A 53,589-nucleotide genomic window follows, 5' to 3' on the forward strand; every position below is an offset into this window, starting at 1 on the left:
GGCCTTTCAGGTTATGTCGATATAGGACTCGTTTTACAGTAGATATAGATACTTTTGTACCTGTTTCCTCCAGCATCTTCACAAAGTCCTTTGCTGTTGTTCTAGGATTGATTTGTACTTTTCTCACCAAAGTACGTTCATCACTAGGAGACAGAACGAGTCTCCTTCCAGAGCGGTAGGATGGCTGCATGGTCCCATGGTGTTTATACTTGCATACTATTGTTTGTACAGATGAACGTGGTTCCTTCAGCCATTTGGAAATTGCTCCCAATGATGAACCAGACTTGTGGAGGTCTACAATTCTTTTTTTCTGAGGTCTTGGCTGATTTCTTTTGATTTTCCTATGATGTCAAGCAAAGAGGCACTGAGTTTGAAGGTAGGCCTTGAAATACATCCACAGGTACACCTCCAATTGACTCAAATGATGTCAATTATCCTATCAGAAGCTTCTAAAGCCATGACATCATTTTCTGGAATTTTCCAAGCTGTTTAAAGGCACAGTCAACTTAGTGTATGTAAACTTCTGACCCACTGGAATTGTGATACAATGAATTATAAGTGAAGTAATCTGTCTGTAAACAATTGTTGGAAAAAATGACTTGTGTGACAATGACATGCACAAAGTAGATGTCCTAACCGACTTGCCAAAACTATAGTTTAACAAGAAATTTGTGGAGTGGTTAAAAAACAAGTTTTCATGACTCCAACCTGAGTGTATGTAAACTTCCAACTTCAACTGTATATCAAAATATCAAATTACTTTCTTCTTGTTATTTAACTCCTGTAAAAAATAAAATAAATAAAAGTGCCATGTATGTAAAATGTGTGTAGAATGTACATGTAAATCTGTCAAAACAACCTATGTTAAAGTAAAATGATGCGGAAAAGGAGAAGAGTATGTTCGAGGCGTCAGTAGACAGAAGGCTTGAGCAGAAGGGAGAGATGATAGGATAGAAGAGGAGAGAGTAGTGGTACAGAGAGAGCAAAGGTTGCGATGGATTGTGATGGCGCATGACCATCATTTACTCTAAGTGGAAGCAATGCATAATTTAACAGTTTTCCTTTTATTACCAAAGATGGAAGCTTTCAATTCCAGGGGTCATCTGTAACAAGCTGACAAAAACGTTGACAAGCCAGCTTTCTCCAGTTGGCAGAAGAGAAGAGCAGAGTTGCACACCAATGTGAGCTGTCAACAAGAGGGTTTAGTGTTTCACTGGTTGAATGCAGTGACTGGAGGAAATTGCATGTAGATATTATTGTCAATTGGTAGAAGTTAATATAGTTGGTAGAGTATTTATAGTTGGTTGGAGGTAATGAATGTGACACAGTGGTAAACTGGAGCAGGGGTAGGCCCATGGTTGGAGAAATCAGAGGTAGACCTAGTGCTGCAACCTGGTCTCAGAGCATTTCGTATTATTCTGCAGGTAAATCGTTTCGCATGGTATGTATTAATATGTATTAATTTGTGGATGTCCATCACCCATTTTATATGATATGTTATGAATTACAATTCATAAGATATGTTATGAATTTGTAAAATGTACAATATGTTACTAATTTGCAAAATGTACAATCGTTACCAATTTTAAAACGTATGATATGTTACGAATTCTGGCTAGATGGCTAACGTTAGCTAGGCTAGGGATTGTTGGTTAAGTTTAGGCGTTATAGGTTAAAAGGTTAGGGTTAGGGGAAGGGTTAGCTAAAATGGTTAAGGTTAGGGTTATGGGAAGTGTTAGCTAACATGCTAAGTAGTTGCACAGTAGCTAAAAGTAGTAAGTAGTTGAAAAGTTGCTAAAATGCTAAAATTGTCTGTGATGAGATTCAGGTCTTTGCCTTAAGTAACAATCTGTCTTACTCTTATGTAACCATACCAAATGTAACATATCATACTCATTTGAGAATCGCTGATTTACATTTACTATGTTACTAGTGTATGAGACCAGGCTGAGTGCACAGATGGAAATTGTACGGTGCTGTGAATTGAATCAAATGCATTACACTGGATAAACTTGGCTTAGGGTAAGGATTGTGTGGTTGTGTCAACATGCACATGTTGGAATGGGGAAATTAATAGAGCAAAATGAGATATGTGGTTGAAATGTAGTTTATTGAATAGTAAATATATTGGCACTCAAAGGTATTTACACAACCCTAGGCCTGTATGGGCTGAATCCAAGATGGAGATCCTTGACATTGACCACCTGCCTGAACCATAGCCCCGTCTCTGTCTTCACCTGGAATACACTTTCTGATCATTTTCATCTTGAGCTAGTTTCATCAGCCACTTACAGTACTTCCTGACATTATGTAGGGTGATCAGAGGCCACACCAAAACACATCACTTAGACAACTTTCAAAAGACAACTTCATACTTTTCAGTGGAAGGTATTTGACGGAGGAGAAGAGTTTGCACACATCCAATATACTGGGCATTTTGTCCGAATTATGCACTAGATGTAAGAGCCAGCGATTGGCTGCTCCTACGTATACAGTCGACTCCTGGTACTGTAATTAGGACATGTGCATAGACTGTTTACATGGGCTACATCGCAATTTGCAAGTACCAATTTGAATAGATTCTCTTTTATTACGTTGGACAACAGTGTAATACACACGTTCATGGTGGCAGTCCCAAGCAGTTGCATTTATTATCAGGAGTTGTAGTGCAAAGATGGTGGGACCATTTCCTCCCAGGTGTCTTCTTGGCCTCTGACCCTCCATCAAGATTGTCACTGTGTGCAGTACTCTAAAATAGCAATGTTACACCTTAGCTTTTATATGGATCAAGACAGCACTGACATGAAGGTATTAGAATATCGGCAACCAAAGTAAATGGGAGAGGGAGTAATCCAATATGTAAAATGCACGTAGAGGGGTTGAGCAATGCATTGAGGGATACCTATAAAACAAATGAATATTCTTGCCCACAATGTTAATTTTGTAAAGTGTCATCTACTCTACCATAGCACATTTCAAACAGAAAAAAACTATTATGGGATTTCATTGAAACCTGAACATTTCACCATGATGACCATCAATACTCTCAAAATAAATATTTATTTTTTACACCGTATCAGTGTCAAGTTCTGCTTCCATCACAGAGAGCAGAAGAGCACATTGATGCAAAGCGTCACCTGAGCCAGGTACAGAGAATGAGAAGAATGACCCACCACTGAGGGGCTGGTCTATCCTCTATGAATAGAGGCCTCTATTCAGACTCAATGCGCATACATCTCTCCCTGTCAAGTGTTTGACCTTGATAGGACAATACCCATGTTTGATTGACAGTGGATATGTTGTTCATAACCATTTAAATATGATAAGTAGTCTAAGAACGTCCAAGCTGATCTAGGGTGTAATCATTAGTCCAACAGTTGCTTCCGTTTAAGAAATATTTTTCAATAGAATCGGCGGAATGAAGACAACCCTGGTCACACGCAAACACAGTTCACTTTCATAGTAGCCACATACAAACAGCATGAACATTTTGCTCATTGTAGAATTCCTTCTCGCATCTACGCGCTCTCCTCCTCTCACCTTTTCCCTTCACGTGTGGACTTCAGAGCACAACACATTAGCTGTCTATGACCAGGCTAAAATAACTTTCCAATAACTTTCCAAGCCAAACCTTAATATCATAACCGCTAACCGCCACACACAGCCTACATTGTTTTCACCATATTAGCTAATGTCATAGTCAACATAGTTGCTAGAACTAACGCGATAGTAAACCCGCTACAATCATGCAGTACAGTGTACAGTCAGCAAGCAGTTTAGCAGTTACACCGGCGGGCCCCGGTGGCAATAAATTACAACAAAATATAGCTAGCTCTCTCTCTCTCTTGCATCTCCTTCATTTTTAAATAAATAAATTTGTTAAAAACTGTTAAATTATTGCCTTTCTCTTTCTTTGAGTCAACTACTCACCACATGTTATGCACTGCAGTGCTAGCTAGCTGTAGCTTATGCTTTCAGTACTAGATTCATTCTCTGATCCTTTGACTGGATGGACAACATGTCAGTTCATGCTGCAATAACTGATAGGTAGGATGTCCTCCAGAAGTTGTCATAATAACTGTGTTAGTCTATCAAAGGGGGTGAAAACCATGAGCCTCTTAGGTTTTGTATTGAAGTCAATGTACCCAGGTCGGAAACTAGCTGTCCTCCGGCTACACCATGGCGCTACCCTACAGATGGCTGTTGAGGCTACTTCAGACCTTCATTGCAAAAAAAGTGTTTTCATCAATTATTTGTTTGACGTGAATATATTTAGTATACTTTTATCTAAAAACTATAACTTTTTTAATGTTTCACATCTTTTATGAAATTCCCTGAGGAAGATGGTCCTCCCCTTCCTCCTCTGAGGAGCCTCCACTGTCCAGATTCGAGGAACTTACATTGTGGTGCTGAAACTTGTAGCAGCAGTTGCGGCACAATCGGAAATGGACAGTCCATGGTGCTGAAAGTAGACAAATTTGAGAAGGCATAATACATTTAAACCATCTTCATTTTTATGAGACTTTACTAAAAATAAGACAGCTTTGTGTTGGAGCCCATTTCGTACTATTTAAGAAATAAGAGGTAGACTTCTGTCCATAGATTTAAATAGCCTACCTCCTTCCATGTCAGTGAAGGGCAGTTAAGTTAAAACCAATACTTGAATTGAGGGGGTATGAGAGGTATGCCATAGGCCTACCTTTTATTATAGAAAATGGCAAAAAGCACAAGCCTACTCTTCGTTAGTTTAAGATTTAAAATAAAATAGATCCAATTATACAGTATAAAGTGATCTACACTGAGTGTACAAAACATTAAGGACCTTCTCTTTCCATGACAGACTGACCAGGTGAATCCAGGTGAAAGCTATGATCCCTTATTGATGTCACTAGTTAAATCTACTTCAGTCAGTGCAGATGAAGGGGAGGAGACAGGTTAATAATGAGTTTTAAGCCTTGAGACAATTGAGACATGGATTGTGAATGTATGCCATTCAGAGGGTGAATGGGCAAGACAAAATATTTAAGTTCCTTTGAACGGGGTATAGTAGTAGGCGCCAGGCTCACCGGTTTGTGTCATAAACTCCAAGGATGCTGTGTTTTTCACACTCAACAGTTTCCCGTGTGTATCAAGAATGGTCCACCACCCAAAAGACACCCAGCCAACTTGGCACAGCTGTGGGAAGCAATGAAGTCAACATGGGCCAGCATCCCTGTGGAACACTTTCGACACTTTGTTGAGTCCATGTCCTGACGAATTGAGGATGTTCTGAGGGCAAATGGGGGAGGGGGGGGGGGGGGTATATACTCAGTGCACTTTGGTTTGTGATGCTTTATGCTAGAAACAAGCTGTAAAATACCCAGGAAAGACTTGAATCCGATGCAAATGGGGATATTATTGTTTAATTTCTTTGACATTCAAAGGCTGAGCTACAACCTTCTATAGCTAGGGAGACAAGAACATGAGAAGTAATCTAATTCTGCCACAATCACTTTCTGTTCAATAGAACATATTTAAACCCAGACAGCGTTTAGGGAAATACTTGTGACCTTCTCTCGTTGGGTTTAGCCACAGAAGAAGAGTAGCCATCCGTTAAAGCTTAGAAGCTAGAACCTACTCTGGGGTGGAAAGGTAGGCCTAACTTTTGAAACTACCATGCTCAGATTCCTAATGATGTCTCAGATGTAATTGTTTGCAAACAGGGACAGTTTGGTTGCAAACAAGACACAGTGATTTGGCATCTGAGAAATATGATAAGATGAATAAGTAGGCCGATCTCTGTCCATTCTTAAGCCTGTACCAACAATAGAAACAGCACCAACAAACACAATCAATTTCTGGTCAAACAAACTTTATTCGCCACTAAAACATACATAGCACTTCTCACTAAGCGGGAGCAGCATTTGCCATGGTTAGGATGAGGCAGAGGGCAGGCACTGATGGTAGGAAGAGGCTCATGGAAGAGGCTCAGTGGGGGGAGGTGGATCAGAGTCCTCTTCAGCTGGCCCCAGCGGCGGCAGGGGGGGCAGGGGGTTCAGGTGCTGGGGCAGGGGCAGGGGCAGGAGCTGGGTCAGGGGTAGGAGCAGGGATGGTGAAACACCCCCTCTTGTGCCACTGCATGTCACGCACACGTCGGACAGACTGGATCTGTGGTGCAGGGGAATCCCAGTCGTTCCAGTGCTTGAAGTCTCCACGCTCAAACACATACTGCCGTCCCCTGTAGCCTGGGTACATGTAGCCAACCCATCTAGAACAAAGGAACATGAGACTGGCCCGTAAGTACTGGTACATTGGTGTCATTCACAGGCGCACACTTTCTTACACATAATGAATGTGTTTTCAGGCTCAAGTGGGTGGGGTTATATCCTTCCTGTTTGGCTCTGTCCGGGGGTATCATCGGATGGGGCCACAGTGTCTTCTGACCCCTCCTGTCTCAGCCTCCAGTATTTATGCTGCAGTAGTTTATGTGTTCGGGGGCTAGGGTCAGTTTGTTATATCTCGAGTACTTCTCCTGTCTTATCCGGTGTCCTGTGTGAATTTAAGTATGCACTCTCTAATTCTCTCTCTTTCTTTCTCTCTCTCTGAGGACCTGAGCCCTAGGACCATGCCTCAGGACTACCTGGCATGATGACTCCTTGCTGTCCCCAGTCCACCTGGCCGTGCTGCTGCTCCAGTTTCAACTGTTCTGCCAGCGGCTATGGAATCCTGACCTGTTCACCAGACGTGCTACCTGTCCCAGACCTGCTGTTTTCAACTCTCTAGAGACAGCAGGAGCGGTAGAGATGCTCTTAATGATTGGCTATGAAAAGCCAACTGACATTTACTCCTGAGGTGCTGACTTGCTGCACCCTCGACAACTACTGTGATTATTATTATTTGACCATGCTGGTCATTTATGAACATTTGAACATCTTGGCCATGTTATGTTATAATCTCCACCCGGCACAGCCAGAAGAGGACTGGCCACCCCACATAGCCTGGTTCCTCTCCAGGTTTCTTCCTAGGTTTTGGCCTTTCTAGGGAGTTTTTCCTAGCCACCGTGCTTCTACACCTGCATTGCTTGCTGTTTGGGGTTTTAGGCTGGGTTTCTGTACAGCACTTTGAGATATCAGCTGATGTAAGAAGGGCTATATAAATACGTTTGATTTGATTTGAGACAGGAGAAGAAAAACGAGACATGAAGTGAGACATGAAAGAAACCGCAAAATACCAAAGGACAGAGAGTGAGAGAGGGCAGGTGAAACAGGAAGAACTTGAGAGCGGGTGAAGGGGAGCTCTTACGTTCCGTTGAGAGCCTTGACACTTGCTACGCGATCTTGGAAACCATGTCCCCACAAACTGGGAACGTCATCATCAACAATCTCCATCTTTCTACCAGTGAAGCCTGGGCTCTCAAACAGATGGAGCTTGTGTTCGGCACTATCCTAAAGAGGAGAAATTGAGAGATGTACACACACAGACAGTGTTATGCTGGTAACTGAAAGCTGACTCTTGAGATAGAGGCTTGAGGTAATCACTGAGTATTCAGATAGTCAATGAGAGCCGTCTGCTGAGAAGTGACTGTTGAGATGTACATGGCGTTCTGCAATGGTTAAAGAGTGTTGAGATAAACACGGGAGTACTGAGAGGCTAAATATGCGCTGAAATGGTAAGAGAATGTTGATTGAGATTGGTAGGGAATGAAGAGCGGTGAGATGGTGTACATGTTAACATGGTCAGTGAGTATGTTGAGACATTGTGTAAGTGCTACCCACCACTTTGAGAGGCCGCATGGACCAGAAAGAGTAGCTGTACTGGCTGTTGGTCCAGGTGTCCCAGCGTGGATACTCTCCTTTCTCCAGGACAAACTGCTCACCTGCAAACCCCTGGCGGTCATACCCCACCCATCTGACAGGAGAGAGGAGAAGGAGGAGGCTGTTAGAATCTCTCTCCTCAGCATGTAAGATGTTGTATTTGGCTGTATGCGGTAACAGAGATGCAGTATTCCTTTTTTTGTTAACACAACAGAGCCTGAAATCACATTCATTATGTGTAAGAAAGTGTGCGCCTGTGAATGACACCAATGCATCAGTACTTACGGGCCAGACTCAACCAGCACAGAGCCCACCTTCTCCAAGCCCTTCTCTGAAACATCTTTACACTCGGCAGAAAACTCAGCCTTGTGACCCTGGAAATTCTCAAATTCAAACAGCACCACCTAGATCAGAGTGAGGAAAGAGAGACATATTGACAAAGTAAAGCTGCCAATTTAAAGATGTTAGGGGAGTAAGGAATACAAAACAGGGAAGATGGAAAATAGAGAAGTGGGCAAAGGAGGGAAAATTATATGAAGAGAAAGATCACAAGAGTATAGGGAGAAATACACAGACAACAGAGGGAGGATACAGTACCTTGTAAGTGGCTCCTGCTCCACCCTGGCTCTTCCCTGCAGCCAGTTGCTCAGGGGCGCTCTGCTGCTCCGACATCCTCCTGGTCCACTGGTTACTCCTCTTTCAGGAGCACAATCAGGAGAGACCGAGACAGGAGAAACACAGACGACCATCATGGGATTCATTTCACAATGATGACCATCAGTCCTCTCAGTATCAACACATCATTTTACTCCTTTGAACCAGTCAACATTTGAGTCCACTTCAGACAGCAGAAGAGCACTTTGGTGCAGACTGAGCCGAGAATAAGGACCTGAGGGCTGCGTACTACCCTTTCTATCTCCAGGAGGCCACTATTTATCTACCCTAACTTTGTCCTGGGGCCAGGAGTTTTTCCTGACTGTAGGCTATAACTAGGGCCCAGAGTCATCCCTCATGAAGATACATGTTATTCTCATACCCTAATGCACAACATTTCAGCTATAATGTACAACTCTGCAAGCCTCAGTCTGTATCATAACCAGTTCTGCAACCCCCTGACTCGATCAAACCTAACACTACAAACAATACACATTCCATAATACTCTATTCTGCAAACTCCTCATTTGCTCAATCATACCTTTACCTTAACAATAAAAACATTTAAGAATACCAAATTCTGTCTAAACCAACTCTACAAACCTATCAATCCCGTTTTACAAACAACTCAGCTCACTAATACACTAAACACTGGTTCCTACCCCTTCCATTAAACCTGTCCTTCTCCATCCCTGTCAACAACCATGGCTGTGGAGTCTCCTTTTCTTTTCATGTAAAGTTCAAAGGTCAATGAAAACCCTGGTTATCCTGCTGTGCAGAACCAAGCTGTTTTTACCTGGATATGCCTGCTGTGTATTGGTAGCCTCTCTCTCTGTGTGTCACTTGGTGTTTGGGGTTGAGTCGTTGGAGGGCAGGGGGGGGTATTTATGGTTTATTTCTGGCCACAACAGCAGAAAAGGGGGAGCTGTTGATACAGCAAGTCTGTCGCTCACATTGTGTCCATAACGCTGCCTCTCAATAGGCAGATGTGTTGGCACACGCTCCCCTGCCCGTCTGCCTGGCTGCCAGTGCGTGGTGTGTGGGCACACGGAGAGGGAGCCAAGAGGATTCAGCAAACAGCCACACTCAGCACAAATGGGTACACAGGCTCACACCTCTCCCACGCATACACTCTAACCACACCCAGCAGTCTAGACATAACCAAACCTCTTCACCAGTCTCCCCAATAACATCACCAAACCCACAATGGGGAACCAAACCATTCACCAAAAACTAACCTAACATTGACGTCCTTTCACTATATCCTGTCGACGTCATACACTGAGTATACCTTCCTAACACTGATTGCACCCCCCCCCCCCCTTGCCCTCAGAACAGCCTCAATTCGTCGGGGCATGGACTCTCTAGAAAGTGTCAAAATCCTTCTCCAACCTGTCTTCTCCCCCTCATCTATCAATCAATCATCAGCTGATATCTCTAAGTGCTGTACAGAAACCCAGCCTAAAACCCCAAACAGCAAGCAATGCAGGTGTAAAAGCACGGTGGCTAGGAAAAACTCCCTAGAAAGGCCAGAACCTAGGAAGAAACCTGGAGAGGAACCAGGCTCTGAGGGGTGGCCAGTCCTCTTCTGGCTGTACCTGGTGGAGATTATAACAGAACATGGCCAAGATGTTCAAATGTTCATAAATGACCAGCAGGGTCACATAATAATAACTACAGTGGTTGTAGAGGGTGCAACAGGACAGCACCTCAGGAGTAAATGTCAGTTGGCTTTTCATATCCGATGATTCAGAGTATCTCTACCGCACCTGCTGCCTCTAGAGTTGAAAACAGCAGGTCTGGGACAGGTAGCACGTCCGGTGAACAGTTCCGGGTTCCATAGCCGCAGGCAGAACAGTTGAAACTGGAGCAACAGCATGACCGGGGGGGCATGGAAGAGCACCAGTGACTGGAGTCAGTGACTAAGCCTCTGTAATAAGGTTTGAGGCAGAGAATCCCAGTGGAGAGAGGGGAACCGGCCAGGCAGACAGCAAGGGCAGTACACTGCTCCAGTGCCTTTCTGTTCACCTTCACACTCCTGGGCCAGACTACACTCAATCATAGGACCTACTGAAGAGATGAGTCTTCAATAAAGACTTAAAGGTCGAGGCTGAGCCTGCGTCTCTCACATGGATAGGCAGACCATTCCATAACAATGTTTGCTTAGAAATTCTAGGGACAGTAAGGAGGCCTGCGTCTTGTGACTGTAGTGTACGTGCAGGTATGTACGGCAGGACCAAATAATTAAGATAGGTAGAAGCAAGCCCATGTACTGCTTTGTAGGTTTTTTTTTTATCATCATTTTTTTTGGTTCTAGTCAAGACAGCCGTGTTTAGCACTAACTGAAGTTTTTATTTAGTGCTTTATCCGGGTAGCCAGAAAGTAGAGCATTGCAGTAGTCTAACCTAGAAATGTCATAAGCATGGAAACATTTTTGTTTTTTTACACTGATTGAAGTGGATTTAACAGGTGACAATAAGGGATCATAACTTTCACCTGAATTCACCTGGTCAGTCTGTCGTGGAAAGTGCAGGTGTTCTTAATGTTTTGAATACTTAATTTACCAAACCCTGACCCTCCATCTCTCGTATACCGCCCCACACCAAAATAAACTACCTCTTCTATACTTCCCTACCCCAAACACTATCGACCTCTGTTATACCCCACACCAGAAATAGACACACCAATTGAACTTCATAATACTGCAGACTGGAGAGGGTGGGTCTGAGCTGAAATGTAAAAGTAACATTTATCCCAATAATTACATCAAAGTGAGAAGCTCAACTCAGTACATTTTATTAACAAGTTACAATTTTGGACACTGGCATTAAAACAATGTAATATACGTATTTTATTTTTAAAAACAAAATGAGAGAAAATAAGAAACCCTCAAACTGACAAAAGCCATGTACACCATAGGGACAACGACCCCAAAGATCCAATCAACACATTCACTTTCATTCCATTAGCATTCCAATATCGGTCTATGGACATGTGGAAGGTGGGACGTACAACAGGATAGCCAGTGCACAGGTCAGTGGTCTATGAACATGTGGTAGGTGGGACGTACAACAGGATAGCCAGTGCACAGGTCAGTGGTCTATGAACATGTGGTAGGTGGGACGTACAACAGGATAGCCAGTGCACAGGTCAGTGGTCTATGAACATGTGGTAGGTGGGACGTACAACAGGATATCCAGTGCACAGGTCAGTGGTCTATGAACATGTGGTAGGTGGGACGTACAACAGGATATCCAGTGCACAGGTCAGTGGTCTATGAACATGTGGTAGGTGGGACGTACAACAGGATATCCAGTGCACAGGTCAGTGGTCTATGAACATGTGGTAGGTGGGACGTACAACAGGATATCCAGTGCACAGGTCAGTGCTGTAGTGCATTAACTGACAAAGTGCTTAATGGAAGTAGTGGGACAGTGCAGCATGGCTAACATGGTCAGGGGCATGGCTAACATGGTCAGGGGCATGGCTAACATGGTCAGGGGCATGGCTAACATGGTCAGGGGCATGGCCTAAGTCAGCTCTGCGCTCTAAAACAACTGGTGCAAATAGTAATGTGCAGCAGAATAGGGGAAAATAACCACCCACCCACCCTCATCTCAAAACCATATACTTTACTCACATTCCCCACTGGAGTAGAGGAAGCCATACTCCTACCATTCCACTATACATCCACATTGCTGCACTGACCATGTGCACAATGGGACCATAACAGTTGTGTGGATGAATCCATGATATCCAGACTGTATGATTGTACCACTGCTACTTGGTGTGTCCATTCAGTGTCTGAGCAAAGAGTGACGGAAAAGAAGCTGAGATTCTACATGCACATACATGTTGTCAACAGTGATGTAGTGATAAAAGAATAGGTGGGTAAAGTCTCTCTCTAAATGGGAGATGTTGCAGACATCCTGATAAAACAGAGCCCAGGGAGTGCACATTGAATGTATGGCTCATTGGTAACACATACAGTTAGACCATTTCCCTTGCAATCCTTACACACTCATCCATCACATTTTCCTTACACACTCATCCATCACATTTTCCTTACACACTCATCCATCACATTTTCCTTACACTCATCCATCACTATTACACACAATCATTTGATCTTACACTGAAGAGGTAAGTGAAGGTAAAGGGAGGAAGAACAGGCTGATTTGTGTATTTGTGTGTGTAGGAGTATAATTGAGTCCTCCAATGTGATTAACCCTTCTCTTCCCCACATGCACTCTACACACACACATGGATGTTGTATTGTAGATATGTGTCAGTAGAGTAGTGGCCTGAAGGAACACAATGTGTGGTGAACAGTGTTATCATTTAACTGTATATAACTGCCTTGGCAGCAGCTAATGGGGATCCTTAAGAAATACAAACACCAGTAGAAACAGATATTCAGACATTATGATTGAAAAGACACTGAACACACAGCATTTGTCTTCACACATCAGTTAGAAGGGGCTGCATTAGGTCAACACAACAGATTCCCAGTCAGTTCATCAGGGGAATGGGCTTGGGAGCCTCTGCTGTAGTGATACTTGCAATGCTCTCCGTATAAAACTAAACACTCGGACATGTTATGATTCATCTGTCAAATTAGCAACAATACAAATATAATATTTCATGATTAGATACCATATTTATTACTAACACATAATATACAGCCTGGCCAAACATGAGTTCAGCAGTGTTTTGTTCTTTATGATCAATGACAAAAAATACAAATCAGAAATGTTATCCTATGTTGTCTATTACCAACACCCCTTGACTGATAGATACACATGGAAATGTAACGCGTAGACGAACCTGAAAAATACATTTAAAAAAAGAAATACATTTATATCTTGTGGAGGTACTAGACTGTCCTCCAGCTTATTGAAGCACTTCCAGGTTAAGAGGCGTGTGGTCCCACAAGTTTAACCAGTCCTGAAATGCAACCTGACAGGAGAAAAAGGGTTTCCCCCCTTCCGTATTCTCCCGTCAGGTGAGAGGGTAAAGTGGCTCTATGCAAAGGAAATGGACAAATGGAGCCGAGCAGCCAGATATTTAACCTGGGTCGTTTCATCCATAAGACCGAGGTTGTCTGCAAAAAGGCACCATGCACATGTATGCGACCCGGGCAGGAAGAGAACAGATAAAATTAACAAACCGATGACAAATTACAATGTCAGCAGCAGAGTTTCCATCTTCTCAGGGTCAAAGGTTAAGGCTTCTGTCTCCAATTCTCCACCAGATTATTCAGTTAAGGCAACCTACACAGGGAGGATGCAAACGGAAACAAACCATGAGCATTTTAGGGTTATTTGCAAAACAGACACACTATTATTGAATAATTCTGAAAATGAATGATCCACCATGTGAGGAACATTTGTGAGAAGAGCTTACCTGCTCATTCACACTTAGCTGTCATTTTCATACTGACTCGAGCGCTTCTTAAACTTCAGTTCTCTCAGCCACTGTGGTGAGGCCTCCTCCCTAAGAAGACACACAGACAGACAAAAGTAGGCACAATCATTACAAATGGTACACACTTCTGGTCTGACTGACTATCTCAACAATCCCTGGTTTGGGTTATTAGATCCAGGCTGAACAGAGGGAAGAGACAGGGTCACCATCTTACCCATTTTCTTTCCCTCCAGAGGGGGGCAGCACACGGGACACCCGGGGCAGGAAGGGGGATTTAGGAGATCGTGACAGCTGAGATGGAGATGGGGCGGCTCCGTCTGTCTGATTGTCAGAGTCTCCTCTCTTCTTGAGCTGGGCCTGCCAAACAGAGGGAGAAACCAGCAAGAGAACATATCAAAGGCCAATTTTTCACAGCAGAATAAGTGACAACATTACATTACACTCCTGGTCAACTATTTGCCTTCCAGTAAACATCTGTTTCTCTTGGGGAGGCTCACCTTGAGAGCGGAGGGGTCCATCCCAGGAAAGAGGGCGACTCTCTGGGGCTGGGAGGAGGCAGCAGCAGAGCGGGGGTCTACTCCCCTCTCCTGCTCCTCAGAGTCTGAGTCCTCCTGCTTGGAAAACTCAATGTTGTCCTCTGTAGAGGACAACACACTCTCTGAGTACATCATTTCACAATCATAACGAATAGGAGGTTATTCAGAAGTCTACCAGATCTTTGACCATCTAAGAACATCTCCAGTGTAACTGGTTGACTCAATCCATACTAAAAAGTGTGCGGGAGAAAGGTACTGGATAGAGAGATAAACCTAAAATATACTTTTTGGTACACCAGAAAGAGTAAAATCTACTACCCACTCAGATTTCTTACCAGCCACAGGGCTTGAAATGAACTTTTCTAGACACTTGTCCTTCGGGCAAAAAAGGTATACAACACAATTTTTACATAATAGTATGATGCAAGAAACCACTTTACAAAATAAAACACATATTTTTTACCATAGAGAATCAAACAAAAATGTAGGCTACACTCTGCATATTCAAGCCTGTCTCAAAATACAACACCGCCCCTTTAAGGCTCTCCTGGGAGGTGGTGAGCCACCCTTCATAGCCTATAAAATATTGAAACTTTACAATTACAACCAAATAGTTTTTCTGTCTCTTAAAATAATTCCATTCAGGGCTCAAAATGAAGGGTGTCCCGTTATCCCTTTGAGGATAAAAAAAGGTGTCTATGGTAGAGGTCTTCAAGGAACCACCTGTATCCGAATACACGAGACCCGGTTCGGATCCAGAATTATATAGAATATCACAGGTCTGGGTCAGATCTGATTGTCACGGGTATGTATAATTTTAAATGACTTGTCTATGTACATTAAATGGTTCGGTCCTGACCCCAAACCAGGCGCGAACGGTACTTGCTAGCAGTGAATTGCGAGTGAGGAGTGCTGGTGGAGCATCATGTCTCAGCTTCCTAAAGACAAATCTGGCTTCCAAAAAACGAAAAGAAAGAAAAGACAGGAGAGAGAAAAGAAAGGGCGACAGTATGTCACCCAATGTTTCACAAAGGAAGGTGGATGTAGTCCGTGAGAGGTGGAAATGATCCTGTTAGCTTAGTCCACCATGAAATAGGCTAATTTTGCTCCCCTAACATTAGTTACTTAATATCTTAATATCTTCTCAGAGAATTCAGTGTTTACATTTCACTCCTCTTTTAGTTGACATGACATTTTAATCAATGCAGGCAAACTTTTAGCAAGCTATTCATTCTAAATCAGTTGTCCCTCCCCCTCCCCCTGCTTGGTGCCAGGCCCAACAGATGCAGCTTCAGGCTCAGCAGCCGTGTCTCCCCATCCCCACCCCCCTGAACCAGCCCTACTCCCAACTGTAGAAGGAGGTGAGCAGCATTGTGTTGAATGACATGTCAGTTGGCATAATTGCAGGTACTGCAATGCATTGAGGACAGGAATGTGATTCTCCAGTCAAGAAAAAGCTCAGTTGACACAGAGGCAGCCAATATCAGAGCCTTAAAGGAAGAGATGCCCGGCTCTTAGAGATGGATGGGAGTCTCTCCTGTCTGAGGCAACACTGACAAATGGATGTTGCAACTCAATTTAGCAAGGAACACGGCCGCCAGAGGAAAAGGAAGAGATCCCATGATGAGACCTCTCAAGAGGAGACAGCTCAGGACAGTGCAGCAACGGTGTTTCAGAACAGTGTTTTTTAATGCTTTGGACAACATCTTAAGTGACTTGGACATTGGGTTCCAGAACACTGTTTTTTAATGCTTTGGACAACATCATAAGTGACTTGGACATTGGGTTCCAGAACACTGTTTTTTAATGCTTTGGACAACATCATAAGTGACTTGGACATTGGGTTCCAGAACACTGTTTTTTAATGCTTTGGACAACATCATAAGTGACTTGGACATTGGGTTCCAGAACACTGTTTTTTAATGCTTTGGACAACATCATAAGTGACTTGGACATTGGGTTCCAGAACACTGTTTTTTAATGCTTTGGACAACATCATAAGTGACTTGGACATTGGGTTCCAGAACACTGTTTTTTAATGCTTTGGACAACATCATAAGTGACTTGGACATTGGGTTCCAGAACACTGCAATAATTGTAGAATCATTTTCTGCTGTTCTGAAAGTTGGGCAGATTAGTGAGGATAAAGTCCCTTCTGTGTGCCAACCACTGATCATGAAGTATTCCAGAGATCTTACACCTGAGTTTCATCATGAAGTAAGACACCTGAACACTGTATATTCTGCGACTTTCCCCCCTAACTTGTCCCCTCTTGGTCTCCTGAATGCAATTTGTAAGATGCAGCTGCAAAGCATTTTTGGAGAAGTGTGAGTTGCTTTACATATATTTTGCACACTGCCTGTGACTGTTGCTGGTGGCGAGAGAGCTTTCAGTAAGCTAAAACAGATTTAAAAAAACGAATTGAGCTCCACTATGTCCCAGGACAGCCTTTGCAGTCTTGCCATGCTGTTAAATGGCATGGTTATGGATATTGGATCACTACACACATGATACCCACAGGCTGAGAACAAGATATATCTCAAAATAATGGCTGGATTGCCATAAAATTTCTTGTGCACAATCAAGACCCCAAGTGGAAGAAACCTATTCATTTGGTGACCTTTTGACCTTTCCTCTAGCGTCACCATCAGGCCTTTTCATTTCCACTTTTACAGCTGCTTATTTTCTAGTTGGTATGTATACTTAGTTCAAAAATCTGCTGCTGATTTTATTATTTTGTTTGTTATGTTCATTTATTTTAATTGAAGAGGTTAATGTATATTTATTTTAAATTGTTCATTAAATGTTAAGAGAATTTTCTATTCAAGAACGTTAACATTAAAATGACATTTAGACTGTAAAAAGATGGCCTTTAGCACATTTCTTATAGAGGGTATCAGTCTTGCATCAAATAGTGAATTCCACAGAATGTTGAATGCACAGTGTTATATTTTCACAGCTCACTGTCAGTAAATATCCTACAGTAAATATTGGACTACAAGAGAGTTGCAAGCCGGCAAAGGTAGAGTTATTTAAAGCTTTGAATGGGTCGATTGGGTTCTGGAGGTGTATGGTTACAGCAATTGGGCAGGGGTGGTGTGGCCCAATGTGATATCTTTTCATGGGGCCCAAAATCCCTGCCGGCTCCCCTGTTTGTAACTGTAGAATGAGAAAGCACATGCTTAGCATTAGTTAGCCTAGCTAGCTAACGTTAGCTAGCTTAACTAGCTTCTTGTTCCGGTTTGATGCAGTCCAAGACAGGTACTCTGTAATCATATTTGATGATTAATAATCTAGCTGTGGCAGCTATTAGTCTACTACAGCGCGAGTTGGCTTGGTTGATTTTTATCTCTCGCCCTCCCTCCTCATGTCACTTGTTCACAGTATGGCCCCTCCCCCGCATGCTAGAGAGGCATCTCTCTCCCTCCTCTCGTGCTGTATCAGCTCCGGTTAATAAAGTAGCTTGAAAAAAATGACTTTTCTACTGCTTCCGTCACTTGGATTGGACCCGGTCTGGGTCCGACCAGGTCTATACGGAACGTGTCTAGTTGTCCTTGGGCACGGTTCTCGCTCTATATTATCATTTTTTACTTATGCATATCGGGTCTAGGTGGGAAATCCCCAGGTCCATTTCGGAACGGGTCCAAAGACTAGTCTCCGGGTTTAAAACAGACTCTGGGACAGTTTTGGGACGACAGATCCAAAATTCATACAACCACTGCCCATTAAAAAAGCTGATGCAACAGATCAGACCGTTTTAGCTTAAAAAGTTATATGTCTTCACATTAAAAGCTCAAAAGTGCGCACATAGCTGGAGGCTATGCCAAAATGTTATCAAATGCAATTAACGGGAAAACACCATTCTCAAAAGTGCAACGCACGCATTAGCAGTTTCATATGACAGAGATGAAAATATCTGTTAGAAATATAAGAGGAGAGATCTAAAGATGCATCAACTAGCATGGATGCTAATATGACTAGGATTTTGCCTTTGGCTGCAGGACAATGAAATAAAGTTGATTTGAACCAATGGAACATTTAAAAAAATTCTGGTTTCAATGTCATATTGAATGTTAATAAAATAAATCCCTCAACATTCCTATGGCCATATTTTGGCTAGGCTACTTTGAAACAAGGCAAGACATGCTTAATAAAATTACATAAACTTAATTGTTTAAAACCTGAACGATTTATGGTTAAATAGTTTCAAAATGCTGACTGCCTCCACTCAGCCTCATCTTGTGATCATTTGATCTAAATAAACCGTGCATGAGGTCAACAGCCCATTAGATGTTCATGTTAATTATCCTCCATTATAGGGGTCAAACATGACTGGCGTTTAGCCTATATTTATGTCATTAAAAGTCTCATTAAAGTTTGGCACCTCCCTCATGTCAGCATCAGTTTGGACATGAGGTTGTAGCACTTAGGCCTTTATTGATGTACATGAAAAATAGATTTGAATATTATTCCAATGTCGGCCTTTCTGTATGATATTGTGATTTGTGCAACGTTTCGGACGAGTCAAATCTATATTCTTCTTGTCAGGCATTTTTTATTTTTTAAAAAGCGTTAATGTGGAGCCATGAGCCCAAATATTTTTGTTTGCCATAATTACATAAAAATGACCATGCTTTGTAATGTTTCTAAAACAAGGACTGTATTAGTAAGAAGTAATGTGTGATATTGCTCAATTTATTTTCGTTTTTTGTGACCCGAGCCTTTTAACAGAAATTTCACCACGAGGCAAATGTTCAGCTACCCCTTTAAGGGCAGCAGGTTACTGTGGTAACATGGCCACATACGTGGTGTCACGTGTGTCTAAGATTTTGAATCTGACTAACAAACATTGAAGAACAAACAAAAATGGGAACAAAAATGTAAATAGCCAAAAAACAGGCAGTGTGGCTGCGGAAGGTGGGATATAGGATTCACATTCCTTTGTGCGATTAGCAGATATGAAACCAACGTGGCTGGTAAAATAGACATTCCTACCCGCTAATACCAAAATCGACCCTCATTTGGTGGGTGGTGGGTGTTCATTTTATGCCCTGGAGATATGACAGAGTGTCTACATGAGAACAGAGTCCTAGCCTGACCTGTTGAGTCTCGGGAGCGCCAGTCCTCAGTGGGCGAGGTCTGTCCCTCAGGGTGTACAGACATAGCAGCAGTCTGACGAGCCACCCTGGAGGGGCGCGAACGTGGCCCCCGCATCTTACTCAGCTGCACCCTGGAGCGCAGAGCACTGGAGTCCAGCAGGATGGTAGAGGCCTGGAGAGAGGGAGAAACCGATAAACACACAGACACACGAGAAGCAAATCTGACTGTTACACTGATACGTCCTTTCAAAAGGTTGGTGTCAGTCTTACCTCAGGGAAGGGGAGTAGTTGCATCTCGGACTGGACCGAGGGGGAGAAGCCATCTGGAGTGTCCAGGTCGCTGTGTGTGGCATGTTCCCCTGGTGTGTGGGGCGGAATGGGTTTCCTAGGCGACTGGCTGAGGTTGCTGTCTGAGGTGGGCGTGGCAGGAGTCAGGCTACAGGAAGGACAGACATGACTAGTACTTTAGGCTACCTTCCTAAAAGTCTTTATATGCAGCCAATGCCACTGAGAGAACAACGTGACAGTGTCTACTAGCTTGGTGTGGCTGAGTCATATTCTCCTGTCTGGGTTTACTGTAGGCAGGGGCATCAGATTTCATAGAGGATGTACTGGAAGACACAATGGATGACCGAGCAGACTCCTGCTCCACTTGACCACAAGCTCCTCATTTCAGAATGAAGGTAGCAAACACTACTGAGTCACAATACTGTACATGACCATAGTATTTGGTGATTATTCCATCCAGAGAGTTGGATTCATATGACAATGACCCACTGCCTTTTAATAGTCATGTATATCGTATCTTATCTGAAACTCTTACAGTATTCATTCATTTCTACAAAACATTTTCCAGATTTTCAACCTGGGTGGAGTTTGTTGCTGTGATACCTTCTCCTGGCCACAGGAGGTCAGTGGTACGCCAGCGGTACGCCAGCCTGCTGAGCGAGACAGACTCAGGCTATTTTGAGAGCTGGAGTAAAGTAAAGCAGGTTTCAGTGAGCTACTGCTCCTCGACCACACAGTGTCAGGAGGCCTGGGATGCTATTGTATCTGTACAGTTAGTACCTATAGATACCATAGTATCTGTTTATTTCAACATCAGTAACTGTGCCTGAGACTTGAAAGAGAAGCTTGTGGGTGTTATATGCAACAGCTGGTGCACAATCTCTAATGTTAAGGAAGTCTTGAGGTTTTGCTCACCGGAGTTAGTATACATTATGATATACTATTTACCAAGAGAGTTTTCATAGCTGTCTATTTACCACCACAAACCGACGCTGGCACTAAGACGGCACTCAACGAGCTGTACACCGCCATAAGCAAATAAGAAAATGAACATCCAGAGGCAGCGTTCCTAATGGGCGTTGACTTTAATGCAGGGAAACTGAAATCCGTGTTACATAATTTAACAGCCTGTCACCTGTACAACTAGAGTCAATATTTTTTAAATGTTTTATTCTAGATCACCTTTACTCCACACACAGAAATGCATCTTCCTCACCCTTCTTCTGGCAAATCTGACCATAACTCTATCCTCCTGATTCCTGCTTACAAGCAAAAACAAAAAACAGGAAGTACCAGTAACGCGCTCAATATGGAAGTGGTCCAATGAAGTGAATGCTAAACTACAGGACTGTTTCGCTAACAAAGACTGGAATATGTTCTGAGATTCATTTGATAACATTGAGGAGTTTACCACATCAGTCACCGGGTTTATTAATGAGTGCATCACTGACGTTGTCCCCACAGTGATCGTAGGTACATATCCCAACCAGAAGCCATGGATTACAGGCAACATCTGCACTGAGCTAAAGGTGCCACGGGACACTAATAAGAAATCACGCTACGAACCCCCTGAGCCACCAAACAGTCAAAACGTCAATAAAGGACTAAGATCGAATCCTACTATACCGTTTCTGACACTTGTTGGACGTGGCAGGGCTTGCAAACTATCACGGATTACAAAGGGAAACCTAGCCGCGAGTTGCCCAGTGACATGAGCCTACCAGACAAGCTAAATTCCATGTATTATCACTTTGAGGAAAGCAAGACTGAACCAAGCATGAAAGCACCAGCTGTTCCGGATGACTTTGTGATCTAGCTCTCCGTAGCCAATGTGAGTAATACCTTTAAACAGGTTTACATTCACAAGGCCGCAGGGCCAGACGGATTACCAGGACACATAGTCAGAGCTTGCGCTGACCAGCTAGCTAGTTTTCAACCTCTCCCTGAACCAGTCTGTAATACCTACATGTTTCAAACAGACCACCATTGGTTATCTTCATGTTCTTGGGCACACGGACTATCTAAATTACCTTTGCCCCATAGCACTCACATCTGTAGCCATGAAATGCTTTGAAAAGCTGGTCATGGATCACATCAACACCATCATCCCAGACACCCTGGACCCACTCCAATTCACATATCTCCCCAACAGATCCACAGATGACACAATCTCTATTGCACTCCACACTGCCCTCTCCCACCTGGACAAGAGGAACAAATAATGAGAATGCTGTACATTGACTAAAGCTCAGTGTTCAATACCTTAGTGCCCTCCAAGCTCATCATTAAGCTCAGGACCCTAGAACTGAACACCTCCCTCTGCAACTGGATCCTGGACTTCCTGACGGGCCACACATCCAACACGCTGACCCTCAACAAGAGGGCCCCTCAGGGGTGCGTGCTTAGTCCCCTACTGTACTCCTTGTTCCCCACGAATGCGTGGCCACGCACGACTTCAACACCATTATTATGTTTGCTGACAACAACTGTGGTTGACCTGATCACGAGACAGCCTATAGGAGGGAAGAGGTCAGTGACCTGGTAGTGTGGTGCCAAGACAACAAACTCTTCCTCAACGTTAGCAAGACAAAGGAGCTGATTGTTGACTACAGGAAACAGAGGGCCGAGCACGCATCGACGGGATTGTAGTGGAGAAGGTTGAGAACTTTAAGTTTCTCTGTGTCCACGTCACTAAGCACCTATCATGAGCCACACACACTAACACAGTTGTGAAGAGGGCCATCCTCCCCTCAGGAGCCTGAAAAGAATTGGCATGGGCCCTCAGATCTTCAAAGTTCTACAGCTGCAGCAATGAGAGCTTCTTGACTGGCTGCATCATCGCTTGGCATCTGAAGGCGCTACAGACGGTAGAGCGTACTGCCCAGTACATCACTGGGGCCGAGCTCTCTGCCATCCAGGACCACTATACCAGGTGGTGTCAGACGAAGGCTCTAAAAATGGTCAAAGTCTCCAGCCACCGAAGTTATTGACTGTCCTTCTGCTACCGCACGGAAAGTGGTTCCGATGCAGCAGGTATGGAATCAACAGGACCCTGAACCTCTTTTATCCCCAAGCCATAAGACTGCTAAATAGTTAGTTAAATAGTTAGTCGGTTAGCTGTTGGTTATCTACATTGAGCCTTTTGCTCTTTTAACTCATTGCATACGCTGCTGCTACTGTTTTATCTATCCTGTTGCCTAGTCACTTTATCCCTACCTATATGTACATATCTACCTCATTAACCTCGTACCCCTGCACATCCACTCTGTACTTGTACCCCGTGTATATGGCCAAGTTATTATTACTCATTGTGTATTTATTCCTAGTGTTATTATTTTTCTATTTGCCTTTTTTTCTCTCTGCATTGTTAGGAAGGGCCCATAAGTCAGCATTTCACTGTTAGTCTATACCGGTTGTTTACGAAGCATGTGACAAATAAAATGTTGTTTGATTTATGTTGAGATTACCATCATTAACCATAATGGTAGGACAGCAGAGAATCAGTTCCTGGGGCTAACTATCCACTTTGCCCTATTTAGAAGGCTGGATATAACATGACTCAGTGACTTTGTCGAAAAGGTCAATGCTGCGCCGGCAGAACACATGATAGAGTGCACCCATTCGATACTACTTATCGATCCAGGCAGTGTTAAATTTCAAGCTCAAACGAGTATTGTATATTTAGAGTGAGAAATGAATCGGCACAATTTGAGAGGCATTCAGAACCAGCGATGTCAGGATGTCCTGATACCAGGGTACAGCCTCAGGGGAAATTAGTAATCATATTGAGGAATGAGGATCCGCATATTAGTAACCAAAAACAGGAGCACACCATGTTTCACAAGTGTTGGCCCAGGCCACAGCAGCCATGTGTGTGTGTATTCACCTATCGTCAGTGCGCAGTCCCGTCTCCCAGGTCCCATACTGGCTGTCTGCCTCGTGGACCAGTGTGTCGATGTCACGCCCCTCTTCCTCACCATCCACACTCTGCTTCAACTGCTCCTGAAAGAGAGATGGACAGGGAGAAAATGACAAGTCAGTCAAAAAGGAGTAGAAGTGTATGCACCATTGGAATATCACTAGAAGGTCAGAGAAAACAGATTCCAAAATGACAGAACTGGATTAATCTCTGCTGGACTGAATAAAAATATCAAGGCTTCTTATTGGATCTTGGTTGAAGCCCACCCAGCCTACAGTAACAGACAATTGGCCAGCTGTGTCGGTGAGTGAGGTGCTGGTCCTGATAACCATGTATTGTGTGGCTATGGCCAGACCTACAGTGGGTGAGCAGGATAATGAGAGGTAATGGGATGAGCTCATAGCGACAGGGACAGAGACTGGTGAGCCACTGTGCGTTTGCTATCTACTGAACCGTCTCTCTTTTAATGAGGATGCTACAGAGGGCACACTGTCCTAATACCACTCACTCCTCCTGTGTATGCATTCAAGACTGTGAGCGCACGCACACATGCACAAGCAGAGAAATCTCGCTGAACTTGCATGATCTCTATTGACTTCCATTGCATCGTGTTATACAGATGCACTGTTGCACCACAACACAATAGGCTGTCTAAGGAGAATGATAGAAGGAAATGTAATAGGGGTTTTGTTTCTTGTCACTGCACGAGAGTGAGCGCGAGGGCCAGAGAGAGAGAGGGAGAAATGGAGAGAAATAGCGAGCGAGAGAAACCAACAGTACAGGATGTCATTCATCATCAATGCCTTTCCTGACAGGAAGAAAGAAGGTCAGGGTGAACAGTGAGAAAATCCCTCCATCTGAGAAAGCAGTGTACTTCCTCCTCTCCAGGTTTAACAGCCCTAAATAGGAGTCCTCTCCACATCACAGCATAGGCTGGTTTTCAAATCCACACCGTGATCTCTCAGGGCCAAATCTGTCTTTAGCTGTTAAACAAGTATTAGAGTTCCAGTTCCAACCATGGGTTTGAACATGCTGGTCACATGACACTTAAACAGGCAGGTTAGTCCAGATACATGCTTAGCCTTTCAAACAGACCAGGTTGGTTCAGTGCTCCAGCACAGCTACCTTTATCGACTCGAGGCCTTTATTGAGAAAAAGAGGAGTAACAATAGCAACAAAGTAGAGACCTTGTCATGTCTTGTCTGAGGCAGGAATTATTTCTGATATGTCAACAAAAAAAAGTCACACTTCATAAAACCCCTTTATAATATAATGAATTTCAGCCCTAAGGGTCTGTGAACACAGCTAATGCACAGGACTAAGCATGTACCATTCAATAAGAAAATCTCCTGTAATCTAAATTCCGTGAACACCTACCATATCCACAGTGTACGTGGATGAACACACCCAAACACACCCTCACTTAGTGTTTGCCACTCCCGAGGCTACCCTGTTACCTGTCAACCAAACAATAGCAGCAAGACTGAGAGGGTTAAGAAATAGCATGGACTGGCTGACTACTAGTGCTGCTGAAAGCCCTTCAGTATTGACAATGTGAGGGTGTCGGCTCTGCTATCAACAATCTACTGGATACAAGGACAGAGCAGGCTTGCCAGGCACCTTATCTGGTAAATAGGTTTCTTTCTGGCTGCGATTTTGAAATCGGAATGGTAGTGAAGCATACTTTTCCTTAACATGAGCCCTTGGCCCCCCCGCCCCCCCCATCTGTGGACAGGAAGGGTGCGTCAAGGGAAACGACAGAACAATGAGCGGATGAATGGAAGGAGAGAAAGGGCTGACCACCAAGGGAGAATGTCAGTCAATCTGACATGTGGCTAAAGAATTTGCGGCACCTTGGAAAGTTAGACCAAACAGACATCACAGCTCTGAATAATAACAGCCTGCCACGATTACACCATCACAGACATCAACATGACCTGAGAGACCTTTCATCAATCATGTAAATGTAGGCTAGTTAATTATAACACCCACTCTCTTAATTTCATCCAAAATGACAACTTTGGGTTGATGTGCTGAAAATAGGATATAGCCCATTTTGTCCAGCAGACAAATGACAATTTTCACCTAAGCTCACATGACTATTTTGCTGACTGTGCTTTGGAACGAGCTACAAAAGGACATGAAATTGACTTTAAAGACTGGGTAGAAACTATGGTGGACAATGAAGTGGGGGGACTTTCAATGTTCTGACCCCTAAATACACCAAACCTATCCAAAGCATCTTGTCTGGTCAATGTGCAAATTCATGTTTTTAAACTGTAGTGTTTTATGTTGTAAATGTGCCTTTGTATGAAACTTTGTTCTGGTAATTTGGCCAGGTCTCTAATAAAATGTAAAAAAAGATTTTTAATCTCAATCCAACCTGGTAAAATAAAACTGAAGGCCTAGTGAGTTGGACATGTTATGAATCTAGTTCCTTAATGCAAACTGGAAAAGAACAGTTCATCTCTGTCACGTATAATGGCCATTCACAATTCTCTATGAATGAGGAAGTGCTGTGCAGCTCCAACACATTTAACATATGGTCATGCTGCCTGGAAGCAGACAACAGAGCAGGCCGGTTAGTTAGTGCAGGTACAATGAACCCAACACGAACACACATCACACCAGCCCCACTCTCCTGCTCCAACCCCTCTGGGTAGGAATGTTGAACAGTTAACACACTCCTCATTGACAGACTGGTCAATGACGACCCTCTGCAGCTATCCTAACATGACTACAGATCCCATGAGCACTAATCCCCTGTCAACAACAGAGCAGCACTCCAGTCACATTTTACAGAGCTACCAAAACACTGACCTCTGATAGAGAACTGAAAAGGACATGTTTAGGGTATTTAGTTCGGTCATTATTACATAAGTGCAATGCTGAGAATATAGAGCACAACAGAATGTTAGTAAAACCTGAATGACTTGGTTTAAGAACTTTTATAGGGATACTTTGGGATTTTGGCAGAGGCCCTTAATCTACTTCCCCAGAGTCAGATGAACTTGTGGATATCATTTTTATGTCTCTGTGTGCAGTTGAAAGAAGTTGCTAACAAGCGTTAGCGCAATTGCTAACAGGCGTTACTGCAATTGCTAACAGGCGTTACTGCAATTGCTAACAGGCGTTACTGCAATTGCTAACAGGCGTTACCATGGACTTCCAGTCATTATGCTATCTGTAGCATTGGCTGGCAAAACGACCCCTAACTTACTTCATACATGACAAAGAGACACAAAAAAAATGGTACCCCAAAGTATCACTTTAAGACCAGGCCTGGCTGATACAGGCTGCAGGTTAGAGGACTGGGTCCAGACGGAGAGGTGGTGGGTTCAGGTCAGCCTGAGGGAGACCAGGGCCTATTAGAGGTATCTGGATGATCCACCAGCTGACTCTCCGGTACTGTACGGACAACTACACAGGCTCCAGCTAAAAAGGACACACGTACGAGACCGAGAGAGTGAATCGGTAAAGGGCTGCCGTGTCTGTGGGGTTTCGTTTATGCGTTGCAACTGATTAGGACGTGAGGGTACAGGTGTGTGGACTTTCTGGGCATTAGATGCTGTGGAGGGGGGGGACAGCTTTTTCAAAAAAAAAAAAAATTAAGTCATTTTTAGCAGATGCTCTTATCCAGAGCGACTTACAGTATTGAGTGCATAGAACCCACAAGCGCCATGCTCTACCAACTGGGCCAAACAGGACCCAGCAGTACTGCAGCCCTTAATTGTGCAAATGCACCATCCATCCCAGCAGCCCCACCTCCACCCCCCTGGTTCTTTCTCTCCACATCTCACTGGCCTCAGTGCTCTGACCATTCATCACAACCTCTCCTCACAGGCAGCACACACTGATTCTCCTGTTCAGTGACACACAATCAAGCTAGGACTAATCTGTACATCTTACATAAAATGCAATCAAACTGTATCACAACTTTTTTTATTTAAACTTTATTTAACAAGGCTTAAGAACAAATTCTTATTTACAATGACTGCCTAACCCGGCCAAACCGTAACCCGGACAACACTGGGCCAATTGTGTGCCGCCCTATGGGACTCCCAATCACGGCCGGTTGTGATACAGACTGGAATCGAACCAGAGTCTGTAGTGACGCCTCTAGCACTGCGATGCAGTGCCTTAGGGGGCTCCTGAGTGACAGACGATCTGAACTTGAGCACCGTGCCAAGTTCAAATCAAATCACATTTTATTTGTCACATGCGCCAAATACAACAGAAAATGTTGTAAATTATGAGAAATCGATGTATTTTGAAAGACGAGATGTTGAGGATTATAATAAATACCACTTTGATATCATACAAGCAAGCCAAACCTCTGTGAGTCCAAATCTGCACTTTACATTCCCATATAAAACTCACGTCATATACAGTGTTAACGTTTATGATCTCTGATGTACAGTTACAAGATGACATGGCGTCATCTAGTACAACCCTGAGTTGTTCAGAACAGAATGTGTTTCTGTGTTTCTCTATTGTGTAGAAAATGAGCTGTGGACCACTCATCTGAATGCACTCATGACTCCATTCTATGATCACTAAAATTACTATCTGCTTCTCTGAACTGCCCTGTGAAAGTCTAACACTGTAAGATTGTATTTTATAACTTAGCCAGTCATGTTGGCAATATAATAAACTTAGAAATGATGACCACCTGACCCAAATGGCAATTCATAATGGTCAGTTTTGGATTGCGTAAAAAACAGTAATTGTGTGAGGCGGGGATGCAGGGTTGTGTTCCAAATAAAACAACTACAAGTGTGTTCGCTCTAGTTCCTCAACGCCACAGCTAGGAGAGCTCTAAAAACACCTTTCTAGTTGAAGACTCTTCTTTGAGTCATCAAAGGACATGGAAGTGACTCAGGAACTGTGCACACTTTGGAGAGAGCAGTTAGTCCTCTCAGACAAACCCTTGTTATTATTTTGTCTTATGTTGCACCTACACCACATTCTTTCAGGAACATTCTTATGTTACTAAATTTATCCAGAATATTTTAAGATTTGCTTATCAACAAACGTGGCAGAAAGTACAGTAAATGTAAAATGCACAAAATCAACAGTGTAATGTTTGGAATCAGTCTCATATCAGGTGAACTATTGTGTCCTGAACTTTGGTCTAATAATTGCCCCATAATCTCAAAACTGTTCCCTTTCAATTGATACCATATTTATGCATATGATTATCATATTTCTTCTGTAAGAAACATTTAAATTTAGCCCTATCAATATAGGCCAATTCCCACGAGTGTAAAGGGTAAAAACAGACCATAGTTTAGAAGTGAGGGTCGGGGAGAAACCCAACTCCAGCCCACAGTAAACTATGACCTAAGGAGCCAGTGACACTGCTGGAGTGGGAGCTATGGAGCAGACATACAGACTAAGGTTAGTGTTATGTCAAAGATGGTATCAGAGGAGGAGAGAGACAAGCAGTTGAGGCGCAGAGGGGGATGAGCACTGAACAAAAGCAGAACATTCAGGAACTATCAGGATCAGAGAGAGAGATCACATGGCAACACAAATAGACAAAGACACAAAACACACAAATAGAGAAGGCCTCGACAAGTTTGAGGTGCTTGGAATGTGTAGTGACTGACGGGAGACCATTTGGTGGTGAGAGGGATTGATGGGGGGGTGGGGGGGTGTAAACAAAGTGTGTCTTACTGCGGTGGGAGTGTTGGGGGTGCTGCTCCCAGGACGCCTGCGTAGGGACAGGCGCTGCTGGCTGCGCAGAGAGAACCTGCGGAAAGAGTCCCGGCTGCGAGAGGCCAGAGAACGTAACGAGTTGGCCCTCTTGAAGCCACCAGGGCTGTCCTCGGCACCCCTGCCCCCACGTTCCACCGCACTGGACACCACGCTGAGCGCCCCCTGCAGGGAGCGGCGTACATTCCCCATCCACCCAGACACCTGGGACTGGGCCACCGACAACTTGTCCCCCAGGTACTCCATCTCAGTTTAGATCAGATCACTAAAGGACCAACGTTGCAGAATGAAGTCTGGACAGAGCGCTCAGTCAGGCGGAGGTCCAGTAGCAGTCCAGTGTGTTAATATGGTCAAGGGAGAATCCTTGAGCCAGATAGATGTCCAGGTTCAGAGCTGGTGTCCTGGATACTGCTGAGGTGCGTAGCTAGGTTAATGTTGCAGTAGCTGGGCTGTTTGGAAGAGATGGCACAGCCAGTCAGACGGCCTAGTGTCTCCAAAAACATGCAGCAATGCAGCACTTGGCTCCGGCTACAGACTCGCAGTCCAGCGTCACTGTCCCTCGGTGCTTCTCAGTGAGCCTCTGTGCTGTCGAATCCCACTGGTGCCGTCATGGCTCCATTTCAGTCCATCATCTGCAGCAATGGCCCTAGAATCTCAGGCTAAGGTGAATTCTATTTAAGCTGTCTGTTCTGTGAGATGCCTATTTCCATACACAGTTATACAGAAGGGCAAGACTATGTAGCGGGGAACCCAAAATGGTATATAAAATCTGTTCTACAGTTCCCCAGCTGGTAGAGACTCCAGTCACAGTAGATCTACTACTGCACCGTCTGCAAACAGGTTCTTCCCAGCCACATACTGATGGTCACCCTCAGTAGCAACTACAAAATCTCACACACATACCCCTCATACGTCAAACCTGACAGCGGGGTCCTGAAGCCGTCGCTCTGACACGTCCGGAATCACAGAGGAAGACAATCCATGAATATACCTCTCCCATGGTATCCACGCTGCTGTCGTCTTCCTGGTGGAAAACTTACAGGAAAACTACAGTCCAGAAGAGAACAGCTGGTGTCAGGCAGACTGAGGGAGAGCTGTACTCATTCCTATTCCCGCTGAGTACCCAGCACACCAACAGCAGAGCCGTGGGTATAGAAGCACAAACAGGAGAGGAGATTGTGACGCTAATGTTGAATCCGTAAGAGACAAAACGAGACCAGCGCCCTCTGGTTCCTCTTCCCCTGCAGGTACGGGCAGGTGGAGAACAAATGCGTCAGTCTCTTGCTCCTAGTCCCCAGCGCTGCAGGACTCACGCTCAAGGAGAAACCTTTGTGAACTAAGTGAGGGAGGGGAGAGAGGAGGCAGAGAGGGAGGGAGGAGTGGAGAGAGGGAGGGAGGAGTGGAGAGAGGGAGGGAGGGAGGGAGGAGTGGAGAGAGGGAGGGAGGAGTGGAGAGAGGGAGGGAGGGAGGAAGGGAGGAGTGGAGAGAGGGAGGGAGGGCCCGGATTTGCAGTGCAGGAGGGTGATATATGTTCTGCAGTGCTCTGTTTCTCTTGCCTGTTTCTGCTTGCAGTGCCAGAGAGAATTCTCACAGGCATAGTCAGCACTCGGCACAGGGCGGAAGGGGTGGGAAGACAGGAGGGAATGGGAACGTGTGTGTGTGATAGGAACTAAGAGTTCAAGTTCATGAGTGAATGTTTATGTTGTTTAGCCTATACCTTTAAATAGATAGAGAATGCATGCCTGAGAGAGAGCGAGAGAGAGAGAGGGGATGAGACAGGTGTGGCTGTGTGTGAGAGCTGAGACTGTGGCTGTCAGCCAGTCAGCCAGCCAGTCTGCACAGTGAGCTCATGGTTAAAGAGAGGAATCATGACAGCGTGTCAGAGAGTTTGCCTAACAAATGGCTCCCTGACTCATGCAAACTGCATGTCAGATCAGAGTCTCTCCTTTCCCCTTTCAGAACTCCATCGTACCTACCAGAGTCATCTCTCTGAGTTAAGCCTTGGTATGTAAGATATACTCTGCAAGACAACCGTGGCACCTCAAACTGTGCCCTCTGGTGGGCGTCTGGAGAATAGTTCTGAGGAACATTGATCTAAAGCTACCCTCCTTGAACCATTCTATAGCTAGAAAATCACACTTCTCTCCACAAAAAACATAGACTCAAGTTTCATCAAACCCAACTGACTACGGAGAAAACGTTTTTACAGCAGGAACGAAAATGCTAATAATTGTCCAGCAAAAAATATGACTCAAATATGCATCACCCAGTTTTTTTTATGATGAAGTCACACTTGCACAACCAGCCACCGTGACAAAGCATATATAGGGCTAATATAACGTGCTTTGTTCAGACATATAATAGCCAGTAGCCACACATTCCTAGCTATACGAAGGCCTCTTTTAGTCTGTCCTCTCCCTTGCTTCTAGTGATGGGGGATCAATACACTTACATTTCGCAATTATTATTTTAATATTGATACTTGGACTCCAATTATCATTGTTTTTTTTGCTAGCTAGTCAACACTACCAGTGCCAAAACGCTGTTATAGCTTGTTCTCCGGCATCTTTTTAAACAATGAGCCAACATGTTTTCACCACTTTTATTTCCATGACTGATAAACTCCCTTTCTCATGCTGTCTCTTGTCCCTCTGCTGCAGACATAGTGAGAAATATATTTGGAACATCAAATTTCAACAACAGAAAATGGCAGTATTGAATCTCAATACATATTTCGGCACCTAAGTATCATGATAATATCGTATTGTGAGGTCGGTCCTTGGCAATTCATAGCCCTACTTGCTTCCTTGCTCTGATTAACGATCTCCCATCACTTACCCACAGCCAGTGTAGAAGCCTCAGACAGCAGGACAGCCTCATGTAGTACACCATGTCTCTGAGCCCGGCGACCATCTGTCTGTCTTTACCCCTCTTCACTTCCTCTGCCCTCTCTAACCATGGCATTAGTAATGATGTGATCATCCCAGTGTGATCTCATGAGAGATAGACACATTTCCCATAGTGCACTCTCATACCAGGCCTAACCTCCATACTGATACAGAAAAACACTAATCACAACAGCAAGTCATTAACACGTGCTGATAGAAAAGGAATTTCCCATCTTTAAATGAATCCCCTTGTTCCCCTAAACTGAAATGATATAAAACACCTACACCTTATGTCAGTAATTCAGTCTAGACCAGGTATTTCACACTGGCGTCTCCAGTTGCTCTACACAATTAAACACTAGAATCCCAGGGTTTCCATTGAGAAAATGTGGCGTCTGACATTTGACTGGCAACATTAGAATTTACTGGACATTTGAGAAATTTGCCAGTACATTGATTGGGTGTATAACCTAATTAGGGCGTCCACCTACGGTGCTCAGAATGACAGAAATCAAATGTAAATGCCTTCACAGAACATGCAAGTCGAGGATGCAACGATGTGCGGTCCTTCTTACCGAATTCTGATGTGCACATTGAAGATGTTAGAATAACTGTCCATATTTACTTTCCCTCCGGCAACAAGAAGAGTAACAAACAGCTAAATCAGGAGCCAATGGCAATCTACTATCCCCCATAATAGAGAAATGTATCTATTCTATTGGTCAGCTTGTTAAGAAAGAAATACTCAATTCCAAACAGAATCTGGGACAGTTGTGGACGAGCATTCCAAATTCATAGAACCAGTACGCTACATAAAAAAGAAAATAATAATTAAAAAGCAAAATGAGCCAGATCAGAATGTTTAGCTTAAAATGTTCAAACTATTATTTTTTCACATTATAAGCGTAGCAATCCACACAATGCAGTAGGCTACACGCGGATGGATGTTCATTCCATAATGCAATTAGCTGGAAAACACTGTTGTCAAAAGCACACCACATGCAAACGGTTTCATGTGACAGAGATGAAAATATCTGTTAGAAAGAAGGGAGATCTAATATGCAACAACTAAGCAACCAAAGAAAGCTTGTATAAAATAATTGATTTTAGCCTGGCTACTTTAAAGCAAGGTAAGACATGCCTCATAATATGTAGTAAAACGTTCAGGTTTTAAACAATTAAGTGTGTTTTCAAAATGCATACTGCGTCCAGCTCATTGCAAAGTGCTGTGTAATGCGCTGATGAAGCCTGCCCTCCGTTGCCTATGCTGTGTGAGGTGCTGATGAAGCCTACCTTCCGTTGCCTATGCTGTGTGAGGTGCTGATGAAGCCTGCCTTCCGTTGTCTATGCTGTGTGAGGTGCTTATGAAGCTTGCCTTCCGTTGCCTATGCTGTGTGAGGTGCTGATGAAGCCTGCCTTCCGTTGTCTATGCTGTGTAATGCCCTGATGAAGCCTGTCTTCCGTTGTCTATGCTGTGTAATGCGCTGATGAAGCCTGCCTTCCGTTGTCTATGCTGTGTGAGGTGCTGATGAAACCTGCCTTCCGTTGTCTATGCTGTGTAATGCGCTGATGAAGCCTGCCTTCCGTTGTCTATGCTGTGTGAGGTGCGGATGAAGCCTGCCTTCCGTTGTCTACGCTGTGTGAGGTGCGGATGAAGCCTGCCTTCCGTTGTCTATGATGTGTGAGGTGCGGATGAAGCCTGCCTTCCGTTGTCTATGCTGTGTGAGGTGCTGATGAAACCTGCCTTCAGTTGTCTATGCTGTGTGAGGTGCTGATGAAGCCTGCTTTCCGTTGCCTATGCTGTGTAATGGGCTGATGAAGCCTGCCTTCCGTTGTCTATGCTGTGTAATGCGCTGATGAAGCCTGCCTTCCGTTGTCTATGCTGTGTGAGGTGCTGATGGAAACCTGCCTTCCGTTGTCTATGCTGTGTGAGGTGCGGATGAAGCCTGCTTTCCGTTGCCTATGCTGTGTAATGTGCTCATGAAGCTTGCCTTCCGTTGTCTATGCTGTGTGAGGTGCTGATGAAACCTGCCTTCCGTTGTCTATGCTGTGTAATGTGCTGATGAAGCCTGCCTTCCGTTGTCTATGCTGTGTAATGTGCTGATGAAGCCTGCCTTCCGTTGTCTATGCTGTGTGAGGTGCTGATGAAGCCTGCCTTCCGTTGTCTATGCTGTGTGAGGTGCTTATGAAGCTTGCCTTCCGTTGTCTATGCTGTGTGAGGTGCTGATGAAGCCTGCCTTTCGTTGTCTATGCTGTGTGAGGTGCTGATGAAGCCTGCCTTTCGTTGTCTATGCTGTGTGAGGTGCTGATGAAGCCTGCCTTCCGTTGTCTATGCTGTGTGAGGTGCTGATGAAACCTGCCTTCCGTTGTCTATGCTGTGTGAGGTGCTGATGAAGCCTGCCTTCCGTTGTCTATGCTGTGTAATGTGCTGATGAAACCTGTCTTCCGTTGCCTATGCTGTGTGAGGTGTGGATGAAGCCTGCCTTCCGTTGTCTATGCTGTGTGAGGTGCTGATGAAACCTGTCTTCCGTTGCCTATGCTGTGTGAGGTGTGGATGAAGCCTGCCTTCCGTTGTCTATGCTGTGTAATGCGCTGATGAAACCTGCCTTCCGTTGTCTATGCTGTGTGAGGTGTGGATGAAGCCTGCCTTCCGTTGTCTATGCTGTGTAATGCACTGATGAGGCCTGCCTTCCGTTGTCTATGCTGTGTAATGCGCTGATGAAACCTGCCTTCCGTTGTCTATGCTGTGTGAGGTGTGGATGAAGCCTGCCTTCCGTTGTCTATGCTGTGTGAGGTGCTGATGAAGCCTGCCTTCCGTTGTCTATGCTGTGTGAGGTGCTGATGAAACCTGCCTTCCGTTGTCTATGCTGTGTGATGTGCTGATGAAGCCTGCCTTCCGTTGCCTATGCTGTGTGAGGTGCTGATGAAGCATGCCTTCCGTTCCCTATGCTGTGTAATGTGCTGATGAAGCCTGCCTTCCATTGCCTATGCTGTGTGAGGTGCTGATGAAACCTGCCTTCCGTTGTCTATGCTGTGTGATGTGCTGATGAAGCCTGCCTTCCGTTGCCTATGCTGTGTGAGGTGCTGATGAAGCATGCCTTCCGTTCCCTATGCTGTGTAATGTGCTGATGAAGCCTGCCTTCCATTGCCTATGCTGTGTGAGGTGCTGATGAAACCTGCCTTCCGTTGTCTATGCTGTGTGAGGTGCTGATGAAGCCTGCCTTCCGTTCCCTATGCTGTCTGAGGTGCTGATGAAGCCTGCCTTCCGTTCCCTATGCTGTGTAATGTGCTGATGAAGCCTGCCTTCCGTTGCCTATGCTGTGTGAGGTGCTGATGAAACCTGCCTTCCGTTCCCTATGCTGTCTGAGGTGCTGATGAAGCCTGCCTTCCGTTCCCTATGCTGTGTAATGTGCTGATGAAGCCTGCCTTCCGTTGCCTATGCTGTGTGAGGTGCTGATGAAACCTGCCTTCCGTTCCCTATGCTGTGTAATGTGCTGATGAAGCCTGCCTTCCATTGCCTATGCTGTGTGAGGTGCTGATGAAACCTGCCTTCCGTTGCCTATGCTGTGTGAGGTGCTGATGAAACCTGCCTTCCGTTGCCTATGCTGTGTGAGGTGCTGATGAAGCCTGCCTTCCGTTCCCTATGCTGTGTAATGTGCTGATGAAGCCTGCCTTCCATTGCCTATGCTGTGTGAGGTGCTGATGAAACCTGCCTTCCGTTGCCTATGCTGTGTAATGTGCTGATGAAGCCTGCCTTCCGTTGCCTATGCTGTGTGAGGTGCTGATGAAACCTGCCTTCCGTTGCCTATGCTGTGTGAGGTGCTGATGAAGCCTGCCTTCCGTTCCCTATGCTGTGTAATGTGCTGATGAAGCCTGCCTTCCATTGCCTATGCTGTGTGAGGTGCTGATGAAACCTGCCTTCCGTTGCCTATGCTGTGTGAGGTGCTGATGAAGCCTGCCTTCCGTTCCCTATGCTGTGTAATGTGCTGATGAAGCCTGCCTTCCATTGCCTATGCTGTGTGAGGTGCTGATGAAACCTGCCTTCCGTTGCCTGTGTATTTGCTGTTTGAGATGCTGTAGCAGCAGTTTTCACGCTGTCTGACAGATTTTCCGCTTAAAGGCTCTGTATGTGTGTGATAAATAAGATACATAACGAATATACTGTACACACGCCCCAATTTAATTCCCCTAAATTATGCAAATGAACCTATAGACCAATAAGCATGACCAGTCATATGTATTTACATACGCTGGTATTTCCATCAATAAAGAGGCAAAAAAATAAAACATTTGCAAATGGGATTTTTTCTTCTCCCGATGACATTTCTTTTAATAAAAAAATCATAATACAAATAACGGCCAAACGCCGGCTATTACCGGCTCAAGGAAACCCTGTGGTAATTGCACCACTCAGGCTCTAAACATATTGTATTACACAACAACCACAGACCAGCAGGTGGTGACAGAAACACACGCAAAAACTCATCATGGAGTAACACTGGGATGGCAGCTGTGCCTTATCAAATCAAAGCCAAATTTGTTCCCCCATTCATTTTCTTCTGATCTAATGAATATATTGGTATGCTTATAAACATTTCCCTTTCAGCCATTTACACTTGGGCTGATATAAACTTGTTTTGGTTCTGGATGGAATCCTTTGTAGCACATTCTGATATGTAGACAGGTGCTTAAAACCTCTACAGGACCAGTGTCCCCCCCCAGCGGGATGGTTTAGCTAATGTAGGCTAGTGTGATTAGCATGAAGTTGTAAGTAACAAGAACATTTCCCAGGACACAGACATATCTGATATGGGCAGAAAGCTTGGATTAAAAATGAAAATGTATTAATAAACCAAATTAGGCACATTTGGGCAGTCTTGATACAACATTTTGAACAGAAATGCAATGGTTTATTGAATCAGTCTAAAACTTTGTACATACACTGCTGCCATCTAGTGTCAAATCTAAATTGTCAAATCTAAGTCATATATTGGCCTTTCTCTTGCATAAAAAAACATGTTTTTTTCTTCTTTGTATTATCAGATCTAATGTGTTATTCTGCTACATTAATTTCACATTTCCAAACTTCAAAGTGTTTCCCTTCAAATGGTATCAAGAATATCCATATCCTTGCTACAGGTCCTGAGCTACAGGAAGTTAGAGTTGGGTATGTCATTTTAGGTGAAAATTGAGAAGAAAAAAAGGGTCCGATCCTTTTAAAAGATACACTACGCAGAAGTCGCTACGCCATTTCCTGGTTGCTAAAATTCCAATAGGTCGCCTATTTTCAGTTTATGTGACAAAACAAGCAAGTAAAGTGTAGAGAATCATTGTGCCATCTACACCGCTGTATGATATATTTTCCATAACCAAAAATATTGTATTTTCAGCTATTTGAAGCTAGTGTACAAAACCGAAAGTTAGACGGAAAAACCCAACTTAAAACGTGAAGCATAGAAATAGCGCACATAGAACACATCTACCGCTTCTTAGACTTGCTTTCAATGAGAATGACAGATCTATAACTCAAATTTTTATGTGAATTTTGTGGGTCACGCAAAAAGTTTCATATTGTAGCTTTAAATAAAAGTAATATCAATATCACTACAGCCAATTTCACAGCATAGCTTTCCTTCAGCTATGCAAACAGGATGCTGTCAAAGTGAGCAGTACATGCATGTATTAGCTAATGACAATCCTGAATTACAGACCTGAGAACATATCTGGCCTCAATTTCTCTGCTATGTGAGGTGAAAGAGGGTGGAGATGAGTGAGACCATGCCTTTCACATTACTCATCAACTCATTACTCCCAGTGCTCCACATAGCACTCAACTCTCCCAGTGAACTAACTGCATTCCTACTCCACCCTACTGTAACAAAACACACACACACAACCAACCAACAAACCCAGCAACTGAAGTTATATACAAGCTTATTTTTTCCCAAATAACTGGGGCCTTCTGTGAGAATCAGCTCGAAAGGAAACATTGATTAAACATAGAACCGAGGGGGCTCCAATCGTTACCATGTTGAAGCAGTGTAATATCACTGTAGCAGAAGCTCATTTCTGAAACTCATCCAGCTTTGAGTCAGAAATTTGGGGATTGTGTGTGTTTATACCCGTGTGCATGGAAACAGAGCATCATGACTCACCCAGCTCTGTCGGTCCCTCTCTCTATGTGCACTCCTGCTCCTCATCCTGGACAGGCTCCCCTCCACAGCACTCTCAGACGGGGCCGATCGACGGGACACACTGCGGGACCTCATCCGGTTCAGCTCCTAAGACACAGGGATAGTAGAATTAAATAGAATGTTTACACGAAAGCCCTTGTTCTGGTTATATTCACATAGGTAAAAAGGGAGATGGGTCTGCACACAAAGATTATTTTAGTGCATTAGGAGAACAACACACACCGATGTTTTGGCTTTTACCTTCAGTGTGCAGGTTCAAATCTTAGAATCAGGAACAACTTTTCTAGGTAACACATGTGAGCACCGTTCAGGTGCTTCTAATCAGGGTAGTTAGTCATTTACCAATCAGGGATGGCTTCTCTGGTCTACATGTTACAATCACACAAAACATACAGAATTATAGGATATGGAAGTGGGCACGGAAGACAATTGAGAGTACACTACATGGCCAAAGGTATGTAGACACCTGCCCGTCAAACATCTCATTCCAAAATCATTAGCATTAATATGGAGCTGGTCCCCCTTTGCTGCTATAACAGCCTCTAGTCTGCTGGAAAGGCTTTCAACTATTTATTTGTTGGAACCTTTCTGAAGGGACTTGCTTCCATTCAGCCACAAGGTCAGGCACTGATGTTGGTCGATTAGGCCTGGCTTGCAGTCGGAGTTCCAATTCATCACAAAGTTGTTCGATGGGGTTGAGGTCAGGGCTCTGCGCAGGCCAGTCAAGTTCTTCCACACCAATCCCGACAAACCATTTCTGCATGGACCGCGCTTTGTGCACGGGGGCATTGCCATGCTGAAACAGGAAAGGGCCTTACCCAAAGTGTTGCCACAGAATTGTCTAGAATGTCATTGTATGCCATAGCGTTGAGATTCCCCTTCACTGGAACTAAGGGGCCTAGCCTGAACCATGAATAACAGCCCCAGACAATTATCGATATTCCACCAAACTTTACAGTTGGCACTATGCATTGGGGCAGGTAGCATTGTCCTAGCATCCGCCAAACCTAGTTTCTTCCGTCGGACTGCCAGCGACTGAAGTGCGATTCATCACTCCAGAGAACAGGTTTCCACTGCTCCAGAGTCCAAAGGCGGCGAGCTTTACACCACTTCAACAGACCTTGGCATTGCGCATGTCGAGCTTAAGCTTGTGTGCAGCTGCTCGGCCATGAAAACCCATTTCATGAAGCTCCCGCGGGAACAGTTATTGTGCTGATATTGCTTCCAGAGGTAGTTTGGAATTTGGCAGTGTTGCAACCGAGGACAGATGATTTTTACGCGCTACACGCTTCAGCTCTCGCCGGACCTGTTCTGTGAGCTTGTGTGGCCTACCACTTTGCGGATGAGCCATTGTTGCTTCTAGATGTTTCCACTTCACAATAACAGGACTTAGAATTGACCGGGACAGCTCTAGCAGGGCAGAAATTTGACAAACTGACTTGTTGGAAAGGTGGCATCCTATAACGGTGCCATGTTGAAAGTCACACACACACTACATGGCCAAAAGTATCAGGAACCATTAAAGAATCAATTTATGAATCATGAACCATTAATGAACCATTAAAGAATCAACTTAATTTCCTTAGGTGTCCGCTTACTTGGGTATACCTTATAACGATTTATGAGACAGCTTGCCACAAAAGACACCAAGCTGTTCATAAATATGTGGGGCTAACTCATAAAGTACACCTAAGGTAATTGATTACTGAACGGTTCACGCCTGACACTCCCAACTGCCTTCTGCGCCCGCTCCCATATCTTACAATTCTGTACTTTCTTTGTGATTGTAACATGTATACAGGTCAGGGCTCTCCAACCCTGTTCCTGGAGAGCTACCGTACTGTAGATTGTCACTCCAACCCTGTTCCTGGAGAGCTACCGTACTGTAGATTGTCACTCCAACCCTGTTCCTGGAGAGCTACCGTACTGTAGATTGTCACTCCAACCCTGTTCCTGGAGAGCTACTGATTCCAATAATTAGCTGGTTGATAAGCTGGATCAGGTTAGTTACAACCGGGGTTTGAGCGAAAACCTACAGGAGGGTGGCTTTCCAGGAACAGAGTTTGAATGAAAACCTACAGGAGGGTAGCTTTCCAGGAACAGGGTTTGAATGAAAACCTACAGGAGGGTAGCTTTCTAGGAACTGGGTTTGAGAACCCTGAAACAGGTAGATGAGATTGGCAGATGACTAACCTGGTTAGAAGCAAAAGTCGTTCCTGATTGTAAGATTTTAAGCTACACTCAGAAGGCGAAAGCCGAAAGGTCTGAGTATGATATTCTCCTAATGCAGTAAAACAATACACATTTTTAAAAGGAGTAAGTAAGCAATGATCCTTTTTTAATTGGCCATTATTACTGGTTGAATTCACTGAATGTTGTGCTCTGTAGATGCCATTCACTCACATAGGCTAGGTCTCTCTATAAGATACTTTTCTTACCTGGGAGCCTTGAGATCTCCTCTGTCCTCTGGCCTCTACCCTGTGCCCCTGGGGCCCTGAGTCCTGCGGGAACCAGGTCTGCTCCATGGGGGACCTAGGGCTGTGGGGCTCTCTCCTGGGGAAGGATGCTTCACTGGGCATACCAGACCAGCGTCTCTCTGGGACCAGAATGGGGGCCGTGGCCCTGTCCAACTGCCGGTGGAGGAGCTGCTCCAGGCTGGGTTTATTGGCAGGCTTCTTGGGTGGTTCTGGTCCAGCCAAGGGCCTATCCACCGATTCCTCATTGAATCCTAGCCTTTGCTCCCACAGCTCCTGCTGAGAGGGGGCCCACACTGGGCTGGGTCGCCCCATTGCACCCACCCTACGGCTAACTTCCCTCTCTGGAGTGTGGGATCTCACCCCACTACCTGGGTCTGAGCCCTTGATGCCAGCAATAGGGAACACCTCTCTAGTGGGCGAGGGCTGCGTCTGGGTCTGGGACCTGAATGAGTCTATGTCCAGGATGCCAGGCCTGTAGTGGTCCTCTCCCCGGGGAGATGGATGGTTCCATCGGGCACCAGGGGAGTGGGGACTGCCTCTGGAGTGCAGGTCACCCAGAGAGACAGAGTCTAGATCCAGCACTTTAGGTCTGAGAGGTAAGGAGTCCAGTACCCCCCTCTCCTGGTTCTCTCTCCTCTGTCTCTCCAGGATTCTCTGTCTCTCTGCCTCCTGTTGTCTAGCTACCTGTCTCATATTTTCCTGCTCCTCTTTCTCCATCTTCTCCCTCAGTCTCTGCTTTTGAAGCTGTTGTCTCGCTCTCTCATTCTGTTTCTCAAACAGTTGTCTTCTCTCCAGCTCCTTTATTATCTCCAATTCTTCTACACTCTCCCGCTCCCTCTGTCTCTCCCGCTCCCTCTGTCTCTCCCGCTCCCTCTCCCGCTCCAGCTCCCTCTCCAGCTCCCTCTGTCTCTCCCGCTCCAGCTCCCTCTGTCTCTCCCGCTCCAACTCCAGCTCCTTCTCCAGCTCCCTCTCCAGCTCCCTCTCCAGCTCCCTCTCCAGCTCCCTCTGTCTCTCCCGCTCCAACTCCCTCTGTCTCTCCCGCTCCAACTCCCTCTGTCTCTCCAACTCCCTCTGTCTCTCCCGCTCCAACTCCCTCTGTCTCTCCCGCTCCAACTCCCTCTGTCTCTCCCGCTCCAACTCCCTCTGTCTCTCCCGCTCCAACTCCCTCTGTCTCTCCCGCTCCAACTCCCTCTGTCTCTCCCGCTCCAACTCCCTCTGTCTCTCCTGGTCTACCTCCTGTTGTATTGCTTGCTGTCCCATCTTCTCCTGCTCCTCTCTCTCCATCTTCTCTCTCAGTATCTGCTTTTCAAGCTCCAGAAGCTGTTGTCTCTCTCTCTCAGCCTGCTTCTGCTTTTCAAACCTAAACAGTTGCCTTGTTTCCATTTCTTTTATTTCCTCCAACTCTTCAACCATCTGTCTCTCCAACTTCTTCTGTCTCTCTAAGTCGAACTGTCGCTGCCTCTCCCTTTTAAACTCTTTCTGTCTCTCCAGCTCACACTCTCTCTCCCTCTCCAGCTCACACTGTCTCTCCCTCTCCAGCTCACACTGTCTTTCCAACTCTCTCTGTGTCTCCTTTTCCAACTCATTTTGTCTCTCCCTTTCTAACTCTCTCTGCTTCTCCATCTCTCTCTTTCTAGCATATTCTAACTGTTTCTGTCTCTCAATTTCCAGCTGTCTCTGTTTCTCCCTCTCAAACTCCTTTCTCTCCCTCTGACGTTCTTTCCCCCTCTCCAATTCTCTTACTTCCTCAAGAACTTGTTTCTGTTTTTCTATTTCCATCTCATCCATCCCGGTCTTTCTGTCCCATGCCGTTTCTCTTTTCCTTTCCTGTGTTTGCTTCCTCTCCATCAGTTCCTCTTCTTGTTCTTGACCTTGGGAGCCTTTACCAAAAGGTTTGACTAGAGAGGGGTTCCTTTTTACCTTCCCTTGAGAACCCCATTGTCCAGGCATCACAGAGAAATCAAAGGGCACTTCCATGTCCCCTTTCTCTGTTCCCTCATCCCCATGGGATATGACTTCCTGAATCTGACCAGTCAGAGCAAAGTAGGTGGCCCTGGGTTTGGGTGGCTGCTCATCTGCCTCCAGCATTTTCAAACGCTTCGGTGCTGCCACTTCCTCTCTCTCCCTGTCCTGCTCTCTCGGCTTCTCCCTCTCTACAGCCATTTGCATCCTCCTCTCCGCTTCCCTCTGCCTCTCTTTCTCCTCCTCCTTTCTCTCCCTTTCCCTTTGCCTTCCTTTCTCTACCTCTGCCCCCCTATCCACCTCAGAGGTATTCCATTTCTGCAGAGCTCCAACCCTGAGGTAGCGTGGTCCCTGTTCATGTTGGGAGGCTGGTGCTCCCCTCTGAGTCGAACTGAGGTCTCCTTGGACCCGAGCAGGTCTCTTCTCCACTGGCTCAGCCCTAGCTGGCCTGTTCCCCTCAGAATGCCTGGAACGGAGGGTCATGGCCTTGTCCTCCAGCTGTGCCGAGGGGACACTCTCACTAACGGCTCTCCTCTCTCCCACCGCGTGCACTGTGTCAAACAAGTGCTCCACACGAAGCGGGCTGGAGGGAGACACAGGCTCGCGGTAGGGGGAGGTGACCAGGCTGCCGCCTTTCTCTCCATCCCCCAGTTTGAGAGAGACACTTCTCTTGGGACAGCTCTTTGTGTTGTTCTGCGCTCTGTCCTCCTCCATCACCAGCACGCTGTGTCTCTCCACCACATTCTCAAACAGGGCTGCTCGCACAGTCTGCACCCCACTGCTCGGGTGGCTCTCCTGGGCCTCAATCTCCAGCCCCCGCTGTGCCACAGTACTTCCAGCTGAGGGGTCAGAAAAGGTCTGGGTTGGCTGCTCTTTGGACTCTCTGGTGTGTTCATCCACCTTCCTTTGGTCACTGAAGATGAAGACTGAGTCCTGCCCCTAGAATTAGGTCATTCAAAGAGTTGGCCCATGTTAATTCAGATTCTGGACACTGTCTGCATGATCATCATGAACTTAGTATTATTTGCTGTTAGTATTATATAATGACAGATAAAAAGAGAGGGTGATACAAAGACAAGTGATTGAGTGAGGCAACTGTGTCTGGGCAGAAAGTGGATCCCACTCCTCTTTGTTGGGCCCATGAAAGTGGGTGTGGTGCTGAGGTGGTAATCAAAGCCTCACTGTGTTGACCTTTTCCCAGTGCTTCACTCTCAGCATGTTTCATAACGCACAAAGAACCACCAGAGATGACTAATGCCCTGGCTTTGATTTCAAAGCTCTTTGTACCTTTGTGGCAGTGACGTTCTCTTCGCTTGTATGCTCCAAGACAAAGACTGATTCAGAGAAAATAAATGGTGCCCAGAGTGTTTGAGACTTGAAATGCAAATCAGAATTTTCCCAGGAATATAATCCTTATAATGGGCATTTTGCTTAGGCATTTCAGGCTTACAGGGGCAAACTGAGAAACTACTAAATATTCATTACATTAAATGTCAGAAACCTAAACAAGTTATTTTTCTATTAAAATAAAGGAATATACTGTATTCACAAAGCCATCTTTAGATGTTGCTCATCAAACAAAGTGACTGTAAAACAAGATGGGGAACATACAGTACAAGCACTCCAGTCCTCCCAGTGGTATAACAGAGGCACTTCACTTAACTCAATCAAGATCATTTAACTGGTTTGTTTCATATTTTTTTTATTTAACCTTTATTTAACCAGGCAAGTCAGTTAAGAACAAAATTCTTATTTACAATGACGGCCTACCCCGGCCAAACCCTCCCCTAACCCGGATGATGCTGGGCCAATTGTGCGCCGCCCTATGGGACTCCCAATCACGGCCGGTTGTGATACAGCCCGGGATCGAACCCGGGTCTGTAGTGACACCTATAGCATTGCGATGCAGTGCCTTAGACCGCTGGTTGATTAAGTTTATTCATCAACTTAACATAACTCTGATCATTTGCTTTAAGGGCAGTAAATTAGTAAATTGCTGGAATCGGTCTCATTCTATATTTGCAGCAAAATAGAAAACTTGACTTTGTTCACTGAGGACCAAGGATTTAACTGTAACCTCATTGTTGGCCTATTAAAGACAGCAGTGTTTCCTCTGGGTTTGTTTGGTTGGCATAGGAGTTAGAGAAATTCTCACAAGGCTCATTGCAGTCCTTCACCAAATCACCTATATTAATCTAAGCAAATTCCACAACCTCTCTTACCCTCCCTTGAGGATCAGTGTCACTCTCATGGCGGTCTGTCGCCTTACTAGGAGAGGGACTGCCGAGGTCTGTGGACTTCTCAGAGCCAAACCTGATGAAGAGAAACACACACATCCCACAAGAACGGTAATGACAATGGGAGAGTCATAAACATGACAGAGACAGGCAGACTGAAGGTGGTGAGGAGCTCCTACCTTTTGGTCAGGTCAGGGGGCAGAGGTCGGGGTTTAACAGCCAGGGTCTGAGCAGGTGGCGTAACAGTATCTTCTGTTAGCTTCTTGATTCGCTGTTTAACACCACCCTGTGGTGCATCTGCCTCTGGGACTGGCTGCACTGGAGAGGAAGACTCCGGTCCTTGGGCAGCAACACGGAGAGGAACCACAGGAGAGGAAGAAGAAGAATCGAGCAAGAGACTGATCCGTCTCTTAATGCTTCCTCCACCCTTTCCCTCATCCTTCTCTTCCTCTTTTTTCTTCTCACTCCCTTGTGCTAGGGCTGAAGGCTTGCTGACTGGGGCCTGTGGTGTAGCAATGGTCCCCTCTGCTCCCGTCTCCCCCTCTCTCCTCCGTAGCAGTGCTCCCTCCTCTGGACTGTTTTCCTTGCTGCCAGTCTTGGCAGGAGAGCCGCGGTGCAGAGACAGGCCAATGGACTCAAACCTGGAGGTGAGGTCGGCTGAAAGGGGCCGTCTCCCAACCCAGCGATCAGCTGGGGTGGACGACTCAGCCTGAGTGGGAGAGGGTAGGAAGATAGCCGACACAGGTCTAGGCCTGGAGCCTGTAGACTGGGTTCGGAGTTGAACTGTGACCTCTGGCCCTTCATCCTTCTTCCTCTCCTCCCCCTCTAGCCCTATCTGACGGAGGAAGCCCATTGACTTGGCTCTGGTCAAATAGGCTCCTCCAGCTCTGATATTGGATGCTGTTTTGCCACATTCCTTCTCCTGCTTGGTGGATCCGGACCATTCCACTGAAGGGGGTTTCTTAGGGCCTTGTGAGTGGGACAAGCCTGCCGCAGCTGGCTTCTGACGCCCCATCGGTTGGGAAGGAGTTGGTTTGCTGTGGTCCCCAAGTGTTAGAGGGGCGGGTTTGAAGGGCTGGGCTACAGGCTTGGTGGTTTGTCCCGTGCTCAACTTGGGAGAGGGTTTGTAGGAGGTAGGAGCAGGACGGCTGTGGTTGGTCGACACTGGCCTGTGTTTGCTGGTAACGTTCGGCTGCTGAGGTTTTGGGCCATTGGGAGGGTCAGGTTTGTAAAAAGTAGGGCGAGTGGGCTCTGGTCGGGGCTTGGTATTAGGCTTAGGAGCAAGTATGGGCCGGATGGTGGGGGTTTTCTCCACAGCGAAAGGTTTGGGAGTGAGCCGTGGTTTGGGTGCAGGGACAGGCTTACTGGACTCTGGAGTGATGATGAGGGAGCCCTGGGTGTTGGATGGGCCCTCTGTTAGGCTCTTGTTGCTGGAGTCAGCCAGAGGGCTGAGGTGCAGTCGCCCCCCTACACCTGTCCTTCCCACCTCCCCAGTCTGTACCTCCACTTGTGCAGCCATCCCTGTGAAAAACACCTAGAGAGAAATGTACAAATCTCTATCAGCAACCTTGGCCATTAACTGTACGTCTAACAGTAAAACCATAATCCAATAAATGATGTGTACTACTTAGTGAGTCCTACTGCCACTTCTCTCTCTGATGCAATGTAATGACTGTACTAGGACTGTGGCCTTCACATCATCAGGAACATGGGAGAACCAAGGCAGATTTTACTTCCTCTATCTGGGCATCACTCTGGACTTTACCTTTGGAGGAGTCATGCACCCAGCGTTGTGGCTGGCTGCTCTAGAAGCAGATGTGCTGTTAAACAGAGGCCATTCATCAGTATGGCAGGCCTCAGCCAGGGGGAGAGGGAGAGATCCATCTCCTCTGGAGGGTTCAGTTCCCTGGATATGGGAAGGGTTCAGTTCATTGGCAGCATAGCTAGTGAACCTCAGACTACTTCTACAGGTGAGACATCAGAAATCCTGACAGCTCAATGACTGTCTGGTGGTTGTTTTGAGGATCAACAGTAATCTGAAGATTACAGAGATGCATCAGACAACAGTATCAGAGAGGCAGATGCAGGAAGGCTCACTCTCCTAGGAGTATTTTCCATAGAGTCAGTGTGGTAATGCAAGACAGGTCTGGCCTATGGCAGTAAAAGGGGAATTCCATTGAAAAACAATGAGTAATTAGGATATTTTGCTCCTCCCCACTAACAATAGCTCTAAACTTGCTAGATTCCTGTTGTGAATGGTTATCAGAGAACTGTTCACTTGAGAGATGTGTTGTGGTTATACATAAGGGATGTAATAACTATAAACACTGAGTAAAATCAGATGTTCCCTCTTATTTTATTTTACCTTTATTTAACTAGGCAAGTCAGTTAAGAATTTGTTCTTATTTACAATGACGGCCTTACCCGGCCAAACCCGGATGACGATGGGTCAATTGTGCGCCGTCCTATGGTACTCCCAATCACGGGCGGTTGTGATACAGCCTGGAATCGAACCAGGGTCTGTAGTGACACCTCTAGCACTGAGATGCAATGTCTTAGACCGCTGCGCCACTCGGGAGCCCAAGGGTTATGGCCAGTACGGGTAGAAGAGGGAGAGCAACAATGTCAACAAGCAGATATTTTTGGTGGACTGCTTTATAGGTTCCTGCAGATCTCATAATGCATTCCACATGTTCTTCTCGAGTTGGGCTACTCTGTAACAGATTGACTGCTCGCCTACGTTGTGAGGGAAACAAAGTAGTCGTGCGCGGGTCAGCTTTTTATTCACCCACACCCGCCCGCAATTGCTAATAAACCATCCACAACCACCAGACTAAGTGATAAAGTGAAAATCTGAGACGCGAACCCAACGCTAACTCGCTAATATAGAACATGTGCTGTAAACTACAGTCCAAGACAGCAGAACACATTTTTGACTGGGGATGCAGGACTGTTTTTGACAAATTTAGATATGTTTCTGCTTATAATTTCTGACATCTTGGTAGGCTATTTGTTAGTCAACTTTTCTATAATTAGATACATGAAGCTTCTCTTCTGTCATTATATGTTGCCCTAGAAGACTAAATAAACTGGTGCTCAGCAGAATGTCAGAAATCGCTAGACTGAAGCTTTCAATCTGTAAAGTTCTCTGTCATCTCTGTTTATTTCACGGAGCAAAGACGTTTAGGGACCTGGGAGAAAATGCAGTTAAAAAGTTATTTATGTCCCAATTTCCAAATGACATCAGTTTGACCGGTCGTAAGGATTATGCATTTACAACATAACTGTATTCAACCCGCCCTACGTCTACACAATATTCAATGACCCTAAACCCGCACTAAAATTGCAGGGACTGCGGATTATGAGTCAACCCGTGCATCACTAAACGCACAGAACTAGTTGGTGGCGAAATTATCTAATTCTGCTTTGGCATCAATTTCTTCTGAGTAGTTGTTATGGGCAATCCCATCCTCACTCACCTGACTGGCTGTCAACCGTCTGAACTGAGCCCTGGTTTCTGTGGTAACCATGCAGTGATGTCATATCACATGAGTAAGGAGTAGGAAGAGCCTGAGAAGAGAACACAATTTGGTGTCATTACGAAGGAAGGAACTGTTTCCTGTAGACCCTGAGGCTGCATACATCAAAGTATAGCATAGACCTCCACACTCTCATACCTCCCACCGGAAAACCATTGAGTATGTTTACATTTTTGCAAACACACAGAATTAGACACAGAGAAATACCATAATACACATTTTAAAAGGAGGAAAAACAGACTAACACAAAAATAGTAGAATTTACAACTTGGATAACAAATAAAACATGGAGAAGAAAAGAAGGAATTAGAGTAAAAGGAAAGAGTGTTATACAGCCAGCAGGGGTCTGATAAATTGAGGCAGTGGTTGTTGACAGGAAACAGCTTTGCTAAACATGCACTGTTAATGGAGGGTCCAGGAACAGCAGGGAGGAGAAACCACTGGCTGTAAGAATTGCATTGCACAACCGTCATTACCTTTGCAAACAACTCATTTGCCTTTTAAATTACAAATAACAAATTCTAAATCTGGATGAGATTTCACTCAATTAAATTGAGTAGGGACTACCTTTCAGATAGAGACAAATGAGGCACAAAAAAACTGAATGAGCTCTGCTATGAGAGATTCAAAATAAGTTAATCATAACTGGGGAAGAGAATACAGTAGACATAATTTAGAATGACGAAATCATAGCTTCTGTGAGCTCTGACAGAATGTCTTCAAGTAGAGTACAGTACACCTGCACAGCTAAGGTTGAGATGAGCCCTAGAATGCATTTTGTTACCTTACAGCCTTATTCTAAAATGACAAAGCAAAAATATAATTTTTTTGCTATTTTATTACAAATAAAAAAACTGAAATATCACATTTACATAAATATTCAGAATCTTTGCTCAGTAATTAATTGAAGGACCTTTGGCAGCGATTACAGCCTCGAGTCTTCTTGGGAATGACGCTACAAGCTTGGCACACCTGTATTTGGGGAGTTTCTCCCTTCTCTGCAGATCCTCTCAAGCTCTGTCAGGTTGGATGGGGAGCGTCGCCACACAGCTATTTTCAGGTCTCTCCACAGCTATTTTCAGGTCTCTCCGGAGATGCTCGATCGAGTTCAAGTCCGGGCTCTGGCTGTGTGCTTAGGGTCGTTGTCTTTTTGGAAGGTGAACCTTCACCCCCGTCTGCGGTCCTGAGCGCTCTGCAGCAGGTTTTCATCAAGGATCTCTCTGTACTTTGCGCCGTTCATCTTTCCCTGGATCCTGACTTGTCTCCCATTCCCTGCCGCTGAGAAGCATCCCCACAGCATGATGCTGCCGCCACCATGCTTCACCGCAGGGATTGTGCCCGGTTTCCTCCAGATGTGACGCTCGGCATTCAGGCCAAAGAGTTCCATCTTGGTTTCATCAGACCAGAGAATCTAGTTTCTAATGGTCTGAGAGTCCTTTAGGTGCCTTTTGGCAAACTCCAAGCGGACTGTCTTGTGCCTTTTACCGAGGAGTGGCTTCCGTCTGGCCACTCTACCATAAAGGCCTGATTGGTGGAGTACTGCAAAGATGGTTGTCCTTCTGGAATGTTCTCCCGTCTCCACAGAGGAACTCTAGAGCTCTGTCAGTGTTACCATTGGGTTCTTGGCCACCTCCCTGACCAAGGCCCTTCTCCCCCGATTGCTCTGTTTGGCCGGGCGGCCAGCTCTAGGTAGAGTGTTGGTGGTTCCAAACTTCTTCCATTTAAGAATGAGGGAGGCCACTGTGTATTTTTGTTCAGTATAGCTTTGAAGCTGCAATTTCTTTAAGCCCCATGGCAAAATGTGTAGAATTACAGGAAATTAGCATTAAAACGGCAATTTCTCTCAGTCCAGAACTGCCAACCATGAAGAATAATTACGAGTATCACTTCATCACTGCAGTGGCACCTCACGACAACACATTTTGCATTATTTTAAATCTGTAACTGCCACTTCCTGAAACCTATAGTCTTTAATGACATCAAACAATGTTACCAACAAAATAGTCTAGGTATTTGGTCCTTAATGAAATTGAGATGGTCTCAATTACACGTTCAATTTTTTCTAGGTTAAATTTTAAATGATTATTGTAATTATTATTGTAATTAATGGGAGTCTATGTGGATAGTCTAGTGAAAATGTAAACTGGCTGCTTAATTTTGGTTGGGGCTAAAATAATCATTACATTACTAGATGCAATGTAGTAGTTTATCCTACTGTATTTAGAACATGAAACAACTGAACACAGCCTATAAACTTGTTTCAGATCTCCATCCCTGACCTCATCCATCAAGTTAGGTCTGACTACTAGGCTACCATTCATTGGTGAACTGACTAGGCTATTATCACATCATTAGCAGCCTACTGTTGACACACGCCGATATCAAGAGGACAGATCAAGAACTGATTAATTAAACATAGGCCTACTAATCTTTAACAGTCCAACATACATTTCTGTGAAGGACGGTATTAGAAAAACAGCTCTCTGCCATGTCTGTTTCAATCCACGCAACGCAGCACGTTTCCTTTGCTAGTCAATGTCTCGCGCCTACTACTGTTGCAGAGATCAAAGCATGTGCGGGCAAGAAAGTGTTCTTGCTTAGTTGACTAAACGCTTTAGCTAACTACCTTTGTCATAATGACGATTTAGCTAAGGAGCTAACTACGAAATAATATATGTGCTTGACTAACACATACAATTTCGGAAAATGTAGTTGGCAAACAGTTCGTTCTCCATTTTCCCTACTCTTTTCGCTCACACATCAGTGGTATCAACAAAGAGTGGAGAGCTACCATCCAGATCGGTGTAGTAAAATAGTACTAAAGAAAACTCTGAATGCTACGACTATGGCCCCATTGCAAAATGTGTAGAGTTGCAGAAAAGTAGCTTCAGAACAACAAAAGATTTCTTCCCCCCCCCCTCCTAACTTTGCCACCGCCGCTGAAAAAAAATCCTTGAAGAAACACTGAGTATAGACACTAAAGGAGGAAATTAGGATATATTTGGCAGTATGGTCCAGATACACATAGGCTAGCCAGTAGCTAAAGTTACTGTACTCACACACTGAGCAACACTAGAGGAGTTCATGTAGTAAAAAAAGTTATCTGGAATGTGCCAAATAAAACCAAATTTCCTGTGTTGTGCTTTGGTTTTGTGTGGGTGTGTTGGTAACTTATGTCAATGACAGTCTGGTTTAGCCCGTTTTGCAGAGGAAAAATATTTCCAAAACTATCTTATGGGAACAAAGACAAACTTCAACCTCGGAATACAGAAGTTGCTGTGTAAGACTTTTTTTTGGGGGGGGGGGGGGGGGGGGTGAAGAAAAAAAAGTGTAGCCTATCTATTCATGAATGTCCTGTCAGATGGTGGTTAATTGGAGCACTCATTGCCCAGGAAAGAGAGAAAAACATCCTCTATCATAAGACTTATTTCAACAGCCAATCTAGCCCTGACACACCAACGTTAACTAGGTAACGTTACCTACGCACCACGGCACGAGTACAAAGAACATTTAACCAGGCGTACCAACTTTTTGAAACACTTGGTAAATAACTTCGATTCCTGAATAAATTGGAAATGCAGTAACGAGTCATTTGGCTGCAACGTGGTCAGGTCAATTCGCATTACTATTCTGACATTAGCTCGTTAAATAACGTTCGTTATTCTAAGAATTAGCTGACTGTCTAACGTTAGTCTCAGGGACCCAAGTTACTATATAGACTGAAGTCAAGACGCCGAGTTAGCAAAACAGACAACCAGCTAACCAGACAACCATACACATTGCAATATTGTAGAATGTGAAACCATAAGCGGATCAGATCGATAAAAAAATACCAACTAGCTAATTTACAGTAACTAGCTGACAATTAGCTAAATGTAGCTAGCTAACGTTAGCTGCTGGCTTGCTTAAACTGCGGTAACGTTAGTCTATACACCAAGCCATATCCTTACGTTTTCATCTGAAACTGAGTTTAACGTTAAACAAGCACCAGATAAACTGAGACAGCCAGCTTAGTAACGTTAACTGTTATAGCAAGCTAGCTAACATTAGCTACCATAAATACAAAAGCGGTCTGGCTTGAATGTTTATCCTGTCTAAGCCTTTAACGTTAGTCGTTAACGTTAGCTAATATAAGAAGCTACTAACAAACTTACTTAACTAAAAATCCACCCACCTGTCGTGTTTATGCTTATTCCCCTCCAGGGACCTAGTGAGCTAGATAACTATTTTCTTCAACCAAAACCCGGTCAATCGCACTGCGGTGTGGGATGTGGTCGGTCAGTCAGAGGCAAACCTGTTGCTAACACGTCACTAGCCAGGTTGTTCGGACTACTTCGGAGACATGAGCTTTCACAAGGTAGACGTGCAAGTTAGCTAGCAGAGGTTACTAGCTAAACAAGTTGATTTCATAGCTATCTGTAACGTTATCTAGTAGTTAACTTTACTTCCACTCTGCTCTCACACCCTTGCCACCTGGCTCACTTAACATGATGGCTAGTAGACGTGATACTGTAGTGTAATGTTAGAACTATTTTTATTAACAAATATCAACAAACAAATTAGGAATAGTCACATGCAAACAAGCATACATACAAACTATTTACATTGCCAGGAATCCTAAACAAACAAATCATATTCATTAATAATACAAGTTTTAATTGTTCTTTTTGTTTTTCATTTTAGTTGTAGTGCCATATTGTTTAAATTCATTTCTAAAGTGAAAAAAGTTAGGTTTTGAATTAGACCATTTGCATTTGTGAATGTGAAATTTACCTGATATTATTAGCAGTTTAATTAAATATACCACATCTTTATCAAAGTCAGAATTTCAGAAATTAATTATTATATCAAAACAATT

General features: G+C 44.7%; 2 protein-coding genes across 3 annotated transcripts; both read right to left on the reverse strand.

Annotated features, from left to right (window-relative positions):
- Window positions 1–5,853: 5,853 nt before the first annotated feature.
- Window positions 5,854–8,485, reverse strand: LOC110536631 (beta-crystallin B3-like). The gene is made up of 5 exons (XM_021622370.2): window positions 8,391–8,485; window positions 8,079–8,197; window positions 7,755–7,887; window positions 7,282–7,424; window positions 5,854–6,247 (listed from the first exon to the last, which is right to left on the reverse strand). The coding sequence occupies exons 1-5, from the start codon at window positions 8,463–8,465 to the stop codon at window positions 5,998–6,000; spliced, it is 720 nt and encodes a 239-aa protein (XP_021478045.2). The 5' UTR covers window positions 8,466–8,485; the 3' UTR covers window positions 5,854–5,997.
- A 2,734-nt stretch (window positions 8,486–11,219) lies between these two features.
- LOC110535057 (zinc finger CCCH domain-containing protein 13) lies at window positions 11,220–53,207 on the reverse strand. Of its 2 annotated transcripts, XM_036935742.1 has the most exons (15): window positions 52,906–53,207; window positions 48,672–48,762; window positions 46,958–47,098; window positions 45,372–46,726; window positions 45,178–45,268; window positions 41,889–43,894; window positions 40,955–41,828; window positions 38,478–38,603; window positions 23,684–23,799; window positions 19,780–19,945; window positions 19,510–19,681; window positions 14,372–14,511; window positions 14,089–14,231; window positions 13,854–13,943; window positions 11,220–13,720 (listed from the first exon to the last, which is right to left on the reverse strand). In XM_036935742.1, the coding sequence occupies exons 2-14, from the start codon at window positions 48,720–48,722 to the stop codon at window positions 13,868–13,870; spliced, it is 5,457 nt and encodes a 1,818-aa protein (XP_036791637.1). In that variant the 5' UTR covers window positions 48,723–48,762; window positions 52,906–53,207; the 3' UTR covers window positions 11,220–13,720; window positions 13,854–13,867. The 2 variants fall into 2 exon arrangements, with proteins under 2 accessions (XP_036791637.1, XP_036791638.1); XM_036935743.1 differs by lacking the exon at window positions 46,958–47,098.
- Between the last annotated feature and the right edge of the window lie 382 nt (window positions 53,208–53,589).

This window comes from Oncorhynchus mykiss, chromosome 11, assembly GCF_013265735.2.
Source record: "Oncorhynchus mykiss isolate Arlee chromosome 11, USDA_OmykA_1.1, whole genome shotgun sequence".
NCBI classification, from domain to species: domain Eukaryota; kingdom Metazoa; phylum Chordata; class Actinopteri; order Salmoniformes; family Salmonidae; genus Oncorhynchus; species Oncorhynchus mykiss.

Excerpts from the sequence above, each read along its gene's own strand:
- LOC110536631 (XM_021622370.2), bottom strand. The coding sequence starts at position 8,465 with ATGTCGGAGCAGCAGAGCGCCCCTGAGCAACTGGCTGCAGGGAAGAGC. Across the intron at positions 8,198-8,390 it reads GAGCAGGAGCCACTTACAAG|GTGGTGCTGTTTGAATTTGA; the intron begins GTACTGTATCCT and ends ACTCTGATCTAG. Across the intron at positions 7,425-7,754 it reads CCATGCGGCCTCTCAAAGTG|GATAGTGCCGAACACAAGCT; the intron begins GTGGGTAGCACT and ends TCTCCTCTTTAG.
- LOC110535057 (XM_036935742.1), bottom strand. The coding sequence starts at position 48,722 with ATGGTTACCACAGAAACCAGGGCTCAGTTCAGACGGTTGACAGCCAGT. Across the intron at positions 45,269-45,371 it reads CCCCCTGACCTGACCAAAAG|GTTTGGCTCTGAGAAGTCCA; the intron begins GTAGGAGCTCCT and ends TCTCTTCATCAG. Across the intron at positions 43,895-45,177 it reads ACACTGATCCTCAAGGGAGG|GGGCAGGACTCAGTCTTCAT; the intron begins GTAAGAGAGGTT and ends ACCTAATTCTAG.